The sequence below is a fragment of the Drosophila miranda genome, assembly GCF_003369915.1.
Source record: "Drosophila miranda strain MSH22 chromosome Y unlocalized genomic scaffold, D.miranda_PacBio2.1 Contig_Y2_pilon, whole genome shotgun sequence".
NCBI classification, from domain to species: domain Eukaryota; kingdom Metazoa; phylum Arthropoda; class Insecta; order Diptera; family Drosophilidae; genus Drosophila; species Drosophila miranda.
Genome location: NW_022881614.1, coordinates 24,368,492 through 24,440,035, shown reverse-complemented (window position 1 = coordinate 24,440,035; position 71,544 = coordinate 24,368,492). Strand labels below are relative to the sequence as shown.

General features: G+C 45.7%; 4 protein-coding genes and 1 pseudogene across 6 annotated transcripts; 3 read left to right on the top strand and 2 right to left on the bottom strand.

Annotated features, from left to right (window-relative positions):
- Positions 1-29,030: 29,030 nt before the first annotated feature.
- On the top strand, positions 29,031-30,758 carry LOC117192685 (annotated as a pseudogene).
- On the bottom strand, positions 30,390-38,380 carry LOC108159623 (ubiquitin-conjugating enzyme E2 W). 3 transcript variants are annotated; one of them, XM_017293077.2, is made up of 5 exons: positions 33,021-33,449; positions 32,194-32,285; positions 31,881-31,983; positions 31,582-31,813; positions 30,390-31,504 (listed from the first exon to the last, which is right to left on the bottom strand). In XM_017293077.2, exons 1-5 carry the CDS (start codon positions 33,150-33,152, stop codon positions 31,491-31,493), a joined length of 573 nt encoding a protein of 190 aa, XP_017148566.2. In that variant the 5' UTR covers positions 33,153-33,449; the 3' UTR covers positions 30,390-31,490. The 3 variants fall into 3 exon arrangements, with proteins under 3 accessions (XP_017148566.2, XP_033253305.1, XP_017148568.2); XM_033397414.1 differs by lacking the exon at positions 33,021-33,449 and adding an exon at positions 32,394-32,426; XM_017293079.2 differs by lacking the exon at positions 33,021-33,449 and adding an exon at positions 38,117-38,380 and having other exon boundaries at positions 30,917-31,504.
- A 261-nt stretch (positions 38,381-38,641) lies between these two features.
- LOC108159619 (D-aspartate oxidase) lies at positions 38,642-40,157 on the top strand. Its single transcript, XM_017293074.2, is given in 6 exon segments — positions 38,642-39,057; positions 39,120-39,243; positions 39,333-39,478; positions 39,537-39,710; positions 39,712-39,752; positions 39,755-40,157. Coding segments are annotated over 6 exon segments (987 nt in total). The 5' UTR covers positions 38,642-38,869; the 3' UTR covers positions 40,069-40,157.
- Positions 40,158-40,278: 121 nt separating this feature from the next.
- On the top strand, positions 40,279-48,617 carry LOC108159621 (ras-related protein Rab-3). The gene is made up of 5 exons (XM_017293076.2): positions 40,279-41,048; positions 45,232-45,490; positions 45,790-45,908; positions 45,985-46,156; positions 46,237-48,617. The coding sequence occupies exons 2-5, from the start codon at positions 45,266-45,268 to the stop codon at positions 46,381-46,383; spliced, it is 663 nt and encodes a 220-aa protein (XP_017148565.2). The 5' UTR covers positions 40,279-41,048; positions 45,232-45,265; the 3' UTR covers positions 46,384-48,617.
- Positions 43,362-45,142, bottom strand: LOC117192684 (carbonic anhydrase 1-like). The gene is made up of 2 exons (XM_033397413.1): positions 45,019-45,142; positions 43,362-44,954 (listed from the first exon to the last, which is right to left on the bottom strand). The coding sequence occupies exon 2, from the start codon at positions 44,943-44,945 to the stop codon at positions 43,524-43,526; it is 1,422 nt and encodes a 473-aa protein (XP_033253304.1). The 5' UTR covers positions 44,946-44,954; positions 45,019-45,142; the 3' UTR covers positions 43,362-43,523.
- Positions 48,618-71,544: the final 22,927 nt, after the last annotated feature.

Genomic DNA, 71,544 nt, shown 5'->3' with positions numbered 1-71,544 from the left:
AGAAGAAACCAGTATATCAAAGATATGCAAATCCAAATCTTCGGAAGGCTATATCTCAGACAAATAGGGCCAGATCGGTGCAGGTCCAACTGTCCCAACTGTGTAGCAGAGATATAGCTTTCAGAAAAAAACAGTATATCAAAGATAAGCAAATCCAAATCTTCGGAAGGCTTTATCTCAGACAAATAGGGCCAGATCGGTGCAGGACCAACTGTTCCAGGATCGCGAGGATCAAGACTGTCGAACGGCATAAAAGTGTCAATTTCGAAAATCAGGCCGATTTTTTGAAAATTTAATGATGTAACCGTCATGATTTTTTGCGAAAATCGTGAAAAAATTGATGTCCTTTTTTCCGTGGGCAGTCGATTGGCAGGACTCTTCCGATCACGGAGAGGCATGCCACGCCCGGATCGGCTGCCATATATAGCTTACAGAAAAAACCAGTATATCAAAGATATGCAAATCCAAATCTTCGGAAGGCTATATCTCAGACAAATAGGGCCAGATCGGTGCAGGACCAACCGTCCCAACTGTGTAGCAGAGATATAGCTTTCAGAAAAAAACAGTATATCAAAGATAAGCAAGTCCAAATCTTCGGAAGGCTTTATCTCAGACAAATAGGGCCAGATCGGTGCAGGACCAACTGTCCCAGGATCGCGAGGATATAGACTGTCGAACGGTGTAAAAGTGTCGACTTCGAAAATCAGGCCGATTTTTTGAAAATTTAATGATGTAACCATCATGATTTTTTGCGAAAATCGTGAAAAAATTGATGTCTTTTTTCCTTGGGCAGTCGATTGGCAGGACTCTTCCGATCACGGAGAGGCATGCCACGCCCGGATCGGCTGCCATATATAGCTTACAGAAAAAATCAGTATATCAAAGATATGCAAATCCAAATCTTCGGAAGGCTATATCTCAGACAAATAGGGCCAGATCGGTGCAGGACCAACTGTCCCAACTGTGTAGCAGAGATATAGCTTTCAGAAAAAAACAGTATATCAAAGATAAGCAAATCCAAATCTTCGGAAGGCTTTATCTCAGACAAATAGGGCCAGAGCGGTGCAGGACCAACTGTCCCAGGATCGCGAGGATCAAGACTGTCGAACGGCATAAAAGTGTCGACTTCGAAAATCAGGCCGATTTTTTGAAAATTTAATGATGTAACCTTCATGATTTTTTGCGAAAATCGTGAAAAAATTGATGTCCTTTTTTTCCGTGGGCAGTCGATTGGCAGGACTCTCCCGATCACGGAGAGGCATGCCACGCCCGGATCGGCTGTCATATTTCAGAGATATAGCTTACAGAAAAAACCAGTATTTCAAAGATATGCAATTCCAAATCTTCGGAAGGCTATATCTCAGACAAATAGGGCCAGATCGGTGCAGGACCAACTGTCCCAGGATCGCGAGGATCAAGACTGTCGAACGGCATAAAAGTGTCGACTTCGAAAATCAGGACGATTTTTTGCAAATTTAATGAGGTAACCATCATGATTTTTTGCGAAAATCGTGAAAAAATTGATGTCCTTTTTTTCCGTGGGCAGTCGATTGGCAGGACTCTCCCGATCACGGAGAGGCATGCCACGCCCGGATCGGCTGCCATATTGCAGAGATATAGCTTACAGAAAAAACCAGTATTTCAAAGATATGCAATTCCAAATCTTCGGAAGGCTATATCTCAGACAAATAAGGCCAGATCGGTGCAATACCAACTGTCCCAGGATCGCGAGGATCAAGACTGTCGAACGGCATAAAAGTGTCGACTTCGAAAATCAGGCCGATTTTTTGAAAATTTAATGATGTAACCATCATGATTTTTTGCGAAAATCGTGAAAAAATTTACGTCCTTTTTTCCTTGGGCAGTCGATTGGCAGGACTTTTCCGATCACGGAGAGGCATGCCACGCCCGGATCGGCTGCCATATATAGCTTACAGAAAAAACCAGTATATCAAAGATATGCAAATCCAAATCTTCGGAAGGCTATATCTCAGACAAATAGGGCCAGATCGGTGCAGGACCAACTGTCGAACGGCATAAAAGTGTCAACTTCGAAAATCAGGCCGATTTTTTGAAAATTTAATGATGTAACCATCATGATTTTTTGCGAAAATCGTGAAAAAATTTACGTCCTTTTTTCCGTGGGCAGTCGATTGGCAGGACTCTCTCGATCACGGAGAGGCATGCCACGCCCGGATCGGCTGCCATATTGCAGAGATATAGCTTACAGAAGAAACCAGTATATCAAAGATATGCAAATCCAAATCTTCGGAAGGCTATATCTCAGACAAATAGGGCCAGATCGGTGCAGGTCCAACTGTCCCAACTGTGTAGCAGAGATATAGCTTTCAGAAAAAAACAGTATATCAAAGATAAGCAAATCCAAATCTTCGGAAGGCTTTATCTCAGACAAATAGGGCCAGATCGGTGCAGGACCAACTGTTCCAGGATCGCGAGGATCAAGACTGTCGAACGGCATAAAAGTGTCAATTTCGAAAATCAGGCCGATTTTTTGAAAATTTAATGATGTAACCATCATGATTTTTTGCGAAAATCGTGAAAAAATTGATGTCCTTTTTTCCGTGGGCAGTCGATTGGCAGGACTCTTCCGATCACGGAGAGGCATGCCACGCCCGGATCGGCTGTCATATGTCAGAGATATAGCTTACAGAAAAAACCAGTATTTCAAAGATATGCAATTCCAAATCTTCGGAAGGCTATATCTCAGACAAATAGGGCCAGATCGGTGCAGGACCAACTGTCCCAGGATCGCGAGGATCAAGACTGTCGAACGGCATAAAAGTGTCGACTTCGAAAATCAGGACGATTTTTTGCAAATTTAATGAGGTAACCATCATGATTTTTTGCGAAAATCGTGAAAAAATTTATGTCCTTTTTTTCCGTGGGCAGTCGATTGGCAGGACTCTCCCGATCACGGAGAGGCATGCCACGCCCGGATCGGCTGCCATATTGCAGAGATATAGCTTACAGAAAAAACCAGTATTTCAAAGATATGCAATTCCAAATCTTCGGAAGGCTATATCTCAGACAAATAAGGCCAGATCGGTGCAATACCAACTGTCCCAGGATCGCGAGGATCAAGACTGTCGAACGGCATAAAAGTGTCGACTTCGAAAATCAGGCCGATTTTTTGAAAATTTAATGATGTAACCATCATGATTTTTTGCGAAAATCGTGAAAAAATTTACGTCCTTTTTTCCTTGGGCAGTCGATTGGCAGGACTTTTCCGATCACGGAGAGGCATGCCACGCCCGGATCGGCTGCCATATATAGCTTACAGAAAAAACCAGTATATCAAAGATATGCAAATCCAAATCTTCGGAAGGCTATATCTCAGACAAATAGGGCCAGATCGGTGCAGGACCAACTGTCGAACGGCATAAAAGTGTCAACTTCGAAAATCAGGCCGATTTTTTGAAAATTTAATGATGTAACCATCATGATTTTTTGCGAAAATCGTGAAAAAATTTACGTCCTTTTTTCCGTGGGCAGTCGATTGGCAGGACTCTTCCGATCACGGAGAGGCATGCCACGCCCGGATCGGCTGTCATATGTCAGAGATATAGCTTACAGAAAAAACCAGTATTTCAAAGATATGCAATTCCAAATCTTCGGAAGGCTATATCTCAGACAAATAGGGCCAGATCGGTGCAGGTCCAACTGTCCCAACTGTGTAGCAGAGATATAGCTTTCAGAAAAAAACAGTATATCAAAGATAAGCAAATCCAAATCTTCGGAAGGCTTTATCTCAGACAAATAGGGCCAGATCGGTGCAGGACCAACTGTTCCAGGATCGCGAGGATCAAGACTGTCGAACGGCATAAAAGTGTCAATTTCGAAAATCAGGCCGATTTTTTGAAAATTTAATGATGTAACCATCATGATTTTTTGCGAAAATCGTGAAAAAATTGATGTCCTTTTTTCCGTGGGCAGTCGATTGGCAGGACTCTTCCGATCACGGAGAGGCATGCCACGCCCGGATCGGCTGCCATATTGCAGAGATATAGCTTACATAAAAAACCAGTATATCAAAGATATGCAAATCCAAATCTTCGGAAGGCTATATCTCAGACAAATAGGGCCAGATCGGTGCAGGACCAACTGTCCCAACTGTGTAGCAGAGATATAGCTATAGGGCCAGCGCGGTGCACGACCAACTGTCCCAGGATCGCGAGGATCCAGACTGTCGAACGGCATCAAAGTGTCGACTTCGAAAATCAGACGGATTTTTTGAAAATTTAATGATGTAACCGTCATGATTTTTTGCGAAAATCGTGAAAAAATTTATGTCCTTTTTTCCGTGGGCAGTCGATTGGCAGGACTCTCTCGATCACGGAGAGGCATGCCACGCCCGGATCGGCTGCCATATTGCAGAGATATAGCTTACAGAAGAAACCAGTATATCAAAGATATGCAAATCCAAATCTTCGGAAGGCTATATCTCAGACAAATAGGGCCAGATCGGTGCAGGTCCAACTGTCCCAACTGTGTAGCAGAGATATAGTTTTCAGAAAAAAACAGTATATCAAAGATAAGCAAATCCAAATCTTCGGAAGGCTTTATCTCAGACAAATAGGGTCAGAGCGGTGCAGGACCAACTGTCCCAGGATCGCGAGGATCAAGACTGTCGAACTGCATCAAAATGTCAACTTGGAAAATCAGGCCGATTTTTTGAAAATTTAATGATGTAACCATCATGATTTTTTGCGAAAATCGTGAAAAAATTGATGTCCTTTATTTCCGTGGGAAGTCGATTGGCAGGACTCTCCCGATCACGGAGAGGCATGCCACGCCCGGATCGGCTGCTGTATAGCAGAGATATAGCTTACAGAAAAAACCAGTATATCAAATATATGCAAATCCAAATCTTCGGAAGGCTATATCTCAGACAAATAGGGCCAGATCGGTGCAGGACCAACTGTCCCAACTGTGTAGCAGAGATATAGCTTTCAGAAAAAAACAGTATATCAAAGATAAGCAAATCCAAATCTTCGGAAGGCTATATCTCAGACAAATAGGGCCAGAGCGGTGCAGGACCAACTGTCCCAGGATCGCGAGGATCCAGACTGTCGAACGGCATCAAAGTGTCGACTTCGAAAATCAGTCGGATTTTTTGAAAATTTAATGATGTAACCATCATGTTTTTTTGCGAAAATCGTGAAAAAATTGATGTCCTTTTTTCCGTGGGCAGTCGATTGGCAGGACTCTCCCGATCACGGAGAGGCATGCCACGCCCGGATCGGCTGCTGTATAGCAGAGATATAGCTTACAGAAAAAACCAGTATATCAAAGATATGCAAATCCAAATCTTCGGAAGGCTACATCTCAGACAAATAGGGCCAGATCGGTGCAGGACCAACTGTCCCAACTGTGTAGCAGAGATATAGCTTTCAGAAAAAAACAGTATATCAAAGATAAGCAAATCCAAATCTTCGGAAGGTTTTATCTCAGACAAATAGGGTCAGAGCGGTGCAGGACCAACTGTCCCAGGATCGCGAGGATACAGACTGTCGAACTGCATCAAAATGTCAACTTGGAAAATCAGGCCGATTTTTTGAAAATTTAATGATGTAATAACCATCATGATTTTTTGCGAAAATCGTGAAAAATTTGATGTCCTTTTTTCCGTGGGCAGTCGATTGGCAGGACTCTCCCGATCACGGAGAGGCATGCCACGCCCGGATCGGCTGCCATATTGCAGAGATATAGCTTACAGAAAAAACCAGTATATCAAAGATATGCAAATCCAAATCTTCGGAAGGCTATATCTCAGACAAATAGGGCCAGATCGGTGCAGGACCAACTGTCCCAACTGTGTAGCAGAGATATAGCTTTCAGAAAAAAACAGTATATCAAAGATAAGCAAATCCAAATCTTCGGAAGGCTTTATCTCAGACAAATAGGGTCAGAGCGGTGCAGGACCAACTGTCCCAGGATCGCGAGGATACAGACTGTCGAACTGCATCAAAATGTCAACTTTAAAAATCAGGCCGATGATGGTTACATCATGATTTTTTGTGAAAATCGTGAAAAAATTGATGTCTTTTTTCCGTGGGCAGTCGATTGGCAGGACTCTCCCGATCACGGAGAGGCTTGCCACGCCCGGATCGGCTGCTGTAGAGCAGAGATATAGCTTACAGAAAAAACAGTATATCAAAGATATGCAAATCCAAATCTTCGGAAGGCTATATCTCAGACAAATAGGGCCAGATCGGTGCAGGACCAACTGTCCCAACTGTGTAGCAGAGATATAGCTTTCAGAAAAAAACAGTATATCAAAGATAACCAAACCCAAATCTTCGGAAGGCTTTATCTCAGACAAATAGGGTCAGAGCGGTGCAGGACCAACTGTCCCAGGATCGCGAGGATCAAGACTGTCGAACGGCATAAAAGTGTCGACTTCGAAAATCAGGCCGATTTTTTGAAAATTTATTGATGTAACCATCATGATTTTTTGCGAAAATCGTGAAAAAATTTATGTCCTTTTTTTTCGTGGGCAGTCGATTGGCAGGACTCTCCCGATCACGGAGAGGCATGCCACGCCCGGATCGGCTGCCATATTGCAGAGATATAGCTTACAGAAAAAATCAGAATTTCAAAGATATGCAAATCCAAACCTTCGGAAGGCTATATCTCAGACATCATGATTTTGCGAAAATCGTGAAAAAATTGATGTCCTTTTTCCGTGGCAGTCGATTGGCAGGACTCTCTCGATCACGGAGAGGCATGCCACGCCCGGATCGGCTGCCATATTGCAGAGATATAGCTTACAGAAAAAACCAGTATATCAAAGATATGCAAATCCAAATCTTCGGAAGGCTATATCTCAGACAAATAGGGCCAGATCGGTGCAGGACCAACTGTCCCAACTGTGTAGCAGAGATAGAGCTTTCAGAAAAAAACAGTATATCAAAGATAAGCAAATCCAAATCTTCGGAAGGCTTTATCTCAGACAAATAGGATCAGAGCGGTGCAGGACCAACTGTCCCAGGATCGCGAGGATCAAGACTGTCGAACGGTATAAAAGTGTCGACTTCGAAAATCAGGTCGATTTTTTGAAAATTTAATGATGTAACCATCCTAATTTTTTGAGAAAATCGTGAAAAAATTTATGTTATTTTTTCTGATGGCAGTCGATTGGCAGGACTCTCCCGATCACGGAGAGGCATGCCACGCACGGATCGGCTGCTGTATAGCAGAGATATAGCTTTCAGAAGAAAACAGTATTTCAAAGATAAGCAAATCCAAATCTTCGGAAGGCTATATCTCAGACAAATAGGGCCAGAGCGGTGCAGGACCAACTGTTCCAGGATCGCGAGGATCCAGACTGTCGAACGGCATCAAAGTGTCGACTTCGAAAGGACTCTCCGATCACGGAGAGGCATGCCACGCCCGGATCGGCTGCTGTATAGCAGAGATACAGCTTTCAGAAAAAAACAGTATATTAAAGATATGCAAATCCAAATCTTCGGAAGGCTATATCTCAGACAAATAGGGCCAGATCGGTGCAGGACCAACTGTCCCAACTGTGTAGCAGAGATATAGCTTTCAGAAAAAAACAGTATATCAAAGATAAGCAAATCCAAATCTTCGGAAGGCTTTATCTCAGACAAATAGGGTCAGAGCGGTGCAGGACCAACTGTCCCAGGATCGCGAGGATCAAGACTGTCGAACGGCATAAAAGTGTCGACTTCGAAATCAGGCCGATTTTTTGAAAATTTAATGATGTAACCATCATGTTTTTTTGCGAAAATCGTGAAAAAATTGATGTCCTTTTTTTTCGTGGGCAGTCGATTGGCAGGACTCTCCCGATCACGGAGAGGCATGCCACGCCCGGATCGGCTGCCATATTGCAGAGATATAGCTTACAGAAAAAACCAGTATATCAAAGATATGCAAATCCAAATCTTCGGAAGGCTACATCTCAGACAAATAGGGCCAGATCGGTGCAGGACCAACTGTCCCAACTGTGTAGCAGAGATATAGCTTTCAGAAAAAAAACAGTATATCAAAGATAAGCAAATCCAAATCTTCGGAAGGTTTTATCTCAGACAAATAGGGTCAGAGCGGTGCAGGACCAACTGTCCCAGGATCGCGAGGATACAGACTGTCGAACTGCATCAAAATGTCAACTTGGAAAATCAGGCCGATTTTTTGAAAATTTAATGATGTAATAACCATCATGATTTTTTGCGAAAATCGTGAAAAATTTGATGTCCTTTTTTCCGTGGGCAGTCGATTGGCAGGACTCTCCCGATCACGGAGAGGCATGCCACGCCCGGATCGGCTGCCATATTGCAGAGATATAGCTTACAGAAAAAACCAGTATATCAAAGATATGCAAATCCAAATCTTCGGAAGGCTATATCTCAGACAAATAGGGCCAGATCGGTGCAGGACCAACTGTCCCAACTGTGTAGCAGAGATATAGCTTTCAGAAAAAAACAGTATATCAAAGATAAGCAAATCCAAATCTTCGGAAGGCTTTATCTCAGACAAATAGGGTCAGAGCGGTGCAGGACCAACTGTCCCAGGATCGCGACGATACAGACTGTCGAACTGCATCAAAATGTCAACTTTAAAAATCAGGCCGATGATGGTTACATCATGATTTTTTGTGAAAATCGTGAAAAAATTGATGTCTTTTTTCCGTGGGCAGTCGATTGGCAGGACTCTCCCGATCACGGAAAGGCTTGCCACGCCCGGATCGGCTGCTGTATAGCAGAGATATAGCTTACAGAAAAAACAGTATATCAAAGATATGCAAATCCAAATCTTAGGAAGGCTATATCTCAGACAAATAGGGCCAGATCGGTGCAGGACCAACTGTCCCAACTGTGTAGCAGAGATATAGCTTTCAGAAAAAAACAGTATATCAAAGATAAGCAAATCCAAATCTTCGGAAGGCTTTATCTCAGACAAATAGGGTCAGAGCGGTGCAGTACCAACTGTCCCAGGATCGCGAGGATCAAGACTGTCGAACGGCATAAAAGTGTCGACTTCGAAAATCAGGCCGATTTTTTGAAAATTTATTGATGTAACCATCATGATTTTTTGCGAAAATCGTGAAAAAATTTATGTCCTTTTTTTTCGTGGGCAGTCGATTGGCAGGACTCTCCCGATCACGGAGAGGCATGCCACGCCCGGATCGGCTGCCATATTGCAGAGATATAGCTTACAGAAAAAATCAGAATTTCAAAGATATGCAAATCCAAACCTTCGGAAGGCTATATCTCAGACATCATGATTTTGCGAAAATCGTGAAAAAATTGATGTCCTTTTTCCGTGGGCAGTCGATTGGCAGGACTCTCTCGATCACGGAGAGGCATGCCACGCCCGGATCGGCTGCCATATTGCAGAGATATAGCTTACAGAAAAAACCAGTATATCAAAGATATGCAAATCCAAATCTTCGGAAGGCTATATCTCAGACAAATAGGGCCAGATCGGTGCAGGACCAACTGTCCCAACTGTGTAGCAGAGATATAGCTTTCAGAAAAAAACAGTATATCAAAGATAAGCAAATCCAAATCTTCGGAAGGCTTTATCTCAGACAAATAGGGTCAGAGCGGTGCAGGACCAACTGTCCCAGGATCGCGAGGATCAAGACTGTCGAACGGTATAAAAGTGTCGACTTCGAAAATCAGGTCGATTTTTTGAAAATTTAATGATGTAACCATCCTAATTTTTTGAGAAAATCGTGAAAAAATTTATGTTCTTTTTTCTGATGGCAGTCGATTGGCAGGACTCTCCCGATCACGGAGAGGCATGCCACGCACGGATCGGCTGCTGTATAGCAGAGATATAGCTTTCAGAAGAAAACAGTATTTCAAAGATAAGCAAATCCAAATCTTCGGAAGGCTATATCTCAGACAAATAGGGCCAGAGCGGTGCAGGACCAACTGTTCCAGGATCGCGAGGATCCAGACTGTCGAACGGCATCAAAGTGTCGACTTCGAAAGGACTCTCCCGATCACGGAGAGGCATGCCACGCCCGGATCGGCTGCTGTATAGCAGAGATACAGCTTTCAGAAAAAAATAGTATATTAAAGATATGCAAATCCAAATCTTCGGAAGGCTATATCTCAGACAAATAGGGCCAGATCGGTGCAGGACCAACTGTCCCAACTGTGTAGCAGAGATATAGCTTTCAGAAAAAAACAGTATATCAAAGATAAGCAAATCCAAATCTTCGGAAGGCTTTATCTCAGACAAATAGGGTCAGAGCGGTGCAGGACCAACTGTCCCAGGATCGCGAGGATCAAGACTGTCGAACGGCATAAAAGTGTCGACTTCGAAATCAGGCCGATTTTTTGAAAATTTAATGATGTAACCATCATGTTTTTTTGCGAAAATCGTGAAAAAATTGATGTCCTTTTTTTTCGTGGGCAGTCGATTGGCAGGACTCTCCCGATCACGGAGAGGCATGCCACGCCCGGATCGGCTGCTGTATAGCAGAGATATAGCTTACAGAAAAAACCAGTATATCAAAGATATGCAAATCCAAATCTTCGGAAGGCTACATCTCAGACAAATAGGGCCAGATCGGTGCAGGACCAACTGTCCCAACTGTGTAGCAGAGATATAGCTTTCAGAAAAAAAACAGTATATCAAAGATAAGCAAATCCAAATCTTCGGAAGGTTTTATCTCAGACAAATAGGGTCAGAGCGGTGCAGGACCAACTGTCCCAGGATCGCGAGGATACAGACTGTCGAACTGCATCAAAATGTCAACTTGGAAAATCAGGCCGATTTTTTGAAAATTTAATGATGTAATAACCATCATGATTTTTTGCGAAAATCGTGAAAAATTTGATGTCCTTTTTTCCGTGGGCAGTCGATTGGCAGGACTCTCCCGATCACGGAGAGGCATGCCACGCCCGGATCGGCTGCCATATTGCAGAGATATAGCTTACAGAAAAAACCAGTATATCAAAGATATGCAAATCCAAATCTTCGGAAGGCTATATCTCAGACAAATAGGGCCAGATCGGTGCAGGACCAACTGTCCCAACTGTGTAGCAGAGATATAGCTTTCAGAAAAAAACAGTATATCAAAGATAAGCAAATCCAAATCTTCGGAAGGCTTTATCTCAGACAAATAGGGTCAGAGCGGTGCAGGACCAACTGTCCCAGGATCGCGACGATACAGACTGTCGAACTGCATCAAAATGTCAACTTTAAAAATCAGGCCGATGATGGTTACATCATGATTTTTTGTGAAAATCGTGAAAAAATTGATGTCTTTTTTCCGTGGGCAGTCGATTGGCAGGACTCTCCCGATCACGGAAAGGTTTGCCACGCCCGGATCGGCTGCTGTATAGCAGAGATATAGCTTACAGAAAAAACAGTATATCAAAGATATGCAAATCCAAATCTTCGGAAGGCTATATCTCAGACAAATAGGGCCAGATCGGTGCAGGACCAACTGTCCCAACTGTGTAGCAGAGATATAGCTTTCAGAAAAAAACAGTATATCAAAGATAAGCAAATCCAAATCTTCGGAAGGCTTTATCTCAGACAAATAGGGTCAGAGCGGTGCAGTACCAACTGTCCCAGGATCGCGAGGATCAAGACTGTCGAACGGCATAAAAGTGTCGACTTCGAAAATCAGGCCGATTTTTTGAAAATTTATTGATGTAACCATCATGATTTTTTGCGAAAATCGTGAAAAAATTTATGTCCTTTTTTTTCGTGGGCAGTCGATTGGCAGGACTCTCCCGATCACGGAGAGGCATGCCACGCCCGGATCGGCTGCCATATTGCAGAGATATAGCTTACAGAAAAAATCAGAATTTCAAAGATATGCAAATCCAAACCTTCGGAAGGCTATATCTCAGACATCATGATTTTGCGAAAATCGTGAAAAAATTGATGTCCTTTTTCCGTGGGCAGTCGATTGGCAGGACTCTCTCGATCACGGAGAGGCTTGCCACGCCCGGATCGGCTGCCATATTGCAGAGATATAGCTTACAGAAAAAACCAGTATATCAAAGATATGCAAATCCAAATCTTCGGAAGGCTATATCTCAGACAAATAGGGCCAGATCGGTGCAGGACCAACTGTCCCAACTGTGTAGCAGAGATATAGCTTTCAGAAAAAAACAGTATATCAAAGATAAGCAAATCCAAATCTTCGGAAGGCTTTATCTCAGACAAATAGGGTCAGAGCGGTGCAGGACCAACTGTCCCAGGATCGCGAGGATCAAGACTGTCGAACGGTATAAAAGTGTCGACTTCGAAAATCAGGTCGATTTTTTGAAAATTTAATGATGTAACCATCCTAATTTTTGAGAAAATCGTGAAAAAATTGATGTTCTTTTTTCTGATGGCAGTCGATTGGCAGGACTCTCCCGATCACGGAGAGGCATGCCACGCACGGATCGGCTGCTGTATAGCAGAGATATAGCTTTCAGAAGAAAACAGTATTTCAAAGATAAGCAAATCCAAATCTTCGGAAGGCTATATCTCAGACAAATAGGGCCAGAGCGGTGCAGGACCAACTGTTCCAGGATCGCGAGGATCCAGACTGTCGAACGGCATCAAAGTGTCGACTTCGAAAGGACTCTCCCGATCACGGAGAGGCATGCCACGCCCGGATCGGCTGCTGTATAGCAGAGATACAGCTTTCAGAAAAAAACAGTATATTAAAGATATGCAAATCCAAATCTTCGGAAGGCTATATCTCAGACAAATAGGGCCAGATCGGTGCAGGACCAACTGTCCCAACTGTGTAGCAGAGATATAGCTTTCAGAAAAAAACAGTATATCAAAGATAAGCAAATCCAAATCTTCGGAAGGCTTTATCTCAGACAAATAGGGTCAGAGCGGTGCAGGACCAACTGTCCCAGGATCGCGAGGATCAAGACTGTCGAACGGCATAAAAGTGTCGACTTCGAAATCAGGCCGATTTTTTGAAAATTTATTGATGTAACCATCATGATTTTTTGCGAAAATCGTGAAAAAATTTATGTCCTTTTTTTTCGTGGGCAGTCGATTGGCAGGACTCTCCCGATCACGGAGAGGCATGCCACGCCCGGATCGGCTGCCATATTGCAGAGATATAGCTTACAGAAAAAATCAGAATTTCAAAGATATGCAAATCCAATCCTTCGGAAGGCTTTATCTCAGACATCATGATTTTGCGAAAATCGTGAAAAAATTGATGTCCTTTTTCCGTGGGCAGTCGATTGGCAGGACTCTCTCGATCACGGAGAGGCATGCCACGCCCGGATCGGCTGCCATATTGCAGAGATATAGCTTACAGAAGAAACCAGTATATCAAAGATATGCAAATCCAAATCTTCGGAAGGCTATATCTCAGACAAATAGGGCCAGATCGGTGCAGGACCAACTGTCCCAACTGTGTAGCAGAGATATAGCTTTCAGAAAAAAACAGTATATCAAAGATAAGCAAATCCAAATCTTCGGAAGTCTTTATCTCAGACAAATAGGGCCAGATCGGTGCAGGACCAACTGTCCCAGGATCGCGAGGATCAAGACTGTCGAACGGCATAAAAGTGTCGACTTCGAAAATCAGGCCGATTTTTTGAAAATTTAATGATTAACCATCATGATTTTTTGCGAAAGTCGTGAAAAAATTGATGTCCTTTTTTCTGATGGCAATCGTTTGGCAGGACTCTCCCAATCACGGAGAGGCATTCCACGTCCGGATCGGCTGCCATATTGCAGAGATATAGCTTTCAGAAAAAAACAGTATATCAAAGATAAGCAAATCCAAATCTTCGGAAGGCTTTATCTCAGACAAATAGGGTCAGAGCGGTGCAGGACCAACTGTCCCAGGATCGCGAGGATCAAGACTGTCGAACGGCATAAAAGTGTCGACTTCGAAATCAGGCCGATTTTTTGAAAATTTATTGATGTAACCATCATGATTTTTTGCGAAAATCGTGAAAAAATTTATGTCCTTTTTTTTCGTGGGCAGTCGATTGGCAGGACTCTCCCGATCACGGAGAGGCATGCCACGCCCGGATCGGCTGCCATATTGCAGAGATATAGCTTACAGAAAAAATCAGAATTTCAAAGATATGCAAATCCAAACCTTCGGAAGGCTTTATCTCAGACATCATGATTTTGCGAAAATCGTGAAAAAATTGATGTCCTTTTTCCGTGGGCAGTCGATTGGCAGGACTCTCTCGATCACGGAGAGGCATGCCACGCCCGGATCGGCTGCCATATTGCAGAGATATAGCTTACAGAAGAAACCAGTATATCAAAGATATGCAAATCCAAATCTTCGGAAGGCTATATCTCAGACAAATAGGGCCAGATCGGTGCAGGACCAACCGTCCCAACTGTGTAGCAGAGATATAGCTTTCAGAAAAAAACAGTATATCAAAGATAAGCAAGTCCAAATCTTCGGAAGGCTTTATCTCAGACAAATAGGGCCAGATCGGTGCAGGACCAACTGTCCCAGGATCGCGAGGATCAAGACTGTCGAACGGCATAAAAGTGTCGACTTCGAAAATCAGGCAGATTTTTTGAAAATTTAATGATTAACCATCATGATTTTTTGCTAAAATCGTGAAAAAATTGATGACCTTTTTTCCGTGGGCAGTCGATTGGCAGGACTCTTCCGATCACGGAGAGGCATGCCACGCCCGGATCGGCTGCCATATATAGCTTACAGAAAAAACCAGTATTTCAAAGATATGCAATTCCATATCTTCGGAAGGCAATATCTCAGACAAATAGGGCCAGATCGGTGCAGGACCAACTGTCCCAGGATCGCGAGGATCAAGACTGTCGAACGGCATAAAAGTGTCGACTTCGAAAATCAGGCCGATTTTTTGAAAATTTAATGATTAACCATCATGATTTTTTGCGAAAATCGTGAAAAAATTGATGTCCTTTTTTCTGATGGCAATCGTTTGGCAGGACTCTCCCAATCACGGAGAGGCATTCCACGTCCGGATCGGCTGCCATATTGCAGAGATATAGCTTACAGAAAAAACTAGTATTTCAAAGATATGCAAATCCAAATCTTCCGAAGGCTATATCTCAGACAAAATGGGCCAGATCGGTGCGGGACCAACTGTCCCAACTGTGTAGCAGAGATATAGCTTTCAGAAAAAAACAGTATATCAAAGAAAAGCAAATCCAAATCTTCGGAAGTCTTTATCTCAGACAAATAGGGCCAGATCGGTGCAGGACCAACTGTCCCAGGATCGCGAGGATATAGACTGTCGAAAGGCATCAAAATGTCGACTTCGAAAATAAGGCAAATTTTTTGAAAATTTCATGATTTTTTGCGAAAATCGTAAAAAAATTGATGTCCTTTTTTCCGTGGGCAGTCGATTGGCAGGACTCTCCCGATCACGGAGAGGCATGCCACGCCCGGATCGGCTGCCATATTTCAGAGATATAGCTTACAGAAAAAACCAGTATTTCAAAGATATGCAATTCCAAATCTTCGGAAGGCAATATCTCAGACAAATAGGGCCAGATCGGTGCAGGACCAACTGTCCCAGGATCGCGAGGATCAAGACTGTCGAACGGCATAAAAGTGTCAACTTCGAAAATCAGGCAGATTTTTTGAAAATTTAATGATTAACCATCATGATTTTTTGCTAAAATCGTGAAAAAATTGATGTCCTTTTTTCCGTGGGCAGTCGATTGGCAGGACTCTTCCGATCACGGAGAGGCATGCCACGCCCGGATCGGCTGCCATATATAGCTTACAGAAAAAACCAGTATTTCAAAGATATTCAATTCCAAATCTTTGGAAGGCTATATCTCAGACAAATAGGGCCAGATCGGTGCAGGACCAACTGTCCCAGGATCGCGAGGATCAAGACTGTCGAACGGCATAAAAGTGTCGACTTCGAAAATCAGGCCGATTTTTTGAAAATTTAATGATTAACCATCATGATTTTTTGCGAAAGTCGTGAAAAAATTGATGTCCTTTTTTCTGATGGCAATCGTTTGGCAGGACTCTCCCAATCACGGAGAGGCATTCCACGTCCGGATCGGCTGCCATATTGCAGAGATATAGCTTACAGAAAAAACTAGTATTTCAAAGATATGCAAATCCAAATCTTCCGAAGGCTATATCTCAGACAAAATGGGCCAGATCGGTGCAGGACCAACTGTCCCAACTGTGTAGCAGAGATATAGCTTTCAGAAAAAAACAGTATATCAAAGATAAGCAAATCCAAATCTTCGGAAGTCTTTATCTCAGACAAATAGGGCCAGATCGGTGCAGGACCAACTGTCCCAGGATCGCGAGGATATAGACTGTCGAAAGGCATCAAAATGTCGACTTCGAAAATAAGGCGGATTTTTTGAAAACTTCATGCTTTTTTGCGAAAATCGTAAAAAAATTGATGTCCTTTTTTCCGTGGGCAGTCGATTGGCAGGACTCTCCCGATCACGGAGAGGCATGCCACGCCCGGATCGGCTGCTGTATAGCAGAGATATAGCTTACAGAAAAAACCAGTATATCAAAGATATGCAAATCCAAATCTTCGGAAGGCTATATCTCAGACAAATAGGGCCAGATCGGTGCAGGACCAACTGTCCCAACTGTGTAGCAGAGATATAGCTTTCAGAAAAAAACAGTATATCAAAGATAAGCAAATCCAAATCTTCGGAAGGCTTTACCTCAGACAAATAGGGTCAGAGCGGCGCAGGACCAACTGTCCCAGGATCGCGAGGATACAGACTGTCGAACTGCATCAAAATGTCAACTTGGAAAATCATTACGATTTTTTGAAAATTTAATGATGTAATAACCATCATGATTTTTTGCGAAAATCGTGAAAAAATCGATGTCCTTTTTTCCGTGGGCAGTCGATTGGCAGGACTCTCCCGATCACGGAGAGGCATGCCACGCCCGGATCGGCTGCTGTATAGCAGAGATATAGCTTACAGAAAAAACCAGTATATCAAAGATATGCAAATCCAAATCTTCGGAAGGCTTTATCTCAGACAAATAGGGCCAGATCGGTGCAGGACCAACTGTCCCAACTGTGTAGCAGAGATATAGCTTTCAGAAGAAAACAGTATATCAAAGATAAGCAAATCCAAATCTTCGGAAGGCTATATCTCAGACAAATAGGGCCAGAGCGGTGCAGGACCAACTGTTCCAGGATCGCGAGGATCCAGACTGTCGAACGGCATCAAAGTGTCGACTTCGAAAGGACTCTCCCGATCACGGAGAGGCATGCCACGCCCGGATCGGCTGCTGTATAGCAGAGATATAGCTTTCAGAAAAAAACAGTATATTAAAGATATGCAAATCCAAATCTTCGGAAGGCTATATCTCAGACAAATAGGGCCAGATCGGTGCAGGACCAACTGTCCCAACTGTGTAGCAGAGATATAGCTTTCAGAAAAAAACAGTATATCAAAGATAAGCAAATCCAAATCTTCGGAAGGCTTTATCTCAGACAAATAGCGTCAGAGCGGTGCAGGACCAACTGTCCCAGGATCGCGAGGATCAAGACTGTCGAACGGTATAAAAGTGTCGACTTCGAAACTCAGGACGATTTTTTGAAAATTTAATGATGTAACCATCCTAATTTTTTGAGAAAATCGTGAAAAAATTTATGTTCTTTTTTCTGATGGCAGTCGATTGGCAGGACTCTCCCGATCACGGAGAGGCATGCCACGCACGGATCGGCTGCTGTATAGCAGAGATATAGCTTTCAAAAGAAAACAGTACATCAAAGATAAGCAAATCCAAATCTTCGGAAGGCTATATCTCAGACAAATAGGGCCAGAGCGGTGCAGGACCAACTGTTCCAGGATCGCGAGGATCCAGACTGTCGAACGGCATCAAAGTGTCGACTTCGAAAATCAGGCGGATTTTTTGAAAATTTAATGATGTAATAACCATCATGATTTTTTGCGAAAATCGTGAAAAAATTGATGTCCTTTTTACCGAGGGCAGTCGATTGGCAGGACTCTCTCGATCACGGAGAGGCATGCCACGCCCGGATCGGCTGCCATATTGCACAGATATAGCTTACATAAGAAACCAGTATATCAAAGATATCCAAATCCAAATCTTCGGAAGGCTATATCTCAGACAAATAGGGTCAGAGCGGTGCAGGACCAACTGTCTCAGGATCGCGAGGATACAGACTGTCGAACTGCATCAAAATGTCAACTTGGAAAATCAGGCCGATTTTTTGAAAATTTAATGATGTAATAACCATCATGATTTTTTGCGAAAATCGTGAAAAAATTGATGTCCTTTTTTCCGTGGGCAGTCGATTGGCAGGACTCTCCCGATCACGGAGAGGCATGCCACGCCCGGATCGGCTGCTGTATAGCAGAGATATAGCTTACAGAAAAAACCAGTATATCAAAGATATGCAAATCCAAATCATAGGAAGGCTATATCTCAGACAAATAAGGCCAGATCGGTGCAGGACCAACTGTCCCAACTGTGTAGCAGAGATATAGCTTTCAGAAAAAAACAGTATATCAAAGATAAGCAAATCCAAATATTCCGAAGGCTTTATCTCAGACAAATAGGGTCAGAGCGGTGCAGGACCAACTGTCCCAGGATCGCGAGGATCAAGACTGTCGAACGGTATAAAAGTGTCGACTTCGAAAATCAGGACAATATTTTGAAAATTTAATGATGTAACCATCATGATTTTTTGCGAAAATCGTGAAAAAATTGATGTCTTTTTTCTGATGGCAGTCGATTGGCAGGACTCTCCCGATCACGGAGAGGCATGCCACGCCCGGATCGGCTGCCATATTGCAGAGATATAGCTTACAGAAAAAACTAGAATTTCAAAGATATGCAAATCCAAATCTTCGGAAAGCTATATCTTAGACGTCATGATTTTTTGCGAAAATCGTGAAAAAATTGATGTCCTTTTTTCCGTGGGCAGTCGATTGGCAGGACTCTCTCGATCACGGAGAGGCATGCCACGCCCGGATCGGCTGCTGTATAGCAGAGATATAGCTTACAGAAAAAAACAGTATATTAAAGATATACAAATCCAAATCTTCGGAAGGCTTTATCTCAGACAAATAGGGTCAGAGCGGCGCAGGACCAACTGTCCCAGGATCGCGAGGATACAGAATGTCGAACTGCATCAAAATGTCAACTTGGAAAATCAGGACGATTTTTTGAAAATTTAATGATGTAATAACCATCATGATTTTTTGCGAAAATCGTGAAAAAATTGATGTCCTTTTTTCCGTGGGCAGTCGATTGGCAGGACTCTCCCGATCACGGAGAGGCATGCCACGCCCATGTCGGCTGCTGTATAGCAGAGATATAGCTTACAGAAAAAAACAGTATATCAAAGATATGCAAATCCAAATCTTCGGAAGGCTATATCTCAGACAAATAGGGCCAGATCGGTGCAGGACCAACTGTCCCAACTGTGTAGCAGAGATATAGCTTTCAGAAAAAAACAATATATCGAAGATAAGCAAATCCAAATCTTCGGAAGGCTTTATCTCAGACAAATAGGGTCAGAGCGGTGCAGGACCAACTGTCCCAGGATCGCGAGGATCAAGACTGTCGAACGGTATAAAAGTGTCGACTTCGAAAATCAGGTCGATTTTTTGAAAATTTAATGATGTAACCATCCTAATTTTTTGAGAAAATCGTGAAAAAATTGATGTTCTTTTTTCTGATGGCAGTCGATTGGCAGGACTCTCCCGATCACGGAGAGGCATGCCACGCACGCATCGGCTGCTGTATAGCAGAGATATAGCTTTCAGAAGAAAACAGTATATCAAAGATAAGCAAATCCAAATCTTCGGAAGGCTATATCTCAGACAAATAGGGCCAGAGCGGTGCAGGACCAACTGTTCCAGGATCGCGAGGATCCAGACTGTCGAACGGCATCAAAGTGTCGACTTCGAAAATCAGGCCGATTTTTTGAAAATTTAATGATGTAATAACCATCATGATTTTTTGCGAAAATCGTGAAAAAATTGATGTCCTTTGTTCCGTGGGCAGTCGATTGGCAGGACTCTCCCGATCACGGAGAGGCATGCCACGCCCGGATCGGCTGCTGTATAGCAGAGATATAGCTTACAGAAAAAACCAGTATATCAAAGATATGCAAATCCAAATCATAGGAAGGCTATATCTCAGACAAATAGGGCCAGATCGGTGCAGGACCAACTGTCCCAACTGTGTAGCAGAGATATAGCTTTCAGAAAAAAACAGTATATCAAAGATAAGCAAATCCAAATATTCCGAAGGCTTTATCTCAGACAAATAGGGTCAGAGCGGTGCAGGACCAACTGTCCCAGGATCGCGAGGATCAAGACTGTCGAACGGTATAAAAGTGTCGACTTCGAAAATCAGGACAATATTTTGAAAATTTAATGGTGTAACCATCATGATTTTTTGCGAAAATCGTGAAAAAATTGATGTCTTTTTTCTGATGGCAGTCGATTGGCAGGACTCTCCCGATCACGGAGAGGCATGCCACGCCCGGATCGGCTGCCATATTGCAGAGATATAGCTTACAGAAAAAACCAGAATTTCAAAGATATGCAAATCCAAATCTTCGGAAAGCTATATCTTAGACTTCATGATTTTTTGCGAAAATCGTGAAAAAATTGATGTCCTTTTTTCCGTGGGCAGTCGATTGGCAGGACTCTCTCGATCACGGAGAGGCATGCCACGCCCGGATCGGCTGCCATATTGCAGAGATATAGCTTACAGAAGAAACCAGTATATCAAAGATATGCAAATCCAAATCTTCGAAAGGCTATATCTCAGACAAATAGGGCCAGATCGGTGCAGGACCAACTGTCCCAACTGTGTAGCAGAGATATAGCTTTCAGAAAAAAACAGTATATAAAAGATATGCAAATCCAAATCTTCGGAAGGCTTTATCTCAGACAAATAGGGCCAGATCGGTGCAGGACCAACTGTCCCAACTGTGTAGCAGAGATATAGCTTTCAGAAAAAAACAGTATATCAAAGATAAGCAAATCCAAATCTTCGGAAGGCTTTATCTCAGACAAATAGGGTCAGAGCGGTGCAGGACCAACTGTCCCAGGATCGCGAGGATCAAGACTGTCGAACGGCATAAAAGTGTCGACTTCGAAATTCAGGCGGATTTTTTTAAAATTTAATGATGTAACCATCATGATTTTTTGCGAAAATCGTGAAAAAATTGATGTCCTTTTTTCCGTGGGCAGTCGATTGGCAGGACTCTCTCGATCACGGAGAGGCATGCCACGCCCGGATCGGCTGCCATATTGCAGAGATATAGCTTACAGAAGAAACCAGTATATCAAAGATATGCAAATCCAAATCTTCGGAAGGCTATATCTCAGACAAATAGGGCCAGATCGGTGCAGGACCAACTGTCCCAACTGTGTAGCAGAGATATAGCTTTCAGAAAAAAACAGTATATCAAAGATAAGCAAATCCAAATATTCGGAAGGCTTTATCTCAGACAAATAGGGTCAGAGCGGTGCAGGACCAACTGTCCCAGGATCGCGAGGATACAGACTGTCGAACTGCATCAAAATGTCAACTTGGAAAATCAGGCCGATTTTTTGAAAATTTAATGATGTAATAACCATCATGATTTTTTGCGAAAATCGTGAAAAAATTTATGTCTTTTTTTCCGTGGGCAGTCGATTGGCAGGACTCTCCCGATCACGGAGAGGCATGCCACGCCCGGATCGGCTGCTGTATAGCAGAGATATAGCTTACAGAAGAAACCAGTATATCAAAGATATGCAAATCCAAATCATAGGAAAGCTATATCTTAGACTTCATGATTTTTTGCGAAAATCGTGAAAAAATTGATGTCCTGTTTTCCGTGGGCAGTCGATTGGCAGGACTCTCTAGATCACGGAGAGGCATGCCACGCCCGGATCGGCTGCCATATTGCAGAGATATAGCTTACAGAAGAAACCAGTATATCAAAGATATGCAAATCCAAATCTTCGGAAGGCTATATCTCAGACAAATAGGGCCAGATCGGTGCAGGACCAACTGTCCCACTGTGTAGCAGAGATATAGCTTTCAGAAAAAAACAGTATATCAAAGATAAGCAAATCCAAATCTTCGGAAGGCTTTATCTCAGATAAATAGGGTCAGAGCGGTGCAGGACCAACTGACCCAGGATCGCGAGGATACAGACTGTCGAACTGCATCAAAATGTCAACTTGGAAAATCAGGCCGATTTTTTGAAAATTTAATGATGTAACCGTCATGGTTTTTTGCGAAAATCGTGAAAAAATTGATGTCCTTTTTTCCGTGGGCAGTCGATTCTCTCCCGATCACGGAGAGGCATAGCAGAGATATAGCTTACAGAGAAAACCAGTGTGGAGATAATGTTTTTTATCCCCAATCGGCCGACTAATTATTTCGAATTAAATAAAACTCGGCGCAGAAATAAAATTACGATATGTTCTTTAATGCGTGACATCCAAATTGCAAGTGTGGCTTGCCTGCCCTTTACATTGCCGCTCCGATCGTTAAGCGCAGCTTCGCTCGGCCGACGTCGGTAGGCAGACGCAAAGCGGAGATAGCGAAGAGCGAGCTGGCAGAGAGCGTTTAGCAGGGCAAGCAAGCGCAAAGCTTTAACAAACAAATGAGTGACATAGACATAAGTAACAAACAAAATAAGCGGCTGAGGGCCAAGAATTAGGTGCTATTTGGCAAGCAGCTAATCGGCTTAATTCTGCTCCGAACATTCACCCCCCGTTGGAAGGCAAAGGCTTTCAACAGATCCATCCTGAAGGGGCAGAACCGCTATTTTTCCAACGGCCCTCTTGAAGATGCTTGCTTGGGCGCAGCTGGCGGCTACGCTGGGATGATCGTCGAACGCAGCAATCGGCGCTTCTTTACGAAGGCGGCTTGTCGTGATTACGTCTTGATCATCGGGAACCTCTGTAATTGCATAGAATGGCAGGAAATTTGGCAATGTAGAAATTGTTGAAAGTTGAATTTCATTTAGCGTGGATATGTAGGTTTTTAATATATTGAAAAGTTCGCGCTGCAATTCCTGATTCTCCGATCGCAGTTTTTCCACTTGCACCTGGCACTCGAGCAGCTGCTTCCTGCATTGCTGCTCTAAGTTTTGGTACTCCAGCGTTGTGGGTCGAAAATCGTCAATAGAGATGCACGAGGAATTTTCAAAAGCGGCTAAAGCTGCACGCTTATTCTCCGAGCTATCAATGCTTCCTGATACTATCCAACCAAGTTTAGTCTCCTGCAATGTTGGCAATTGGGCTGATAGTCGAATCTGTCCGACGCACATTAAATCGAAAAACAAACCAGAACCTATCAACAGATCGATACGTTGGGGCTTGGAGAAATTAGGATCAGCTAGTTTTAGATTATTCGGCATTGGCCAATCCTTTGCGTCTACGCCGAAGTTAGGCTGCATTTCCGTAATTGAGTTGGTGACAATTGCAGCGAAGGAAGCTCGATAGCTTGCGTCCTGGGATTGTACAACTATATGTACAGACTTGCTCGAAGGTAGAATGGAATCTCCGATTCCAGAGATGTGAACATAAGACGAGCGATGATCCAACTGCAACTGATCAGCAAGTCTAGATGTTACAAAGTTTGCCTGTGATGCAGAATCCAAAATGGCACGACATGGGATAAGTGCTCCATAACGATCTGTTACATGGACGAGGGCAGTAGGTAGCAACACGTTCTGGCTAGGCTGAGATTTCTGGATCGAGGGGGGAGGGCTAGAACACCCGCTTGCTAGAAGCACAGTCGCGGCCTCTTGCTGGATCGATTCCTCGGCCGGTGAAGAGGAAGATGAAGCACCAGTTCCCGGTGGAATGTGGAGTAGCGTGTGATGTTTGGCCTGGCAATGCCTGCAAAGTCCTGACCTGCACCTCTGCAATTCATGGCCTTTGTTGAGGCAGTTCAAACACAAGCGGCTCTTCTTTGCTTCTTTGTATCGTTCAAACGCAGAGAGATTCAGGAATGCCTGACATCTAGATATGTAATGCTCGGAGGAATTGCAATGGTTACATATGGGGTTAGGATGGTCGTTACTGGAGGTGATAAGGGTGACAGGTTTGTCTTCTCCCACCTGTTGACTAGGACTTGTTGCCATGGCTGATCCCAAATTCTCCAGCATCCGACATCTCGCTTCCAAAAATGAGGCCATGCTTGACCACCGAGGCAATCCTGACGTCGGCAAGGTCTCTTCCCATTTCTCCTTTGTTTTGTGGTCCAGTTTCGTGCCTATGATGAAGATCAGCAACCCATCCGAAATCTCCTGCGGGGTCGCCAAGGTCTGAAGTGCACGCAAGTGCGAATTGATTTTGTCGCTGAGCGCGCGCAAGCCGATAGCTGAGCCCTTCTCCAACCCTTGCAGCCCGAAAATAGCCTTGACGTGTGCCTGAAAATGTAACAGTTTATTATCGAATCGCAACATTAGCAAATTCAACGCCTTGTCGTAATTCTCCTCAGAAAGTTCCAAGAAACGAATCGTATCCAGCGCAGCACCATCTAGACATCCACGAAGATATTGGAATTTTTCGATGATTGGTATACGATGGTCTTTGTGCACCATTGTCGAGAACATCGAGTGGAATTCTGGCCAATCCATGTAGTTCCCCCGAATCGCGGAAGCTGCAACTCGGGCATTCGAGAACGGCCTATACTATTATAGGCGAACAACGACGAATTCCCCTCGAGTGTATGCCGAGCCGTTGAATTGGCAACATTTACCGTGCGAGCATCCATCAACTCCCGCGACAGCCTGGACCTAACCTTGACATAAACATTCGAAAAGTCCAGCCGGGCATCATGGGCTAACTGCAGGAAATCCAACCTTTCAGGGCTCGTTTGAGCGGCATCGAAATCCACATTCATTCGCTCGATCTGCTCTAAGCGAGCTTGAAGTTCTGCCTCATCTAACTCGGCAAGCTCTTCCTTGGTGAGAAAGCGATCCATGGCCTTTAGTTGGCGCGCGATGGACTCGGCCTTGTGCTTGTAGAAATCTACATCACTCGGCATTGCTGCGTTCGCGACATTGGTAGGCTCAGGTGCTGCCATGTTGAGGTTTTAAAAGAGTCTCTCAGCACGACCGAAAAAGACACCCTGTATACGTATAAACGTGGGAACCGAAAGCAAAGGGATTACAGCTAATGCCTTTAGCTGTGCGAGCTGTCCGATTCCGCTTTGTACTCCGCTTGTGTGTATTAGTGAGTTCGCTGCACTGCCTACCGCACTGCACTGACCGAATTGTCGCGACAGAGAAATTAATAGCCAGCAATGCGTGTATGTAGGTGTATGTAAGTGTGTTTTAGCACCGAATTGTGCTTAACCGCCGAAAATTTGCTAGGGCTAACGAATGTCGATCGCGAATGATTATTAATTGACACTGCAACTCAGAGATCACGTCGGGGTCACCAAATTTTATGTGGAGATAATGTTTTTTATCCCCAATCGGCCGACTAATTATTTCGAATTAAATAAAACTCGGCGCAGAAATAAAATTACGATATGTTCTTTAATGCGTGACATCCAAATTGCAAGTGTGGCTTGCCTGCCCTTTACATTGCCGCTCCGATCGTTAAGCGCAGCTTCGCTCGGCCGACGTCGGTAGGCAGACGCAAAGCGGAGATAGCGAAGAGCGAGCTGGCAGAGAGCGTTTAGCAGGGCAAGCAAGCGCAAAGCTTTAACAAACAAATGAGTGATATAGACATAAGTAACAAACAAAATAAGCGGCTGAGGGCCAAGAATTAGGTGCTATTTGGCAAGCAGCTAATCGGCTGGGTTCTGCTCCGAACAACCAGTATATCAAAGATATGCAAATCCAAATCTTCGGAAAGCTATATCTTAGACTTCATGATTTTTTGCGAAAATCGTGAAAAAATTGATGTCCTTTTTTCCGTGGGCAGTCGATTGGCAGGACTCTCTCGATCACGGAGAGGCATGCCACGCCCGGATCGGCTGCCATATTGCAGAGATATAGCTTACAGAAGAAACCAGTATATCAAAGATATGCAAATCCAAATCTTCGGAAGGCTATATCTCAGACAAATAGGGCCAGATCGGTGCAGGACCAACTGTCCCAACTGTGTAGCAGAGATATAGCTTTCAGAAAAAAACAGTATATCAAGGATAAGCAAATCCAAATCTTCGGAAGGCAGGACCAACTGTCCCAGGATCGCGAGGATACAGACTGTCGAACTGCATCAAAATGTCAACTTGGAAAATCAGGCCGATTTTTTGAAAATTTAATGATGTAACCGGCATGATTTTTTGCGAAAATCGTGAAAAAATTGATGTCCTTTTTTCCGTGGGCAGTCGATTGGCAGGACTCTCCCGATCACGGAGAGGCATGCCACGCCCGGATCCGCTGCTGTATAGCAGAGATATAGCTTTCAGAAGAAAACAGTATATCAAAGATAAGCAAATCCAAATCTTCGGAAGGCTTTATCTCAGACAAATAGGGTCAGAGCGGTGCAGGACCAACTGTCCCAGGATCGCGAGGATCAAGACTGTCGAACTGCATCAAAATGTCAACTTGGAAAATCAGGACGATTTTTTGAAAATTTAATGATGTAATAACCATCATGATTTTTTGCGAAAATCGTGAAAAAATTGATGTCCTTTTTTCCGTGGGCAGTCGATTGGCAGGACTCTCCCGATCACGGAGAGGCATGCCACGCCCGGATCCGCTGCTGTATAGCAGAGATATAGCTTTCAGAAGAAAACAGTATATCAAAGATAAGCAAATCCAAATCTTCGGAAGGCTTTATCTCAGACAAATAGGGCCAGATCGGTGCAGGACCAACTGTCCCAACTGTGTAGCAGAGATATAGCTTTCAGAAAAAAACAGTATATCAAAGATAAGCAAATCCAAATCTTCCGAAGGCTTTATCTCAGACAAATAGGGTCAGAGCGGTGCAGGACCAACTGGCCCAGGATCGCGAGGATACAGACTGTCGAACTGCATCAAAATGTCAACTTGGAAAATCAGGACGATTTTTTGAAAATTTAATGATGTAATAACCATCATGATTTTTTGCGAAAATCGTGAAAAAATTGATGTTCTTTTTTCCGTGGGCAGTCGATTGGCAGGACTCTCCCGATCACGGAGAGGCATGCCACGCCCGGATCGGCTGCTGTATAGCAGAGATATAGCTTACAGAAAAAACCAGAATTTCAAAGATATGCAAATCCAAATCTTCGGAAAGCTATATCTTAGACTTCATGATTTTTTGCGAAAATCGTGAAAAAATTGATGTCCTGTTTTCCGTGGGCAGTCGATTGGCAGGACTCTCTCGATCACGGAGAGGCATGCCACGCCCGGATCGGCTGCCATATTGCAGAGATATAGCTTACAGAAGAAACCAGTATATCAAAGATATGCAAATCCAAATCTTCGGAAGGCTATATCTCAGACAAATAGGGCCAGATCGGTGCAGGACCAACTGTCCCAACTGTGTAGCAGAGATATAGCTTTCAGAAAAAAACAGTATATCAAAGATAAGCAAATCCAAATCTTCGGAAGGCTATATCTCAGACAAATAGGGCCAGATCGGTGCAGGACCAACTGTCCCAACTGTATAGCAGAGATATAGCTTTCAGAAAAAGACAGTATATCAAAGATAAGCAAATCCAAATCTTCGCAAGGCTATATCTCAGACAAATAGGGCCAGAGCGGTGCAGGACCAACTGTCCCAGGATCGCGAGGATCCAGACTGTCGAACGGCATCAAAGTCTCGACTTCGAAAATAAGGCCGATTTTTTTAAAATTTAATGATGTAACCATCATGATTTTTTGCGGAAATCGTGAAAAAATTGATGTCCTTTTTTCTGATGGCAATCGATTGGCAGGACTCTCCCAATCACGGAGATACATGGAGAAAATGTCCCTGATCCTTTGGTAAAGACTATAGCCCTAACCATACATATTTAGCTTTCTCGGCTATTTATGGGCCGATAAGGCGTGCGACGGATTCCTGTGGTCAAAAAATGTCCCTGATTTGATGGAGTCCTTATGGATCAAGGACATTTTCTCCAGTCAATAAAATTTAGTTTTCTCCGCTATTTCTGAACCGGAATATTTCCCCCGATAAAGAATACAGCAAGGATGATTTTTCAATAGTTTTATTCATCAAAACTTAGCTTAGTATAACTTAATAAACAAGTGGTATCTAAATATATGGATGCGTATATGCTTAACAATATCCTAACAACAACGAGATTTATTTAAAGTCTAATAGCCCGCGTAGCCCTTCCCTTGGTCTTCATAGTCAAAGACCTTGTTTTCGATGGGCAGATGGAAGGATGACGATGGCTTCTAATTTTCAGATCTTGAAGGGGTGCGATTCTTTTCTGCTGGGATACCCTTCTGTCTGGCTGGAAAGAACTCGGTCTGTCTCGTATACGCCTTGGTAATGCTTGGATAGGACTCCGTCTGGCGGAGGAAATCAGATACGACTCGTTTTGTGGCAAAGCGTAGGGTACATATGTATGTAATGTGAAGGAAGATATATTTTACAATATATCCACAATTATATATTGATTCACTTACGAGTCTCGACTCTCTCGTGTATAATCTTTTAAACTTCAAAAGGTATCCGCTGGATACAACTAGTCCAATACATATATCATCTCCGCTTCACAATGGAACTGAATTATGTACATATACCATAACTATACCTCTACTCCAGTTTCGGATACAAGGATGTCCCATTTCATTGGTGTAGATTACAAAAATTAAATTAATTCCTTCAACTAATGGAAATATTTCACACAAAATATTACAATTCGTTTGAATTCGATTAATAAATTTAATCATTTAATCGATACCCAACGGCTGCCTTTTGTCTAATTTGACTGTTTTTAGTATATTTTGAAGCAATTATTTAAAATATGCCAGTCAAGTAGAAAATAGATTAATTAATCGGTTAAAATTATGTGGGCATGGCTAAATGTTCTATATAGTTTGTAATATTCCACGGAATATCAAAATCGAGGAATATGTATGATGGAACTTGAATTCGTCAGTATATTTACGGCATATTTTTAAAATGAGACGGTATATTTTGGTATATTTATGAGGGTCGGACGATAAATCATAAAATCTGAGATAAATCCTGTTTTTCTGTTTCTTTTCGAGGACAACGAGGCTCTATAAGGTTCCTCTGGCAGCATGGAAGACCAGGCATGCCTGCGGTGCAAGACCACCAAGTACCGCAATCCCTCGCTCAAGCTGATGGTCAACGTTTGTGGCAACACGCTCTGCGAGTCCTGCGTGGACCTGCTCTTTCTCAAGGGATCCGGGGCATGTCCGGAGTGTGCAGCTCTTTGAGGACCCAAGGTGGAGAAGGAGGTGGACATCAGACGGCGCATCTTGCGCGACTACAACAAGCGCGATGAGGATTTTGGCACGTTGGAGGAGTACAACGACTACCTGGAGGAGATCGAGGACATTGTGTACAACCTGTGCAACAACATCGAGATCATTGAGACGAACAAACGTATCGAGGCGTACAAGCGAGACAACCGTGAGGTGATTCAGCGCAACAAGACCCGAGTGGGCCGCGAGCTGGAGCGCGTTCAGGAAGAGTCCCGGAAGAAGGAGCTCGATGAGCTGGAGACCGAGCACAAAAAGAAAAAGGCCCGTGATAAGCAGGCCCATAATCGAGGAGCAGGAAGAGTCCCGGAAGAAGGAGCTCGATGAGCTGGAGACCGAGCACAAAAAGAAAAAGGCCCGTGATAAGCAGGCCCATAATCGAGGAGCTCATGTACAGCGGCAAGGATGCTGCCCAGATTGTGACTGAATTTGCCGAAAAGGCAGAGAAGCAGCGCGAGGAGGAGAAGCAGCTGCCGCCGCCGAAGCTGTAGAACGAGTTCTCCACGGGCATCAAGTTTGGCCAGACGGCAGATACAACCCTGATTCCCGTTCCAAAGTCGGAAGAGGGTCCGCTCTTTGTCTACGAGCCGTTGATCGCCATCACAGATGGTCCCACTTCACCGCCAACTAACGAGATCGAGTCATTGGGCTACATCTCCCACATACGGGCCGAGACACAGCAGGAGAATGCCGGCGGATTCACCGCAACCATGGCCTGTGAGCGTGCCCTCCAGGAAGCGCTGCAGGGTCTCTTTTACACCCCCACAGCTGGCGTTGCAGCGGGCATATGAGGAGCCCAGCCTGACTGCCAACTGCTTCGAAAGCACAATAGGATGACAGAACCATAGCACAGCACGCTTATTTGTTGAACAAATGTATCCTATATAATCCATTCATCTAACCGTAATATACTTAATATACTATAATGATTAAAATTTACTTATTTTAGGTAAGAATACATTATTGGGAATAATACATACGACACAACTCCGCCAGATGCGGTATCGGAAAGAACCCAGAAGCCAGATTCGGCGTGCGAGAGGTTTCTCATTTGATTACAGACTTGGTTTTATTAAATACTTGCAACAGTAGATATACATAGGCGTAGTACATATATATCCTAGATAATCATACATCGGGAATAATGTAGGGGGGTTTTCTTTATACAATATACAGATAAATTATATGGTAGTTCAACGAGTAGCTCGTCACATTCTAGATCTACTTGAACAGTTAGAGGTAAATATGTTTTGCGATCGTACCACAAGCGAGATTATTGGACAAACACATGATGCATGCCGGATGAATGGGGATTGGGAAATGATCGAAGATTACAGAATGGGCGGTGCGATGCGGATGATGGTAATGAGTGCGATATTCAGATATGGCTTCTAATACATTTCAAATGTTTCAACTTAACTACGATGACTCATGACTTTCGATTCGTTTAGATGTGGGGGTTAAGGGTTCCATCTCCAGCCAGGACCAAGCAGCGGCTTCTCGAAGGGATGCCTGTGGAATGTGGAAGCAACTGCTGGGGACCAACAATTGGCAGATCGTGATTAGTTCACATACGCTTTGTTAGATGATAGCATAACATTTAATTTAGACGTTAATTTGGTCTTTATAATCTAATTTAAAATGTTAACATTTAGTAATAGGGTTTTTGCACACGCCTTTCGTTGATTATAGATAGCTAGAGTTAGAGTGGTTTGTTGCTAACAACGACGTCAGGGCCCGGCGGGGCTATGATTGTTTGCCATACTGATAACTAATGATACTTATCCCATTCTTGTTTTGATCTCACTAGTCGATTTTATAGTCGCGTCCGAGTGCACTTGGGTGTGGAGTCTCCTTTGTGGAGCTATGTAAGTTTCCTTAAAGCTAGCTACAGTTTAAGCAAATCAGTTTCTTGGCGCTGTTGGATGGGTTATGTGGATGACCCCGCTTCTGCTCGGGCAGTGCCGATGCCTTCTACTATTCCGATGTGGCTGCTCCCTGGATCGATTTTGGCTGTGTGTTTCTGTATATTTCTGTAGTTCTGTATATCTGAATTTCTGTGTCGTCATTGTTTGGTGTTTCTGAATGTTTCTGTTTCTGTTTCTAAAGCAAACAGCAGCAGCAGGCAGTAGTAATAAATTGCAACGTTAACTAAACAGAGTCATCTGCAATAAACAAGAGAATGAAGGATGAGTTATTAGTCCATACATTATGCGATTGAGATCACTCCGTCCGTTCGCACCGTGGTACCACCATTTAGTCTTTTTGGGATTTTTATTGCAGGTCTTAACGTAGAGCGCGTTGTCTGGAGGACGCTTCTTCTCGCGACAGCTGCTCAACATGGAAGCTATGCTAAGGCACACCGATTGCACCGACAGCGCCGGCGACCAGTCCTCTGTCAGAATGGACAGGCAGATGTGTCCATTGCTGTAGACATGTGGGTGCACGGGTATATTGTTGCCAATAAAGGTCACCTAGAAATAGACAAAGGACAGTCAGTGTTTTCCGCGCTTTGTTTCATATTGCGTCGTTCGCTCGTACCTCAGGCGAATCGAAGGGATATTTATTGTTAAATTTGAACAGCAACTGGAAGTCCTCGCCATCGTAAAGGGTGCCCTCGAAACCTTTTATGTTTAATTTCCATCTGTAATCGAGACCAAAGATTTATGAGTATTGTAAGTGTCACCCAGTGAGAGCAAGAGCCCAACAATTGCGGGCTTTGTTGTCATAATCGCAAAAACTGTTCAGGCCGCTGCGCTGAGCTGCGCTGCCTTTTTTGCTTTTATAATGAGCCTGTATTAAACCAGTTTCAGTTTTCGCTGAACTTGGCCTACTCCGGCTCGGCTGCACTTACTCGGATAAATTCTGCTGTACGCTTTCGGTGTCGACAGTGACACCCGGTGGCGGCTCCTTGATCAGGAACATCAGCTCTTTGTGAAGCCGGCGCTGTAGAGTACAAAGGAAAGAACGAATTAATGAATGCCTTTGGTAGGTGGCATGCCAGTTCCACCTCCCCTCCCCTCCCCTCACCATTTATCTTATCGAAAAACACACCTTCAGCACAGGCCACATTTTTTTTCCTTTCTTTAGAGTTCTCGAAAACCCATTTCAGCCCTCCTTATCTCTGCGCCATTTCTCTTTTGGCTTACAAAAGTCAATAGTCGCTATATACATACTTAGTCTGGTACCTAGTACATAGTATATGGTATATGATAAGATAAAAACGAATGTCACTGAAATTTATAGAGCTTTCGATTGTTTTTCCGTCTCCTGCCCATTAGCTCGCCCTCCCTTATCGAGTGATTTCCCATTTTACAGTTATGAGGACAGAAATGGACTACGGGCATTGGAATACCTACATACACTCGTACTCCCATTTAATACAGATTCAATATGGTCTTTGATAAGCGCAATCTTGCATACTACGTCTTAGGGATAGCCAGGAATATGAGGAATCACACCGATTTCCTGGAACCTACCCATACAATACAACTCATTCAATGACGCAACCGCAAAAGAAAACTACATATGTAAGTACATACGGAAAGTACATATGTATGTGCATAGATGTGTAATTCCCCGCTGATATCCAATTAAATGCATTCGGGCAGATATTAAATCCCGATCCCATGGGCTGGTCAAAGTTCAACCTTCTCGCTCGTTCGGTCTTCGGGTACTTGCCTCCCAGCGCGAGTTGTCCAGCTGCAAGGGCTTGCCGCATTTGGAGAAGGGCGGCGTTTTCGGCTCCTTGGGCTCGGTTATTATTTCCGATTTGGGTATTTTGTCTTTTGATTTCTTGAAAACCTGCAGCATATTGCACTTTTTGTTTAGTCTGAGAATTACCTCACAATTGTTCACAAGTTCGAATGAGACTGTTTGCCGCTCACTATTCTCTTTTCTCTGTTTCTCTCTCTGTCACTTTTCACATGTTTCTGCTGTCTAGATAAACTTCAACTTTTAGTTCGGGTTTTCCGCTTTTGTTTCAAATTCCCCCTTTGGACCGCACAGCTTTTCCCAGGGTACCACGGACGAGCATTTTATTTGCTTTCCAATTGCGCTTTCTAGTCGGACGAGAACCGCCAAGTGCGCCAACGTTCGTCGGACGACTGCAGGAAATCGCCGAGAGACTTGCGGGAGAGACTGCAAGGCGAGGCGCTTCGCCATGACGGCGCGACGTGTTTGCTGGTGTGCGTCGTCGCCGACGCCGACGCCGACGCCAACGGCAACCCAACCCCCGCCCCACCCTGCCGCGTGCTGCAAAATACATATAAATATATATTTTGCACTATCGAAAATGGGAATTCGCAGGGGCAGCGGGGAATATGGGGAGGTGGGGGATGGGGGCTAAGGCTGCTGCTGTTGTGCTGCCAACAGACAGACCAAACTAGTTTGTAATACTCGTAATGCGAACAAGTTGCCGCCACAGCTGGTTGGTCTCTCGCTGATCACGAGATGGTCGCTCTCTGCCCCCTTCCTCTGCGTATAGCCAGCAGTGCTTATCGGGGCTCGCAGGCATTACCTGATAAGGATTTCGATTAGATAAGGCCAGGAATAACATTCCCAGCGCTTAACAAAAGGTGCAAAACAGGCAACGGGATGTAGTGCGTCGCGTACGTCAATGGGGCAGGCATTTGAATTGATGCAACAATTAAATAGTAGCCGCAGCCAATTGAAATGAAGACGATCGGCAATTGGCCTGGAGATGATTGATTACACAAGCTGCAGCAGGGCTCTCCCGGCAATGCCACGATTATCTAATTAGCTCAGAGAGCACTTTAGCCAGATGCGAATTAAAGCAGAGACGTTAGATAGTAATGTAATGCCATAGGTGGTACTTATAGCCCGCGCCGACTGGGAGGGTGCCCCAAGTAGGCCAGGCCAATAAACACATGCCTGGCTGTGTGGGGGTGGGGGTTACTCGAGTTTATTTTAGACCCCATCAAATAAAGAAAACTCAACAACACTAGAGAACGGAGCGATACGAGGCACCACCTAAAGCAATAAACAAATGAAATGCAATTCGATCTAATGCCAAAGTCTGGGAAAAACCAATCGCTGATATGGGATTGGATGGGATATAAAGTAGGCCCTAGCCGCACACAGCAGCAAAGGCTATAGCCAATAGTATAGTCTAGCAGATTCCTGAACAATAAAAAGACTCAAACAGAGGGTAAACAAATAAACAAACGCTGACAGATATGGCAATGGGTTGGCGGGCGGTGGGGTGGTCAATGTGCGGTGGGGAGGCTTTTGTTTCTTATTTTTTACGTCGTTTTCGAGGAATATTTTTTGGGTAAACAATTCTCGATTTGCTGGTGGCTGATGAAAAAGCGTGCCAAAAACAGATGCGGTAGAAAAGTATTCGTGGCTGATAAACTTTTCCACAGCTGATAAACCCCGAAATCGGGTGCTGGGAATCTCTGAGTGAGATGGGCGGGGGAGGCGGAGATGATTCACTTTCACACCCAAAACGAGGGGAACGTTGTGAGTTGCTGCGGAGACCGCAACTCTACATTTATACCCGATACTTAGTCAGTATGGCTCTCCTCCGGCAGACGCCGCTAATATTGAACGACACGACAAAGAGTGCGTGCGAGAGAGACAGAAAATCAGTCTGAGCGTGACGTCGGGCGCTGCTTAGCCACTGCAAATTAATTTGTTCCTTTTGGCTATAAAAATGATCTGATCTGATCCAGATTCAGCAATCTGATAGATATGGTCATTATCTATGATTCTGCGTTTTTAGTTTTCTCGAATGTGCAATATTGTGGATGCAACAGATTTTCGTCCTTTGTGGGGGCGGAAGGGGGTGGGGCGAAATTCTGAGATATACGATTTATAGTGAGATCTAACAGAAGTGCGGACACCAAATTTGGTTACCAAATTTTGGTTGCTCTGGCTCTTATAGGTTCTGAGATCCTAGAACTCATATTTTGCAATTGGCAAAACCGACCATGAAACCTGTGTGTTAGAGAGAGACAGAGCGAGAAAGAATTAAATTGTTTTCTTGATTCTGGCTATAAAAATTATACGATCTGGTTGAGATTTTACATTCTAGAACATATAGTCATCCTCAACGATTCTGCGTTTTTGGTTTTATCGTATCTTTAAAATTGTGGATGCCACAGATTTTCGTCCTTTGTGGGGGCGGAAGTGGGCGGGGCAAAGTTTTGAAATATTCTTGTAGCAGTGACATATCACAGAAGTCTGGATCCAAAACATCGTTGCTCTAGCTATTAGTCGTTGAGCACTAGGCGCTGAAGGGGACGGACAGACGGACGGACGGACGGACGGACGGACGGACGGACGGACGGACGGACAGACGGACAGACAGACAGGCCTCGGCTATTGATGCTGATCAGGAATATATATACTTTATGGGGTCGGAAACGATTCCTTCTGGACGTTACACACATCCACTTTTACCACAAATCTAATATACTCATTTTGAGTATCGGGTATAAAAATGTTTCAAAAATTGGATTCGTCCGGCCTTCGGAACTGAATCACGCTAGTCCCAGTCCCTAGGATAGACCGGAATAAACAAGTCCGAAGAACCACTTTAGCCAAATTGTGCAACATTCACATTCCCCAAAGCCATATAAAACGATTTCCGGAACCAGAAAATTGCTAAGCGCATTACGGAAGGGCCTGACAGGCGGTAGCATGGGCAGGGCAGGGGCTTGTATTTGTATTTGTACTTTTGCTTTTGTTTTGTTGTTCTTTTTAGGTTGCTGTTGCAACCTTAAACATGCTGCTAAATGCTCTTCCTTTTGCCCTTCAGCAGCAATCGATAGGGCTACGTCATCATTAAGCCGCTCTGACGTCAGAGATCGTGTTTTTTTCGGGATATAAATAATCGGAAACCTGATGCGCCAGTACCCAGCTCTACCTGCCTGGAGAGCGCGACATGTGTCACTGTACCAGCCCGCAGCGGTACCGCCACGTTCAGGTTGGATGACAAAGCAGAGGCAACAAGTACCAGTCTAGGAACCCGTCTCCGCCGCCGTGTCCGTCCCTGCCCCTGCCCCTGCCACGGCGCTTCTAGAGCATCAACTGATCTGATTGCCTACGCTTCCATGTGTGTGCTCCAATCGTGAGCTATCAACGCGAGGACGTGCTGTTGGTGTCAACACGTGAAAGGCGCGTGCAAGTGCTATAAAATGCGATCAAAGGGGAGGAGCAGCGAGTGGCAGACACACTTCAATTGAAATCAAATGAAATGCATTACAATTTGCAAGCAGAGCTCTGTAAAATCACGGCATTGTACAGCAACAATGATTAATTTGTGTTTTTATTGACAATTGAAAAGATGAGCTTCCATAGCACGGACCGACCACGGCAGATGCAGCCACTGCCGGGAAACACAAGTCTTCTGATCAATGGAAGGATCATTGAAAGTTGTTTGACAAACTGTCACAATTATCGGAGAATTGCGCAGGCAAATAGGTCTTTCCTCTCTTCTGTAATCACCAGTGCCTAGATCTCGTCACGTTTTCTGCGGTCACTGGCTGCCCCCGAGCTGGCGATTCCGTTAAAGGCAAACAGATTCGGCGAGATGATGGGCCACAGATGGGGCTGAATTCGACCGAAGTGTTATTTCAACTCCCTCGTTAATCGCTCATTGTTTCTGGGTAGCGCAACGGTTTGCCACTGACTTCCTTATTAGTATTCCTCATTGTCTCAGATCTCAGATCGTGCCCGTTCCATGCATATTTCATTATGGATAGCAGCAGATCAACAAGAGCCCGTCAATCTGGATACTGGGCACGGCCTAAGAATGCGGACGACTTCTTAATTATCGAACAGAATGGCATTGGAGCGACATAAACTGGTTCTCAAGACTTGGCAGCACCCGTTTTATAGTTTAATAGTGATAGATAGATACAATTTGGCTATTTATAAACTGGCGCGAGGCGTAACTAGACGGTTCAAAAGTGGCGACAAAATCTCTCGCAGACGCTAGGAGCACCTCTCAACCGACTGCCGACTGGGTTTCGCGTCACAATATCATAAAACGGCGCGTGCGGGTTCGCGTGTCAACGAAAACTGACTGAAAGCGATGAACGCAGAGTCGGATGTGATGAGCTTTTATTTTCGGCGAACTGTGTGCGCCTGTGTGCGTGCTGAGAGGCGTGTCGCAGGGCACCCGATATGAGAGCAACCATATGAGAGTGGGAGGCAATGGGGCGTACATGCCGGCAGTGAGGCACTGCACAGGATCGATGGACAAGGCAGACCCAAGGCTGCGTTGCTGGCGCATTGTTTACCGGGCATAAACAAAGTGCCAGCAGGAATGTGCAGTCGGTGCACGGGGCGACTTGCACTTGGTTGCATAAACAGAGAGCACAGGCCAAGGTCGATTTGTTGATCCGTATTCGTGGGTGGCAATTAGCGGGTCGGCCGAAGTGACCTCAATGTGCAGAGGCCGTGCGGCACGACGGGACAAAGACGCTCTTTCATTGCCTGCTGCAATTATATAATAATCAGAGACGAGATGAGACACAGTCGCCACTCAAGGAAGAAGCTGGAATTCTGGGCTTTCGCCGATAATCCGCCTCGCACTTCTCGAATGCGTCACTCTGCGCCCAGGTCGCCGAAACGATAAGGTGACGTTGAACCTTTTGCAATGTGTGCGGAAGAGGAATGGGACAGTCAGATGGAGGTGGGCGAAGGGCGGATCCCCGCAGAAACCAGACGCCGGCAGCAAGCAAACATTTGCACAAGTGCGAGTGCGCGGGGAGGGAGGACCGTCCGCCGCTGCAGGGAACACTCACCTCACTCGGCGACATTGCCGTCATTTTGCTCTTTGTGATATCCGTGGTGACGTGACGCCGCTGGGACTCCTTCTCCGCAGTGCTGTCGCTGCCACGGGACTTCAAACAAAACGGGGTTCCCGTTGTGGCGTAAAGCAGTTTTTATTCTTGTTTTTGTTGTTTTTCGAAAAAAGATTAGGAACTGAATATTGTTGAGGGTCCAGTGTGACCGTTTTGGCAGTGCTGTGAAAAATCTCAAAGTCTCGGCGTATGAAAATATCGAGAGCGCGCTGAGAAAGCAGCTGTTTTTTTGAGACTTATTTGCTTATTAAATATAACATTGTATTGTATTGCTTACTCCCAGCACACTGAAAACGACAAATATTCTCACTGATTTTGATTCTAGTCCGGATTTATATTGCTTTTAAAGTCATAGTTTTTTCGTCAGCTATCGCTATCGATAGTCGGTAAACATAAACAGCTGATTGGCATCAATTTAAATCTAGTTAATTTACTTGTTTGATAATGTTTATTTAATTAAAGTGTTTTCCTATTCATATTAAGATACGATGATTGAAGCGGCTCTCTTTTCTCGGCCAATCGAATAGAGACTTTTAGTGGTGGAATTGATAAACACAGAGAGGGGATTTATATAGAACTATATACTGATAGAATGGACTGATAAGCTGCACTCACTATCTTAATTAGTGCCGGCGCCGTTAAATACTTGTGCTGCAAGTTGCTGCCCCACAGTACCGGATTGGAGAATCAATCATGCAATTCGGAGTCTTAGGCAGCGGCATAATTGGCCTCACAACCGCCCTGAAGCTGCAGCAGCAGTTTCCCTCGGCGCAGGTCTCAATAATTGCTGACCGCTTCAACGAGGACACAGTCAGCTATGTGGCGGCGGGCATCTTCCGGCCAGGCACCAGTTTCATGGGCCCCACCCAGGAAATTAAGCAGTAAGATTGCCTGTTGCAAGGTCATGTCCAGCACAGCCTGCTAATCCTTCTGCCGATTGCAGGCAATGGATGACGGACGCCTTCAACTACTGGGATGAGCTGCGCCGCTCCAAGGAGGCTCCTCTGGCAGGGGTGTGTCAGCTGTCGGGCTATATCTACTCGCGCACCTCCCCCTCCATCGTGCGGGTACGTTGCCAACCGTCTATCAGCGATTCTTATCTGAGTTGGCTTAATTCGATTAACGAGACATTGCCGTTTCTTGCTCTTTGCTTCAGAACCACTTCATTGAGAAGCTTCTTCCCGTGTACAGACGCGCCACGGATGAAGAGCTGAAGCTGTGCCAGGGCGGGTGGAAGTACGGCTCCTTGTTCACCACCTGCTTGACGGAAAGTCGCCTCTTCCTGCCGTATGCCACGAACAAGTGAGTGCCGGAATGCCGGAGCATAGCTCAATCATTCTCTCACAAAATTCATTCGCAGATTCCTTGAAAACGGCGGGCAAGTGGTTCGCCAGCATGTGAAGAACTTCTTCGATGTGCAGCAGAACTTTGATGTCCTGGTGAACTGCACTGGCATGGGCGCCAAGGAGCTGTGTAATGATCAGCACCTGGTGCCCATTCGGGGTCAGGTACTGAAGGTGCGAGCGCCGTGGATGACACTATGACACCTACGTGCTGCCAGGCTTCGAGACGGTCACCTTGGGGGGTGCCGGCAGTTCGATAGCTACAACACAGAGTGGTGCAAGTACGACAGCATGGCCATCAAGGAGCATTGCTACGACCTTCTTCCGAGCCTCAAGAAAGCAGAAATTGTCAGGAAGTGCGTGGGACTTCGTCCGCACCGTTCGATCGTTCGCGTGGATCCGGAGCTGGTCACGAATGCGGAGGGAAGGCGCCTCAAAGTTGTCCACAACTACGGACACGGAGGGTACGGCGTGACCACAGCTCCTGGAACAGCCAAATACGCCGTGAAGATTGTACGCGAAATGCAGGCTGGGAATAGCAAGCTGTAGGCTCCAGAGTGCTGGTGCATTGTTATTTGTTGATCATTAAACTGTTAAACTGTTTACAAGCCCAATCAAAGCCACGCAGAATCTTTGAACCTTTTGTGTGGCTCTTTGCTTTGGTTATTAAACCATAAACCGATATAAACTGTAAACGATACCCGATAAGATTTCAAATTGTTGGCGCTACGCCAACGGCCAATGGCCCACTGTGCGCATGTCCGCCCCGCCGCATGAATGGAAAGCTCGCCCGCAATTCGCCGCAAAAGCTACGCCCACACACATTTCCGTCCCCCGGACCAGACCCAGGAAAACAGCCCCCAATCGATTTTCACTAGCAGATAGAAGGGACAGTCAGTAGCAGTGAGCAGTCGATGTGAAACAGTTATCTTATGAAAACGTATACAAAACTTTCCCATATTCGCCGTAGCAGCCAATTCGCCGTCCGAGAGCTCCAAATTTTTTCTCTCACTTGAGTCCTGCGAAGTCGACGTGTCGATGCGATATTTCTCGTCTGGCGAAAAACGGTGAAACATTTGAGAAAACAATTGAAAGGCATTCGCACTGCCATTTTGAGGCGACTCCTGAATAATTGAACGACTGCAGTGCTGTGGCAAGACGTGTGGGTGCGCGTACGTTCAATAATTGATTGGGTAACCGTAAACAAATAGCAGCAGCACGGACCAGGACCCTACCGTATGTTAGGCCAGTGCCAAGGCTAACTTCCAATACTTCACGATTGGACGGCAGCTAGAGCTAGAGCCCCAGCCACATTATCGATTTGCGTATATGTGTATGTCTGCGAAATAGCAGTGTACACCTAAACACCTATACACCTGTGCACCTACTCCCACACGCACGCACATACACACACACACACACACACGCACGTCAACCGTAGTGCACGTCAACGGCAAGAACTTTGACGCACGGGATCTCGTGGTATCCGTACAGAGGAGCAGAAGCAACCGCATCAACCTCAAGACGCAGTAAGTGCCATCCATCCCCCCCATACCCACATCCCACATGACACATCCCATCGTAATATTAAGTATATGCCGCATTGCACTGCGTGGGAGCTCGATTGCTCGGGTGTCAGTGAAAGTTACCGCCGACCGCAGACTCGACACGAAACCCCCAGAATACAGGAAAATAGCTTTCTCAATTTACTGTTGGAGTCTCTAAAACTTGAAGCTTGCCCCAATTAAAAGTTTGAGCTGCTGGCTAGGGAAGCCAGGGAGCACAGCCCCCAAACGGAGCTCAATAGTTTGGTGGGAGTGCAGCTTCTGCCCACCGAACAGCTGCTTAGCCATTTGAAAATTGAAGCACGAATGAACAACAAGGCAGCAGAAGGCATAGCATGAAGAGCAGGAAGAGGAGCAGCAGCGGCCACCCCTCACAGAGGGAAAACAACAGAAAACGAGGGGGAACGTTGTGAGTTTCAGCGGACACCGCAACTCTACAGTTATACCCGATACTAAGTAAGTATGGCTCTCCTCCGGCAGACGCCGCTAATATTGAACGACACGACAAAGAGTGCGTGCGAGAGAGACAGAAAATTAGTCTGAGCGTGTTGATTTGTTCCTTTTGGCTATACAAATGATCTGATCTGATCCATATTCAGCAATCTGATAGATATGATCATTATCTATGATATTGTGGATGCAACAGATTTTCGTCCTTTGTGGGGGCGGAAGGGGGTGGGGCGAAATTTTGAGATTTACGTTTTAAAGTGAGATCTAACAGGAGTGCGGATACCAAATTTGGTTATTCTAGCCTTAATAGTCTCTGAGATTTGTGAATATCCCCAGATTTTCATCTTTTGCGGGGGCGGAAGGGGGTGTGGCGAAATTTTGAAACAAACTCGTCTCGGTCCGATATATAAGGAGTGTGGATACCAAATTTGGTTGCTCTAGCTTTTATAGTCTCTGAGATCTAGGCGCTAATGTTTTACTCTAAGCAAAGCCGGCCATGCTACGTGTGTGTTAGAGAGAGACAGGGCGAGAAAAAATGAAATTGTTTTTTTGATGCTGGGTATAATAATAATACGATCTTGTTCAAATTCTGCGGTCTAAAAGATATGGTCATTCTCTACGATTCTGCGTTTTTGGTTTTCTCGTATCTTTAAAATTGTGGATGCCACAGATTTTCGTCAATTGTGGGGGTTGAAGTGGGCGGTGCGAAGTTTTGAAATATTTTTGTAGCAGTGACATATCACAGAAGTCTGGATCCAAAACATCGTTGCTCTAGCTCTTATAGTCTTTGAGCACTAGGCGCTAATAGGGACGGACAGACGGACAGACAGACGGACGTACAGACGGACAGACAGACATGGCTCAATCGACTCGGCTATTGATGCTGATCAAGAATATATATACTTTATGGGGTCGGAAACGATTCCTTCTGGACGTTACACTCATCCACTTTTACCACAAATCTAATATACACCAATACTCATTTTGAGTATCGGGTATAAAAATCGATATTCACACGAAGCCAGGCAGATAAAAACATTTCCACACGGCCTCTGATAAGAGGCCCCTGCCTATTGACTCGAGCACGTCTGTCTGTCTCTGTGACTCCGGGTCCTGCCACACTCCGGTACGGCCCTCTGATGAGCCTGGAGAGGGTTCTGCTCCTTGACAGCCTCAGCCGGGAACATTGGCTTGGGGCTGTCCTTTTGCCAGGGCCTTGACGATGACGCGCGCACTCCTCTGTGGACCCCAGAGCCTGAACCGTCGTTCATCAGAAATTTGACATTTTGCCGCTGCGCAACTTTTGATTTAAGCGGGAGCGGTGGGAGTACGGGAAGGAGAAGCAGAATCAGAAACAGAAGCCATGGCAGAAGGAAGATAAAGTTGTCTATACACACAAATTATCGACACAATGTCGCGGCTTCCAAGGAGAGGAGCTGCCTTGCATATGGAAATTGTGAAAGGCGAGGGACGAGTAAATGGAAAAAAATTGTAAGCTGAAACTGAACTGCTGTCGCCGAGCGAGTCCACGCCATGGCAAGGCTGAAACTTTTCAAGGACGAGCGACCAGCGCTTCCCCCTCGGATTCTTATTTCTCTTGCCCACTCCCCTGCCACTGACGTGACAGCCATACCAACAGGCACAACCGTACCAACAGAATGCCATCTTCTGTACTTGTGGGTCAGCTGTAGGTAACAGACTCTCAGGGAAGCGGCCGGAAGAGGGTCCTGAGCATGTCCTCTCTGTTGTGTGCTGCAACACTTTCCCCGGATGACCTCCCAGCAGTCCCCTCGGGGTCCAAGTCGAAAGTAAAGAAGGCAGGAGGGCTATGATTCAGAAATATAACCGCAACTGTTTAATCCATACACGCGCAATTCAATTAGGTCTCGGGACAAAGAGCAGCTGGCCTTGGATCCAGCCTGTGTCCGCATCCGTGTGATGAAAACAAACTAAACAACAATTTAATAATTAAACGGCCCTCTCCTACTCCTACTCAATCTGGCCGTGGTACACGGCGATGTTGATGCCATCGCCCACGCCGCAGATGGCATCGGCGTTGCAGCTGGCCTGCGGTTCAGATCCTGGTCCCCCCACCGGATGGGGGGCGCACATGTCGCTGGATGTGGTGTCGCTATGGATGACAATGGCTGTAGTGCTGTAGTCCGGCTGCGTCGGCGGCAGCTGCTCCTTGCGCAGGAATGTGGTCATGCACATCTTCGTGGAGTCGCTGGTTATCACGGTGGTCGTGTCCATGGACTCCATCAGCTCGCCCTCTTCCTCAGAAGCAGCCGGGGCCGCTCCACGCTGCTGCTCCTGCACCTTTTCAACGGGTTCTTTCTTCTGAACGTCCGCCGCCTGCTGCTGCTGGCAAAGGCCGACAACTGGCAGGCTGGCCAGTTGGTTGGTATTCATGGGACAGAAGCAGTTTAGGTTGATGCTTCTGTTACCCAGGGCCTGGACGGGACGGGCGTTCCGTGTGATGGGAGTGACACCGTCGTGGCTCAGCAGCTGGCGGAAGTGGCGCAGCTGGAAGTCACTGATGGCCAGCGTCTCGGGGAAGATGAACCACTCGGTTCCCTCGTAGAACGGGGGTCGGGTCAGCGACCCACCGTAGGAGTAGAAGCCAGCCCGGAAGGCGGGCATTAGGTAGCAGAGTGGAAACGGTGATATATTCACGGCCTTTCCGGGCTGCTGCACCTGGCGCAGATTCTGAACGAGGGGGTCCAGGAACGGGTTGTCGGCCGACAGCTCAAACATGTAGGCGATCGTCAGGAGGTCGTAGCTGCTGGTGCAAGACCGCGACATCCCGGAGCTGGCACGGTGCATCACCTGCATCTCCATGGGGAACTTGCGATGGTTGAAGGTGTGCTCCGAGCCCTCGCTGTTGCACCAGCCCCAATGGAAGCGCACCTCCACGAACGTGTAGCTGGCCAGAAGATCGGCTCCGCTGATGGTGGGCGTGTTTCCGTGGAACTGGGCCCGCAGGATCAGGGTGTGGCCCGTGTTCTCCACCTGAATGCTTGCCGGCAGTTCGTCGTAGTGGTTCCAGTTCAGCAGCTCCCTGATGGCCATGGGGCTCAGCTGCTGGTCCTCGATATTGATGGGGCTCTGGAAGCCAGCCCCGTCCAGTCCTTCGAGTCCCCCCTCTCGCCGATCAGCCATGTCGTGCCCAAAGTTGCAATCGTCTGTGGCCAAATCCGAGTGTGTGATCCAAATCTTAAGGTACTGCAGAACCCAGCGGAAACGCTCCCGCAGTGTCTTTTGGCCCGTCTGTTGGGCGAGGCCCAGCACCAGGCAGAGTACGCTGGCCAGCAAAGGATGCTGCACCATCTGGCAGAAGCCCTGGCTAACGAGCAGCCAGGACAGCTGCACCACGAGGCCAATCAGATAGCCGAGCGTGGTATCGAACATTTTCCTATTCTGAGAATAGACCGGAACACACAATAGGCATAAAGTTACACAACAGTTGTAAACGTAAACGTACCAAGAAATCAGTGAAGCAAAGTTGAAAGGGTTGACGCAATGTTTTCTTTTGGTTTATATATTGTTTAATATTTTCAGAGTCGACAGCTCGTGCGGGTCCGAATGTTTTAATGTGACTGACTTCTATGAGTTTCCCACTTCCCATTCACAGCCTGACGGTCAATCCAAAGCCACCTATACTGATCCTTTCCATTCGTTTCTTTTTCCTGTACAGTCGGCAAACGGACAGCAGAGAGCTCTGAACCGAAATGGCCAGCGGCGGGGACCCCAAGTGGCAGAAGGATGCTGCCGACCAGAACTTCGACTACATGTTTAAGCTCCTCATCATCGGCAACTCCAGTGTGGGCAAGACGAGCTTCCTCTTCCGCTATGCCGACGATAGCTTCACATCCGCCTTCGTCTCCACGGTGGGCATCGACTTCAAGGTGAAGACCGTCTTTCGCCACGACAAGCGGGTGAAGCTTCAGATTTGGGTAAGTCAACGGCCGAGGCCTAGCCACTAAGAACTCCTAGCAGATGTATCTTTCAAACTGCTTCGCTCTTTGGATTCATTGTAATTCTTCGATTGGTTCTGGCAGATGAATCATCTGTACAATCGAAGTATTGATTTCTGCACCTAGCAATGACGGCATCAAGTGAACACAGGTCGTAGGTTGGCGCGCTCTCGAATGACCTAAAGTGTGTCCGTGGCTGTGCGTGGGTTTGACGGGTTAATTGTGCTTGTCACTGTCATAAAGCAAAGACCTGAGCAAATTTCGTTTGGCTTTTGCAGGACACGGCCGGGCAGGAGCGCTACCGCACCATCACCACAGCCTACTACCGCGGCGCCATGGGTTTCATCCTGATGTATGATGTCACCAACGAGGACAGCTTCAACTCGGTGCAGGACTGGTGAGAGCACACATATCCCTCACACACACTCACTGCCACACACTAACTCGGCTCTCTCTTTGGTCTCCTCCCGCAGGGTCACACAAATCAAAACCTACTCGTGGGACAACGCCCAGGTCATTTTGGTCGGAAACAAGTGCGACATGGAGGATCAGCGCGTGATTAGCTTCGAGCGGGGCCGCCAACTGGCCGATCAGCTGGGCGTGGAGTTCTTCGAGACGTCCGCCAAGGAGAATGTGAATGTCAAGGTGAGTACCGTGCCACTGAATATTGCGATAGTTTCTAGATGTGGATGTCTGTCTTTCACCCTTCCCAATGCTCCCCCTAGGCTGTCTTCGAGCGCCTGGTGGATATCATATGCGACAAGATGTCCGAGAGCCTGGACGCAGATCCAACGTTAGTGGGCGGGGCACAGAAGGGCCAGCGCTTAACGGACCAGCCGCAGGGCACGCCCAACGCCAACTGCAACTGTTAGAGCGCCACCAGCCCCAGGAGAACGAGAACCCGGCACCGGAAAGTTAGAGAGAGGATCTACTCGTACAACAATCGTACAACAACATTGACCGCAACTGAGTCAACAACAAACAGAAACAACATAAAATCAACAAAAACTTAAAGCTAGATAATTAGTCAGCTCATTAATCAAGGGATGGAGGGCGTTAATCCGCCAGTTAAACGATGACATGTATATGCAGGCATCCATGAATGATATGAAGGCCATGAGTATGCCAGCAATGCCTGTGTGCACTGTATTTGTAACCATATATGTATGTATATCCTTTCCGTTCGGTCGCCTCCGTGTAAATGTCAGATGTTATTTAATCAATGTTTGAATTGTAATTGGTAATCGATAATTGGTAATTGGTAAATTGTAATGTGTATCTTGTAACGTGTAATTTAATCGGCTGCCGGTGCTGGCAGCCTCGAGGCACTTTCCACTTGTATATACATATGCTGGCTTAACTGTACATTTTGAATGCTTGGTCACAACGCACAAAGCTAGCAAATTGGTGAAATCGAACATAGTAACTAAAGCTACCACTATGACTATCTACATACATGTATGAAACACACACACACACAGACACGTTTATAACATTAAATCCCGATCCCGGCTTGCCTTGGCTGGAAGGCTGCAGAGGCAGATACAGATACAGATGAAGAAAGACATACGTAAACAGATACGTACATGCTCGTATATAAAGAGCTATGTACATGAATCGAGTGGCAAGCCATTATTGTTATTAAATATTATTATTATTATTATTATGTACGTATGTATTTATGTAGTGAAATGGAAAATTTTAATGTGTTGCAATTGATAAATGAAATATATACATCAAATATACATACCTACTATATACGATAAATAGTACATACTACCCAGACTCAGAGCCTATAGCCGATAGCCTTTAGCCCTTAGGTACGTTCGCAGTTTTCCCTGTCTCTGTTCCTGTCAAGTTCCGAATCCTTTCTGACAATAACGTGCTGAAGACAGACAAACTTGAGGATCGAATTGATCCTTGCTATCCCAGGTATCAAAATTGTTTTCCGTTCTGAACATTAACCTCACAGCGCACAATTTATTGAATCGTTTGCGTATTGAAATTGAAATCGAAATTGAATTGAGCCCACCGAGCCAGCTGACAGATCGGTGCATTTAATTTGCCAACTATCCTCCCGACACAGACATCCTCTTTTGATAAGCACACCCCCGCCCCCAAACCCCCTCACTTTTCTACTGTCGTACGCTACGCTACGCTATTGTAAAAGACACAACCAACTGCTGCCGTGACGATATTTGTCAGACATGGAGGAGACAGAGTTGAGGGGACCTTGTATATCTGGCCGCGGCCAGGAGGCTGAAACTGCTGAAACATAACTGAAATATAAATGAATATACATATGTATGTATTGGGAAATGCTCTTTAATGTTAAATATGTATGTGTATACGCAGAGTTTCACTTGAATTACGATTAAATTAAAGGCATATCGCTGTATTATAAATACCCAAAACGAATCGAGATAAACATACGTACTACAACACACACCCGGAGACACCGTGCAAGCCAGATCCATCTACCCCTACACCTCCGCGTAGCCAGAAAAATTGCACAACGAGTTGTTTAGATAAAGAACCAAAGTACAGAGGATGGGGAGTGGGAAAATAGTGGAGGGAAATGTGAAAATTATATACGAAAATGCCTTAAACAAACGACAGCTGACGCGTACATAGACTTTCTGGCATTCGATCTGTTTTGTAAGATATGCAGTTACAGCATTCGCCTAAACTGAACTGAACAAACCCGACTAAATTTAAAGTGAAATCAAACCAAAACCAAAAACTAACAAAATAAGCAAACAATTGTTATCGAATTCATACTCGTACTCGTGCATAAAGCATTGGGTAAGCAAACGTTTTTGCGCTACATTGTTGTCATTTAACGAATAGTACATATGTATGTACGTATATGGTACTAGCATATTGATTATGGCATTGTGTACTCTCAGCCGAAAACTAATATTTGTGAACCGTTCTTGTACTCGTAATCGTATTCCAAGTATTCCAAAAACAATGCCATTATTTGCATTCCATTTGAATTGCAGCAGAATTACCCAACTATAAAATGCATACGATACAATTATGTCAAACCCAAAAGAAAACTAAATTGAAAAATTCAAATAAAATAATTCCGTATGTTATTCAATGATGGTTTTTCAACACCAACACATCTGCATACCCGTGCTTATGAGGATACTTACATAGATTTACACACACACACACACACGTACACACCTACATTCATAGATAATATACACATAATGGTATTGAAATTATTGTATTCCCATAATAAAATGTATACAAAAGGTGTATGGTAAAACAAACAACACAACCGATTTATTCCTCAACTCTTTTCCATTTTTTTTTTATTTTTTTTATTTTTTTTTTTTTTATTAAGCGTTGAATCCGTACATTGCATATAACGTATCTTAACATCACTGGTAAATAATATTGGGGTAGCCAAACCTAATGCTAAATGCGAGAGGACTTACAAAAAATATAATATTATAATATTGGGATGGAAACTTAGAGTTGGCCAATAGGTTTGGCAAAACCCAATCTCTTCAACCGCCTCAAAGGCCTGGCAGGTAGTAATCGTCTGGCAAGCATACTATGGTGTCTAATTAGCCTGTCACTGTATCTGCTGGTGTGCCTTCCAATCTGCTCCTCTACTGTATGCAAATTCAAATCCCGATGTAGGGTGGAGCCGCGCACGTACCAAGGGCAGTTCGTTATTTGCCTCATGGCGCGATTCTGCAAGACCTGTATCCGTTTATAGTTCGATTTGGCAGCTATGCCCCAAATCTGCACACCGTAGAGCCAGATCGGAGCTACACAGTGTACATAAACTGCTCTTTTGGCTCTCAGTGACATGGTGCTTCTTCTGTTAATCAGCCACCGCAATTGCTGCATTCTTTGCCCACATTTACGAGCCGTAGCTTTCAAGTGTGGACCAAAAGTAAGACGCTTATCAAGGGTGATACCGAGATACTTTGCTTGCTCTGGTTGGTCCAAAGTTACGCCTTCAAACTTTATGGGTGGGGTGTGGTCTATGAGCGCTTTCAGGGTGAAGCATGGATTGGTGGTCTTCAGTGGGTTGACTTTTAAATTCCATCTTTTGCACCAAGCTGCCAAAGAGTAGAGGTACTCTTGGAGACCATCTGCTGCCTCAAGGCGGCACTTGGAGCTGTAGAGCAGTGCTATATCGTCCGCGTAGGTAGCAAGCAGAGCCTTACGGGGGGCCTCCATATGTTGCTCGCTTGGGGAGGGTAGATCTGCAGTATAGATAGAGTAAAGCAGCGGGCCAAGGACGCTACCCTGTGGAACTCCTGCTCTCATTTGGCAAGGTGTTGAATGTGTGTTCCTGAACCTGACCATAAACTGACGTCCTTCCAAGTATGATCGTAGGACACCGTAGTATGGTGCTGGGAACAGTTTTTTAATTTTGCTCAGTAGGCCGATATGCCAAACTCTATCGAAGGCTTGCTGCATATCAATGAAGACTGCATTGCAGTATTCTAGATCATCATAGGCCTGTAGGATGTGTCCTGCCAATCTGTGGACTTGCTCCACTGTGCCGTGTCCCTCCCGAAAGCCAAACTGGTGATCCGGCAAGATACGGCATTCCTTGATTATACTTCCAAGACAATTGGCAAGAAGCCTCTCCCATACCTTAGATAAGGAAGACAAAAGACTTATTGGCCGATACGACTCAGGGTCGTCCTCCGGTTTTCCAGGCTTATGGATCATCAGGATTGTTGCTATCTTCCACTGCTTAGGGAAAAACTGCATCCTTAACATGGCGTTAAAAATGAGCACTATGTAGAGTATCGCCCGAGTAGGCAATGCTTTCAGTGTGGAATTGCACACTCTGTCAATGCCAGGAGCCTTCTTCCTCGGTAGGGACTTGATGACTTCAACAATCTCCTCAGCCCTGGCTGGTTTAATGGGTAAGGCCATTTGTAGAGGTGTTTGCAGACTATCTTTTGTCTCTTTGTACTGCGCCTCCGTGGCGAATTGGTAATGGGTGAACCTGTCCCCTAAATGATGTGCAAACGAATTGGCCTGCTCTTCTTCGTTTCTAGCAAGTTCACCTGGTCTTCCAAAGCGAATATCCAGCATCCACGGTGTAATCCATGGAAGCAAGCTTTTGTTCAAAGAAGTTGCTTCGAAGTTCTCTCAGGGTGTTTCGAAGTTACTTGGCAGCCCGGTTCCATAGAATTCGGTCCCATGGGTCTTGAGATCGGATTGCGCGTCTGCGAAGTCTCCTTTTTTGTGACAAAAGCTCTCTGGCCTCTCTTTTAAAACTATTCCATAGGCGGCGCTTGTCGGAGGATGCGAGGGCGTTGAGGCAGCAGCAGCCATGTGTATACTCTCTGTGATGTTATCTACAGCCATCTCGATATCTTCCTCAGAGTTTAGCGTGACGTTCAGTTGAATCGACCTCTCCAAATGTTGCCTAAATGCGAGCAGATCAGTGTGCTTGGTGACTAGATGAGGGCTTGGATTTTCTATAATGCCATCTGTTTTAATGCTGATGACTAAGGCCAGATGGTCGGAGTCCAGATCCCAGCTCTGACTTATTGTTGCTCGAGAATCCGGAATACCATGATGTACTGCGAAGTCTATGCAGGACGGCGTGTGATTGAGTACATATGGGTACCTGGTTGGTGATCCAGTTGCAAGGATCTTAGCGCCAGTAGCAGAGATGGCTTCCGCTAGCTCTCGCCCCCTAGGGGAATTGTAAGTGTCTCCCCACAGCCAGTGTCGGGCATTCCAGTCACCACCAACCAAATACCTTTGCCCGCAAGCACGGAGTGCATCGATGTAATGTCTTTCCTCAATCCTGACTCTGGGAGGGCAGTAAATGGCGCTGAACTCCACATCGCCCAGTCCTGTGGCTACTTTTACCGCTGACATTTGCATGCTGCGTGTCTCAATGACCCTTTGTGGAAAATGACGAAGCGAAGTCTTAACTAAAACCGCAACTCCACCAACGCTATTATTATTCCGCGATGGCTTGAAGGCTGGATAGAAGGCATATCCATTTATTTTTACAGCTGCCCCTCTTTTAATTCTGATCTCCGTCAAAAGAAGAATGTCAACGCTATTCTTGTGCGCGAAGAGCTCAACTTCTTTTGCTTTCCCTGAAATGCCGTTAGCATTCCAGATGAGAACCTTTAGTGGGTTCATTGAGATGCTGAAACGTTGTTCTGGAGCTGAAGATTAGATCCAGCCCATTGCTTAATCGTGTTGGCCAATTCAAAAACCATTTTTTCAAGTTTTTCAAGGCGTTGATTGGCTTGACTATTATGCTGCTGCTGTTCTTGCTGCTGTTGCTGTAGCCACATAAGAAACTGCTGCTGCTGCTGCTGTTGGAGCTGTTGTTGCCATTGTTGAAATTTTGTCTGCTGTTGTTGTAGCAGTGCATGAACTTCATATGAATTCTGTTGCTGGTTATTCAATCCTTGTGGCTGATGCAGGTGTAGCAGGTATTGCATTTGAATTACCATTTGCTACGGCAGCATAGGAGGCTCCTGTATTACTTCTAGTGCCTACCAAAGGTTGGTGCTGAGCAATATTTCGCTGGTGCAGCTGTATTGTTGGTCTATTAGCCCCCTTTTTGTGACTAGACTGCAAGGTAGGAAACTGTTGCTGGTCTCCAGGAAGTGTGGTAGAGTAAGCATATGCCACTTGATTATTTAAGGGGACATGACCCGTCCTGTTCGAATTAATTGCCTTCTTTGCGGAGCCCATTGATCGGCGTAGAAACTTCTGATACCATTGGCATCCTTTGTAACTGGCCATATGGCTTCCAGAGCAGTGAATGCAGGTTGGCTGTGCATCTAGGGGGCGTGTGCATTGTGAGGTTTGGTGATTTTCACCGCATCTGGCACAGTTGTGATGTCGGCGGCAGTATTTGGCTTTGTGGCCGAAATCCTGGCATCGACGACATTGAGCAATCTCTGTGGATTTTCGCATCCTTTCAATCCTTATTTTTTGGCGGCAAAGGGTCTTGACTTGGTAAATTTCGTTAATTTTTGCACAAGGCTTAATATTAATGAAAAAAATATTAAGTTTTTCGTCCTTGTTAGTCCTTGAGCTTGGATTATGGATGTGAAGGACCTCGAAGCCCAACATTTTAAAATCGGCGGTAATATCATTGTTTAGGGTGCTATGATGTAGGTCTCTTACAACAATTCTATGAGGCTTTTCAGTCTGCAATTGGTATGTGTGGAATTCTATTCCAATGGCATCGAAACAATCCACAATTGCTCTATAGGTATCACTGTCTTTGGGGAGGATTCTGACCGTTTCCCCCTGGTTAGCTTTGACGACAACGTTATTCAAATTTGCAACGTCCTTTATGACATCAAATAAGTCATTTAAGTTGCTAATATTGACAACTATTTGCGGTGGTTTCGGAGGGCCTTTAAGCTGATTACCAGAGCTCGTTGATTCTCCTTGAAGACACTGGTCTGTATTAACAGCTTCATAAAGGTGTTCATCCAGTTGGTCATTTCCAGCGTCTGCATCTACATTCATCCGAACTTCCTCATTATTACTATCACTTGGGATGTTCGTGTCAAGAATGGAAAATCTGTTGTTGGTGTTTGCCTGTTGGCTTGTAGTGGGGGGCAAGCCCAGGTCCCGGCCGCCACTCCCTCGTTTAGATTTAGATGACAAAGTCTGATCGTTTTTTCTTTTGCCCGTTCTCCGTTTTTGAGCATCCAGAAGTCGTTCGGCAGCAGTGCGAAGTGTTTTTGCCTCAGTGTCGTCGGGGCATGTGGATATGGAGTTTTCTTGGCTATCAAAGCTTAGTGCAGGGCAGATACTGCTTATTGTAGCAGTTGCCATGGTGTAGGTGGTGTTGTTGGTGGCACTAGTGAATGTTACTGTTGTTGTGGTTTCTGTGCATGTAGAGCGTTCAGCCTCTGAACGGTACTCAGAACGAATCTCAGAAGGTAATTTGCCTGATATTAGAAGCATTCTCTCATGATCAGTCCGCTTATTTCTAAGCCGAGAGTCAGATGAACTATTCGTATTCATTATACCGTAGCTGATAAGCGAAGTTTTTATTGCCCCTCTTGTGCGGCTGTGCGCAGACTGAGGGGAATGTCTTGCCCGAAGGGCAGTGAATACAGTTGTAAAAAAAAAAAACAAAGCAGCACCCGAATTTACGATGTATGCTATTTTTAGCACACAAGAGAATGCTCCGCTAAAGCAGAATAAAGAAAACAACTTTGCACAAGCGCGACACAACCGATCTCTATGAAAGTTGATGCGAGACTCTCTTTTCCATTGAATCGAAACTTTTTCGGGGAGGCCATTAAATTTTATCCTGGTTTTACTGTTTTTACTCTTTTGTAGCAGCATACAACGATGTACCAGTATTAGAGCAAACATTATTTCCAGTACCAGCTAGGACAGTAGTCCTTATATTCTACCGACCGACTGGTGTACTTATAGATTCCCGAATTTCGACCACATCCTCTCACTTAGCAGGGGTTTTCCATCTTAGAAGGGTCCTTCTTGCTGTTAGCTGTAATATTCCTTCATTGTCTCCTTTTTATACCAGATACTCAAAATGAGTATTGGGGTATATTAGATTTGTGGTAAAGTGGATGTGTGTAACGTCCAGAAGGAATCGTTTCCGACCCCATAAAGTATATATATTCTTGATCAGCATCAATAGCCGAGTCGATTGAGCCATGTCTGTCCGTCTGTCCGTCCGTCCGTCTGTCCGTCTGTCCGTCTGTCCGTCCCCTTCAGCGCCTAGTGCTCAAAGACTATAAAAGCGAGAGTAACGATGTTTTGGATCCAGACTTCTGTGATATGTCACTGCTTCAAAAATATTTCAAAACTTTGCCCCGCCCACTTCCGCCCCCACAAAGAGCGAAAATCTGTGGCATCCACAATTTCGACGATACGAGAAAACTAAAAACGCAGAATCGCAGAAGATGACTATATCTTCTAGAGTGCAAAATCTGAACCAGATCGTATAATTATTATAGCCAGAATCAAGAAAACAATTTCATTCTTTCTCGCTCTGTCTCTCTCTAACACACAGGTTTCATGGTCGGTTTTGCCAAATGCAAAATATGAGTTCAAGGATCTCAGAAACTATAAGAGCCAGAGCAACCAAATTTGGTATCCACACTCCTGTGATATCGGACCTTGACCATTTTGTGTCAAAATTTCGCCACACCCCCTTCCACCCCCGCAAAAGACAAAAATCTGAGGCATCCACAAATCTCAGAGACTATTAAGGCTAGAGTAACCAAATTTGGTACACACACTCCTTTAAGATGTCACTATAAAACGTATATCTCAAAATTTCGCCCCACCTTCTTGCGCCCCCACAAAGGACGAAAATCTGTTGCATCCACAATATTGCAGATTCGAGAAAACTAAAAACGCAGAATCATAGATAATGACCATATCTATCAGATTGCTGAATCTGGATCAGATCAGATCATTTTTATATCCAAAAGGAACAAATCAATTTGCAGTGGCTACGCAGCGCCCGACGTCACGCTCAGACTGATTTTCTGTCTCTCTCGCACGCACTCTTTGTCGTGTCGTTTAATATTAGCGGCGTCTGCCGGAGGAGAGCCATACTGACTTAGTATCGGGTATAACTGTAGAGTTGCGGTGTCCGCAGCAACTCACAACGTTCCCCCTCGTTTCAATGTATTATTTGTTTCCAAAAACCAAAAAGATTCGATATCTCTACATAACGAAAGTTTCAGGCTCCAAACCCAAGCTTATTTCCTCACCTTTTCCGATATTGCTGTCAAGTCAGATCCAACGACCCTCTACAGATGAGAAGCAAGGTATCAAACAGTACTGTTTGACTGTGACATCCTGTGGCTTACACAAATGTAGATGATATTATAATCTATGTACAGCATTGCCCCTTTAGCAGCTGAAAATCCCATTTCAAAACGCGCACACCTTATTGGTTTTGTATATTTATTTTACACGATTTATTCATATTGATAAACTTTACAAGTAAATAAGTGTCCAATTCACATAGATATCATATCGTATAGTGTGTGTGTGCCACATGGAAGCGCAATCGGCGGCAAAGCTTAGAGCCCCAATGGCTCGTGCAAAACTGCGGCGCGAACAGAACAATGGAGTCCAGCAGAGTGAGTGCTGCTTATGAATTATGTATTTATAGATTGTACACACTTTACATGGGCATGAGTGGCTATTATTGAGTCGGGGATCAAACTGTTGAGCAAGCTTCCGCTCCGATACTTTCGATACTATAGACAAATATGTATGTGTGTGCACGCGAATATATGTATGCACTGTTGGATATGTTTATAGGGTCTGTATCTGTGGTCCTCGTACTGCGCACTATAATATTCCTTCTATACGTCTGTTGTATGCGATTTTGATTGTACAGTGGCCACGCTCTCGCAGGCTGAACGAAAGACTGCTCTCCACTAAGAGTCTCAAGGGCTTGGAAAGTACATATACGGAGTATATGCCTTCTTCGACTTTGAAATAATTTGGCACAATAAGCTCTATCTTCGATCGGGCTCTCGAGGCACCCAACGTGCCCTTGTCCCATTGTTTGCGCTAACAAAGATTGAATCAAATCGTACATCCTTCTGTCTTCTGGGGATACTCTGGGCGTAAGCTTGAATTGGACCTAAATGCACAGGCTCTATGCGAGTGTGAGTACTTGTACTGGTTTTTGCGTAGATCTTAACTTAGTGGCAGAACAAAAATGCGTAAAATCAGTCTGACTTGTTTTTAAACGTTAATTATAAATACTAAATACATATGGTATAATACACGCCCTCACTCGCACTCGAGCGAATCCAATCGCACGGTTTTCGAACAGTTGCAACTTGGGCTCTGCTCCGGTGAGTTGTATAAATTAATTAAATGCTAACAACTATGCATAAACATGTTCCTAACACTGGGTTTGCGGGTTTGCGGGGGAGTGCTAAGCGGTAAGCGGTATTTACGTAAGAGTAAAATGCATGTGGTTTCGAAAGGATGAGAGTATTTTATGTACAGGATTCTAATGATGGACTTATGGCATTTGGTGGGCCGCCCCGTCGCGTCGCCCCTGGAAGTATGCTGTGGCCTTGGTCCAGGAAGCTGCTCAGGCATTTGTGGTGCTTCTGTAGTGCGGCTTGCGTCGAATTGTAGCAAAGTGTTGCGCCTGGATCTTCTGCTGCAGATGCTGCACCTGCTGCTTCTGTCTCTGTCGCTGCCTCTGCGCCTGCCTCTGCCTCTCCTTTTGTTTCAACTGGAGTTGCTGGGACAGTCGTCACACTGTGGTCTCGTCATCATCAATATTCCGCCTGTTTGCGACAGAGAAAGGTGGCATTAGTACGGTTTAGTCCGAGACTCAAGACGCAGTCTGAAGTCTCTACAATAGTCTGCGTGCGCCACGTGCCGCGTGCTACGTGCTTAATGGAGTGCATTATTTATGGGTGCATGCCGGGACAAAGGTGTCATAAATTGCACTCGGATACTTAGTTTAACGTGCTTAATGTTTAGTGTTTAGGGTTTATTTTTTATACCCGATACTCAAAATGAGTATTGGGGTATATTAGATTTGTGGTAAAGTGGATGTGTGTAACGTCCAGAAGGAATCGTTTCCGACCCCATAAAGTATATATATTCTTGATCAGCATCAATAGCCGAGTCGATTGAGCCATGTCTGTCTGCCCGTCTGTCCGTCCGTCCGTCTGTCCGTCTGTCCGTCCGTCCGTCCGTCCGTCTGTCCGTCTGTCCGTCCCCTTCAGCGCCTAGTGCTCAAAGACTATAAGAGCGAGAGCAACGATGTTTTGGATCCAGACTTCTGTGATATGTCACTGCTTCAAAAATATTTCAAAACTTTGCCCCGCCCACTTCCGCCCCCACAAAGAGCGAAAATCTGTGGCATCCACAATTTCGACGATACGAGAAAACTAAAAACGTAGAAGATGACTATATCTTCTAGAGTGCAAAATCTAAACCAAATCGTATAATTATTATAGCCAGAATCAAGAAAACAATTTCATTCTTTCTCGCTCTGTCTCTCTCTAACACACAGGTTTCATGGTCGGTTTTGCCAAATGCAAAATATGAGTTCAAGGATCTCAGAAACTATAAGAGCCAGAGCAACCAAATTTGGTATCCACACTCCTGTGATATCGGACCTTGACCATTTTGTGTCAAAATTTCGCCACACCCCCTTCCGCCCCGCAAAGGACGAAAATCTGAGGCATCCACAAATCTCAGAGACTATGAAGGCTAGAGTAACCAAATTTGGTACACACACTCCTTTAAAATGTCACTATAAAACGTATATCTCAAAATTTCGCCCCACCCTCTTCCGCCTCCACAAAAGACGAAAATCTGTTGCATCCACAATATTGCACATTCGAGAGAACTAAAAACGCAGAATCATAGATAATGACCATATCTATCAGATTGCTGAATCTGGATCAGATCAGATCATTTTTATAGCCAAAAGGAACAAATCAATTTGCACTGGCTACGCAGCGCCCGACGTCACGCTCAGACTGATTTTCTGTCTCTCTCGCACGCACTCTTTGTCGTGTCGTTTAATATTAGCGGCGTCTGCCGGAGGAGAGCCATACTGACTAGTATTGGGTATAACTGTAGAGTTGCGGTCTCCGCAGCAACTCACAACGTTCCCCCTCGTTTTGTTTTGGTTTACGGTTTAGTTCAAGCGAAAACATAATTTGTGCTACAGAACAACAAACAACAACTGAACGTTAATCTACGACTGGGTGGGTGGGTGGTTGGGTGTGCACGGGTTGTGTGTGTGTGTGCGTGTAGCAGAGTTTTGGGTTTACAGCTTTGTATGAATAGTAGATTAGACCAGAACTGACCGCATGGGTCGGTTATTCGAGTGCTAATGGATTCTTGGGGGGAGGCGGTTGTGGGCGTTAAATCATAATCGTTATTGGGCTCAAATGTCTTTGGGTTTAGTTCAAACTCAATCGAGACTGAATACATTAACATACTATGCATTTGGCAGGTACTAGAGGGGGAAACGGCTCTGCTCTGGCATTACGAGTATACGATTTTGATAGTTTGCCACTCGCAGTGGAGTACAGGGGAGCTAAGGTGTGGAGATAATGTTTTTTATCCCCAATCGGCCAACTAATTATTTCGAATTAAATAAAACTCGGCGCAGAAATAAAATTACGATATGTTCTTTAATGCGTGACATCCAAATTGCAAGTGTGGCTTGCCTGCCCTTTACATTGCCGCTCCGATCGCTAAGCGCAGCTTCGCTCGGCCGACGTCGGTAGGCAGACGCAAAGCGGAGATAGCGAAGAGCGAGCTGGCAGAGAGCGTTTAGCAGGGCAAGCAAGCGCAGAGCTTTAACAAACAAATGAGTGACATAGACATAAGTAACAAACAAAATAAGCGGCTGAGGGCCAAGAATTAGGTGCTATTTGGCAAGCAGCTAATCGGCTGGGTTCTGCTCCGAACATTCACCCCCCGTTGGAAGGCAAAGGCTTTCAACAGATCCATCCTGAAGGGGCAGAACCGCTATTTTTCCAACGGCCCTCTTGAAAAGGCCTTTTTGAGTGCGGATGACGGCTACTCTGATGGTTCCATCTTTTCCTGGGATGACGCTCTCAATGCGGCCAAGCGGCCACCTTAATGGTGGCAGCGTTTCCTCCTTGATCATGACGAGCGCTCCTAGCTTGATGTTTGGAGACGATGACCGCCACTTGCTCCGCTCCTGAAGAATCGAAAGATACGCCGTGCTCCATTTTCTCCAAAACGCCTGCTTCATTTGACACAGCCGCTGCCATCGACTAAGTAGGTTGACCCGGAGATGCGCCACATCTGGCTCGTCGAATGCAGCTTTCGGGGCTCCATTGAGAAAGTGGTTTGGCGTGAGCACATCTAGATCATCGGGACTTTCTGTAATTGCATAAAGCGGACGGGAATTTAACAAAGCAGAGATTTCACAAGCCAAGGTCTGAATTTCATCAAGAGTAAAAATGTAGGTCCCGACGATGCGATGAAAATGATATTTAGCTGCTTTAACAGCCGCCTCCCACAAACCCCAAAATGAGGTGAGCGAGGGGGATGAATTTCCAGTCGATTCCACTAGAAACGCAGAGATGTGACACAGCCGACGTATGAGGATCGCTGAGGAACATTTGCCGAAGCTCCAAAAGCTCATTTTTTGCTCCTACAAAATTTGTAGCGTTGTCTGACCAGATGATTCGAGGTTTGGGACGTAGACTTATAAAACGCCTTAATGCTGCCAGAAAGGATTCTGTAGATAGATCCCGAACGACTTCCAAATGAGTTGCTTTGGTACTAAAGCATACGAAGACAGCGATGTAACATTTGATAGGAGGCCTGCTTCTGACTTCCGACTTGTGATAAAAGGGTCCGCAAAAATCAACGCCCGTTGTGTGGAATGCTGGATTAGTCCTTACGCGATCCGCAGGCAAGTTTCCCATGATATGTTCCCTCAGCACTGGCTTCAAACGAAAGCATCTAACACATTTGCGAATGATTCCCGCAACATATTTGCGTCCGCCAATAGGCCAGAATTTTTGCCGAAGCAGTCCGAGCAATCCTTGAGCTCCTGCGTGGAGAAACCTTTCGTGAAAGAAGATAATAATAGAGACAGTGACAGGATGTCCCTTAGGAAGCAGGATCGGGTGCTTCGCGTCGTAGTCCAATTCGGCATTTTGGAGGCGGCCTCCAACACGCAGCAATCCAAAGCTATCCAGAAATGGATTCAGTGAGGCCATCGTGCTTTTTGGGGGTAGGGCCTGTTTGCTGGCGAGGGCCCTTATCTCTTCCGAAAATTGTTGCTGCTGTATTGCCCTTATGAGCAAATGCGTACCATTTTTGATGTCGATTACGGTAAGTTGACCCTTCGACCGCGCTATGCCTTTGTCCTTGAGAATGTAGAATCGATATATGTAAGCAAAGACGCGCTGCATGGATCCGAATGAGTTTTGAAATTTGCAATCGTACGATACATCCCTTTCGTTTGAAACAACCAATGCTGCATGACGACGTTCTGGTACATCGGTCGGCAATTGCAAGCCTGCAGGCCACTCTGAGCTCTCAAGACGCAAGAATGGTGGTCCAGAGATCCAAAGGCTGCTATCCATTAGTTCAGCGGGCGTGGCTCCACGTGATATGATGTCGGCAGGATTCAACTTTGTGGGCACGTGATGCCAAGTCATTCCAGCGGTGAGCTCCTGAATCCGCTGAACTCGATTAGAAACAAATATATTAAAATTCAATGGTGATTCTCGAATCCAGGCAAGGGCTATGGACGAATCCGACCAGCAATGTATTTGGCATGGAGCTGATAATCCCTTAACTATGGTGGACACTAGTTCGGCTAATACGAGGGCAGCGGACAGCTCAAGCTTGGGGATAGTCATACTTTTCAAGGGCGCGACTCTGGATTTAGAGCATAAGAGATGACTTTGCACAATGCCAAGAGCTTCCGAACGCATGTATACACAGGCGCCATATGCTGCTTGGCTCGCATCACAAAACGCGTGCATTTCTAATCTGGCTTGCTGCCGAAGCACGTAACGTGGAAACTTAAAGTTTTTAACCATCGACAACTGCGAAGTCAGCTCAATCCAAGTCGTATGTAGATCCTGGGGCAGGCTTTCGTCCCAATTCAATTTTAGGCTTTCGTTCCATAGCGACTGCATAAATATTTTAGCTTTTGTGATGATGGGAGAGATGAGCCCTAGAGGATCGTAGAACCTAGCTAGTGTAGACAGGACCGAACGCTTCGATATTGGGCCTGCAGCGGTTCCGACGTGAGCGAAGCTAAACAGAAGATTGTCCGTGGTGGGATCCCAAACTAGACCAAGCGCCTTGGTTACTTCAGTCCCGTCATGAAAGGTAAGGAACTTTTCGCGATCCGCCTCCGATACGCCTTCCAAAGCAGCGGGTTCATTGGAACACCATTTACGTATGGGAAAACATCCTTTCGAAAGTAGCTCCTTTACCTGCTGACGAATTTTGATGACAGAATCAATGCTGTCCCCTCCAGATATGAGATCATCGACATAGAAATCTCTTCGAACAACATCAGCGCCAAGCGGAAAACGCAACTCTTCATCATTTGCCAATTGATGCATAGCACGAATTGCTAAGAAAGCGGCAGGTTTGGTTCCGTAAGTAACAGTCTCCAACTTGAACACCTGAATCTCCTCCTTCGGGTCATTGCGCCATAGGATGCACTGCACGTGCGTATCGGGATGGGAAACGCGTACACAGCGGTACATTTTGCAGATATCGCCACACAAGGCGACTTTAAAAAAGCGGAAACGAAGCAGAGTTATCAGAATTTTAGGTTGGATGGTGGGTCCAGCCATAAGCGCATCATTCAGTGATACTCCAGACGCTGTTTTGGCAGATCCATCGAACACTACGCGTAATTTGGTGGTTGTACTATCCTGCTTGTGGACGCAATGGTGAGGCAAGAAGTACTGCGGGAGGTCTGACTGCCGCGAAGCTGGCGACATGTGTCCTAAATCACGATACTCCTGAAGAAACTCCATATATTTTTCCTTAAGCTGTGCATTTTTTGCTAGCTTCCTCTCCAAATTGAGAAATCTACGTAGCGCCTGCTGATACGATTCTCCTAATTCCTCTAGACTGAATTTGGTTGGCAAACGCACGGAGTAAGCTCCGGACTCTAGGCGAATGCAGTTTGTGACGAAATGCTGTTCGCAATGAACATCTTCCTCCGAAATTGATGAGGGCGAATAATCTCCATCGACTTCCCAAAACCGCCTTACAATATCGCACAAATTAGTCTCGCAAGCGGAGATGACAGGGGGATCTTCAACGGCTGCTAGCGCCGCACGGGCTTTCTCAGAGTTTTTAATACTTCCTGACACTATCCAGCCAAGTTTCGTCTTCTGCAATGTTGGCAATTGGTCTGACAGTCGAATCTGTCCAACGCACATTAATTCGAAAAACAAACCAGCACCTATCAACAGATCGACACGCTGGGGCTTGGCGAAATTAGGATCAGCTAGTTTTAGGTTATTTGGCATTGGCCAATCCTTTGCGTCTAGGCCGAAGTTAGGCTGCATTCCTGTGATTGAGGCAGTGATAATTGCAGAGAGGAAACCGCGATAGCTTTCGTCTTGAGATTGCAGGACGATGTCCACAGCCTTGCTGGATGGTAGAATTGACTCTCCAATACCGGCGATTTTAACGTGAGACGGGTGAGGATCTAACTGCAGCTGATTGGCGAGTCTCGATGTTATAAAGTTAACCTGAGAAGCGGAATCTAAAATGGCACGACATGGAATAAGCGATCCAAAACGGCCCCTGACATATACGATTGCAGTAGCTAGCAGCACGTTTTGGCTAGGCAGAGATTTTTGACTCGAGGGGGGAGGGCTAATATATTTGCTTGCTACTAGGGCACTTGCAGGATCATGCTGGGTCGATTCCGTGCTCGGCGACGGCAACTCAGCGTCAGCGCCCGACTGCATGTGGAGCAGTGTGTGATGCTTGGCTTGGCAATTTCTACATGCCCCTGACTTGCAGCGTTGCAATGAATGGCCTTTGTTGAGGCAGTTTAGACATAAATGGCGCTTCTTCACCTCCTTGTATCGAGAAAAAACAGGGAGATCTATAAATGCCTGGCATCGGGATATGTAGTGATCGGAGGATTTGCAATACTTGCATGTTGAGCTATTATGATCGTTAATGGAGGTGATTAGGGTGCTAGGTTTACTTTCTCCCACCTGCTGGCTAGGAATTGTTACCATAGCCGATCCCAAATTTTCCAGCATCCGACATCTTGCTTCCAAGAATGAGGCCATGCTTGACCACCGAGGCAATCCTGACGTCGGCAAGTTCTCTTCCCATTTCTCCTTGGTCTTGTGGTCCAATTTCGTGCCTATGATGAAGATCAGCAACCCATCGGAAATCTCCTGCGGGGTCGCCAAGGTCTGAAGTGCACGCAAGTGCGAATTGATTTTATCGCTGAGCGCGCGCAAACCGATAGCCGAGCCCTTCTCCACCCCTTGCAGCCCGAAAATAGCCTTGACGTGTGCCTGAAAATGTAACAGTTTATTATCGAATCGCAACATTAGTAAATTCAACGCCTTGTCGTAATTCTCCTCAGAAAGTTCCAAGGAACGAATCGTATCCAGCGCAGCACCATCTAGACATCCACGAAGATATTGGAATTTTTCGATGATTGGTATACGATGGTCTTTGTGCACCATTGTCGAAAACATCGCGTGGAATTCTGGCCAATCCATGTAGCTCCCACTGAATCGCGGAAGCTGCAACTCGGGCATTCGAGAACGGCCTGTACTATTATAGGCGAACAACGACGAATTCCCCTCGAGAGTATGCCGAGCCGTTGAATTGGCAACATTTACCGTGCGAGCAGCCATCAACTCCCGCGACAGCCTGGACCTAACCTTGACATAAACATTCGAAAAGTCCAGCCGGGCATCATGGGCTAACTGCAGGAAATCCAGCCTTTCAAGGCTCGTTTGAGCGGCATCGAAATCCGCATTCATTCGCTCGATTTGCTCTAAGCGAGCTTGAAGTTCTGCCTCATCTAACTCGGCAAGCTCTTCCTTGGTAAGAAAGCGATCCATGGCCTTTAGTTGGCGCGCGATGGACTCGGCCTTGTGCTTGTAGAAATCTACATCACTCGGCATTGCTGCGTTCGCGACATTGGTAGGCTCAGGTGCTGCCATGTTGAGGTTTTAAAAGAGTCACTCAGCACGACCGAAAAAGACACCCTGTATACGTATAAACGTGGGAACCGAAAGCAAAGGGATTACAGCTAATGCCTTTAGCTGTGCGGCTGTGCGAGCTGTCCGATTCCGCTTTGTACTCCGCTTGTGTGTATTAGTGAGTTCGCTGCACTGCCTACCACACTGCACTGACCGAATTGTCGCGACAGAGAAATTAATAGCCAGCAATGCGTGTATGTAGGTGTATGTAAGTGTGTTTTAGCACCGAATTGTGCTTAACCGCCGAAAATTTGCTAGGGCTAACGAATGTCGATCGCGAATGATTATTAATTGACACTGCAACTCTTCGATCACGTCGGGGTCACCAAATTTTATGTGGAGATAATGTTTTTTATCCCCAATCGGCCGACTAATTATTTCGAATTAAATAAAACTCGGCGCAGAAATAAAATTACGATATGTTCTTTAATGCGTGACATCCAAATTGCAGGTGTGGCTTGCCTGCCCTTTACATTGCCGCTCCGATCGCTAAGCGCAGCTTCGCTCGGCCGACGTCGGTAGGCAGACGCAAAGCGGAGATAGCGAAGAGCGAGCTGGCAGAGAGCGTTTAGCAGGGCAAGCAAGCGCAGAGCTTTAACAAACAAATGAGTGACATAGACATAAGTAACAAACAAAATAAGCGGCTGAGGGCCAAGAATTAGGTGCTATTTGGCAAGCAGCTAATCGGCTGGGTTCTGCTCCGAACATTCACCCCCCGTTGGAAGGCAAAGGCTTTCAACAGATCCATCCTGAAGGGGCAGAACCGCTATTTTTCCAACGGCCCTCTTGAAAAGGCCTTTTTGAGTGCGGATGACGGCTACTCTGATGGTTCCATCTTTTCCTGGGATGACGCTCTCAATGCGGCCAAGCGGCCACCTTAATGGTGGCAGCGTTTCCTCCTTGATCATGACGAGCGCTCCTAGCTTGATGTTTGGAGACGATGACCGCCACTTGCTCCGCTCCTGAAGAATCGAAAGATACGCCGTGCTCCATTTTCTCCAAAACGCCTGCTTCATTTGACACAGCCGCTGCCATCGACTAAGTAGGTTGACCCGGAGATGCGCCACATCTGGCTCGTCGAATGCAGCTTTCGGGGCTCCATTGAGAAAGTGGTTTGGCGTGAGCACATCTAGATCATCGGGACTTTCTGTAATTGCATAAAGCGGACGGGAATTTAACAAAGCAGAGATTTCACAAGCCAAGGTCTGAATTTCATCAAGAGTAAAAATGTAGGTCCCGACGATGCGATGAAAATGATATTTAGCTGCTTTAACAGCCGCCTCCCACAAACCCCCAAAATGAGGTGAGCGAGGGGGGATGAATTTCCAGTCGATTCCACTAGAAACGCAGAGATGTGACACAGCCGACGTATGAGGATCGCTGAGGAACATTTGCCGAAGCTCCAAAAGCTCATTGTTTGCTCCTACAAAATTTATAGCGTTGTCCGACCAGATGATTCGAGGTTTGGGACGTAGACTTATAAAACGCCTTAATGCTGCCAGAAAGGATTCTGTAGATAGATCCCGAACGACTTCCAAATGAGTTGCTTTGGTACTAAAGCATACGAAGACAGCGATGTAACATTTGATAGGAGGCCTGCTTCTGACTTCCGACTTGTGATAAAAGGGTCCGCAAAAATCAACGCCCGTTGTGTGGAATGCTGGATTAGTCCTTACGCGATCCGCAGGCAAGTTTCCCATGATATGTTCCCTCAGCACTGGCTTCAAACGAAAGCATCTAACACATTTGCGAATGATTCCCGCAACATATTTGCGTCCGCCAATAGGCCAGAATTTTTGCCGAAGCAGTCCGAGCAATCCTTGAGCTCCTGCGTGGAGAAACCTTTCGTGAAAGAAGATAATAATAGAGACAGTGACAGGATGTCCCTTAGGAAGCAGGATCGGGTGCTTCGCGTCGTAGTCCAATTCGGCATTTTGGAGGCGGCCTCCAACACGCAGCAATCCAAAGCTATCCAGAAATGGATTCAGTGAGGCCATCGTGCTTTTTGGGGTAGGGCCTGTTTGCTGGCGAGGGCCCTTATCTCTTCCGAAAATTGTTGCTGCTGTATTGCCCTTATGAGCAAATGCGTACCATTTTTGATGTCGATTACGGTAAGTTGACCCTTCGACCGCGCTATGCCTTTGTCCTTGAGAATGTAGAATCGATATATGTAAGCAAAGACGCGCTGCATGGATCCGAATGAGTTTTGAAATTTGCAATCGTACGATACATCCCTTTCGTTTGAAACAACCAATGCTGCATGACGACGTTCTGGTACATCGGTCGGCAATTGCAAGCCTGCAGGCCACTCTGAGCTCTCAAGACGCAAGAATGGTGGTCCAGAGATCCAAAGGCTGCTATCCATTAGTTCAGCGGGCGTGGCTCCACGTGATATGATGTCGGCAGGATTCAACTTTGTGGGCACGTGATGCCAAGTCATTCCAGCGGTGAGCTCCTGAATCCGCTGAACTCGATGAGAAACAAATATATTAAAATTCAATGGTGATTCTCGAATCCAGGCAAGGGCTATGGACGAATCCGACCAGCAATGTATTTGGCATGGAGCTGATAATCCCTTAACTATGGTGGACACTAGTTCGGCTAATACGAGGGCAGCGGACAGCTCAAGCTTGGGGATAGTCATACTTTTCAAGGGCGCGACTCTGGATTTAGAGCATAAGAGATGACTTTGCACAATGCCAAGAGCTTCCGAACGCATGTATACACAGGCGCCATATGCTGCTTGGCTCGCATCACAAAACGCGTGCATTTCTAATCTGGCTTGCTGCCGAAGCACGTAACGTGGAAACTTAAAGTTTTTAACCATCGACAACTGCGAAGTCAGCTCAATCCAAGTCGTATGTAGATCCTGGGGCAGGCTTTCGTCCCAATTCAATTTTAGGCTTTCGTTCCATAGCGACTGCATAAATATTTTAGCTTTTGTGATGATGGGAGAGATGAGCCCTAGAGGATCGTAGAACCTAGCTAGTGTAGACAGGACCGAACGCTTCGATATTGGGCCTGCAGCGGTTCCGACGTGAGCGAAGCTAAACAGAAGATTGTCCGTGGTGGGATCCCAAACTAGACCAAGCGCCTTGGTTACTTCAGTCCCGTCATGAAAGGTAAGGAACTTTTCGCGATCCGCCTCCGATACGCCTTCCAAAGCAGCGGGTTCATTGGAACACCATTTACGTATGGGAAAACATCCTTTCGAAAGTAGCTCCTTTACCTGCTGACGAATTTTGATGACAGAATCAATGCTGTCCCCTCCAGATATGAGATCATCGACATAGAAATCTCTTCGAACAACATCAGCGCCAAGCGGAAAACGCAACTCTTCATCATTTGCCAATTGATGCATAGCACGAATTGCTAAGAAAGCGGCAGGTTTGGTTCCGTAAGTAACAGTCTCCAACTTGAACACCTGAATCTCCTCCTTCGGGTCATTGCGCCATAGGATGCACTGCACGTGCGTATCGGGATGGGAAACGCGTACACAGCGGTACATTTTGCAGATATCGCCACACAAGGCGACTTTAAAAAAGCGGAAACGAAGCAGAGTTATCAGAATTTTAGGTTGGATGGTGGGTCCAGCCATAAGCGCATCATTCAGTGATACTCCAGACGCTGTTTTGGCAGATCCATCGAACACTACGCGTAATTTGGTGGTTGTACTATCCTGCTTGTGGACGCAATGGTGAGGCAAGAAGTACTGCGGGAGGTCTGACTGCCGCGAAGCTGGCGACATGTGTCCTAAATCACGATACTCCTGAAGAAACTCCATATATTTTTCCTTAAGCTGTGCATTTTTTGCTAGCTTCCTCTCCAAATTGAGAAATCTACGTAGCGCCTGCTGATACGATTCTCCTAATTCCTCTAGACTGAATTTGGTTGGCAAACGCACGGAGTAAGCTCCGGACTCTAGGCGAATGCAGTTTGTGACGAAATGCTGTTCGCAATGAACATCTTCCTCCGAAATTGATGAGGGCGAATAATCTCCATCGACTTCCCAAAACCGCCTTACAATATCGCACAAATTAGTCTCGCAAGCGGAGATGACAGGGGGATCTTCAACGGCTGCTAGCGCCGCACGGGCTTTCTCAGAGTTTTTAATACTTCCTGACACTATCCAGCCAAGTTTCGTCTTCTGCAATGTTGGCAATTGGTCTGACAGTCGAATCTGTCCAACGCACATTAATTCGAAAAACAAACCAGCACCTATCAACAGATCGACACGCTGGGGCTTGGCGAAATTAGGATCAGCTAGTTTTAGGTTATTTGGCATTGGCCAATCCTTTGCGTCTAGGCCGAAGTTAGGCTGCATTCCTGTGATTGAGGCAGTGATAATTGCAGAGAGGAAACCGCGATAGCTTTCGTCTTGAGATTGCAGGACGATGTCCACAGCCTTGCTGGATGGTAGAATTGACTCTCCAATACCGGCGATTTTAACGTGAGACGGGTGAGGATCTAACTGCAGCTGATTGGCGAGTCTCGATGTTATAAAGTTAACCTGAGAAGCGGAATCTAAAATGGCACGACATGGAATAAGCGATCCAAAACGGCCCCTGACATATACGATTGCAGTAGCTAGCAGCACGTTTTGGCTAGGCAGAGATTTTTGACTCGAGGGGGGAGGGCTAATATATTTGCTTGCTACTAGGGCACTTGCAGGATCATGCTGGGTCGATTCCGTGCTCGGCGACGGCAACTCAGCGTCAGCGCCCGACTGCATGTGGAGCAGTGTGTGATGCTTGGCTTGGCAATTTCTACATGCCCCTGACTTGCAGCGTTGCAATGAATGGCCTTTGTTGAGGCAGTTTAGACATAAATGGCGCTTCTTCACCTCCTTGTATCGAGAAAAAACAGGGAGATCTATAAATGCCTGGCATCGGGATATGTAGTGATCGGAGGATTTGCAATACTTGCATGTTGAGCTATTATGATCGTTAATGGAGGTGATTAGGGTGCTAGGTTTACTTTCTCCCACCTGCTGGCTAGGAATTGTTACCATAGCCGATCCCAAATTTTCCAGCATCCGACATCTTGCTTCCAAGAATGAGGCCATGCTTGACCACCGAGGCAATCCTGACGTCGGCAAGTTCTCTTCCCATTTCTCCTTGGTCTTGTGGTCCAATTTCGTGCCTATGATGAAGATCAGCAACCCATCGGAAATCTCCTGCGGGGTCGCCAAGGTCTGAAGTGCACGCAAGTGCGAATTGATTTTATCGCTGAGCGCGCGCAAACCGATAGCCGAGCCCTTCTCCACCCCTTGCAGCCCGAAAATAGCCTTGACGTGTGCCTGAAAATGTAACAGTTTATTATCGAATCGCAACATTAGTAAATTCAACGCCTTGTCGTAATTCTCCTCAGAAAGTTCCAAGGAACGAATCGTATCCAGCGCAGCACCATCTAGACATCCACGAAGATATTGGAATTTTTCGATGATTGGTATACGATGGTCTTTGTGCACCATTGTCGAAAACATCGCGTGGAATTCTGGCCAATCCATGTAGCTCCCACTGAATCGCGGAAGCTGCAACTCGGGCATTCGAGAACGGCCTGTACTATTATAGGCGAACAACGACGAATTCCCCTCGAGAGTATGCCGAGCCGTTGAATTGGCAACATTTACCGTGCGAGCAGCCATCAACTCCCGCGACAGCCTGGACCTAACCTTGACATAAACATTCGAAAAGTCCAGCCGGGCATCATGGGCTAACTGCAGGAAATCCAGCCTTTCAAGGCTCGTTTGAGCGGCATCGAAAACCGCATTCATTCGCTCGATTTGCTCTAAGCGAGCTTGAAGTTCTGCCTCATCTAACTCGGCAAGCTCTTCCTTGGTAAGAAAGCGATCCATGGCCTTTAGTTGGCGCGCGATGGACTCGGCCTTGTGCTTGTAGAAATCTACATCACTCGGCATTGCTGCGTTCGCGACATTGGTAGGCTCAGGTGCTGCCATGTTGAGGTTTTAAAAGAGTCACTCAGCACGACCGAAAAAGACACCCTGTATACGTATAAACGTGGGAACCGAAAGCAAAGGGATTACAGCTAATGCCTTTAGCTGTGCGGCTGTGCGAGCTGTCCGATTCCGCTTTGTACTCCGCTTGTGTGTATTAGTGAGTTCGCTGCACTGCCTACCACACTGCACTGACCGAATTGTCGCGACAGAGAAATTAATAGCCAGCAATGCGTGTATGTAGGTGTATGTAAGTGTGTTTTAGCACCGAATTGTGCTGCTGGTGTATCTGCTGGTGTGCCTTCCAATCTGCTCCTCTACTGTATGCAAATTCAAATCCCGATGTAGGGTGGAGCCGCGCACGTACCAAGGGCAGTTCGTTATTTGCCTCATGGCGCGATTCTGCAAGACCTGTATCCGTTTATAGTTCGATTTGGCAGCTATGCCCCAAATCTGCACACCGTAGAGCCAGATCGGAGCTACACAGTGTACATAAACTGCTCTTTTGGCTCTCAGTGACATGGTGCTTCTTCTGTTAATCAGCCACCGCAATTGCTGCATTCTTTGCCCACATTTACGAGCCGTAGCTTTCAAGTGTGGACCAAAAGTAAGACGCTTATCAAGGGTGATACCGAGATACTTTGCTTGCTCTGGTTGGTCCAAAGTTACGCCTTCAAACTTTATGGGTGGGGTGTGGTCTATGAGCGCTTTCAGGGTGAAGCATGGATTGGTGGTCTTCAGTGGGTTGACTTTTAAATTCCATCTTTTGCACCAAGCTGCCAAAGAGTAGAGGTACTCTTGGAGACCATCTGCTGCCTCAAGGCGGCACTTGGAGCTGTAGAGCAGTGCTATATCGTCCGCGTAGGTAGCAAGCAGAGCCTTACGGGGGGCCTCCATATGTTGCTCGCTTGGGGAGGGTAGATCTGCAGTATAGATAGAGTAAAGCAGCGGGCCAAGGACGCTACCCTGTGGAACTCCTGCTCTCATTTGGCAAGGTGTTGAATGTGTGTTCCTGAACCTGACCATAAACTGACGTCCTTCCAAGTATGATCGTAGGACACCGTAGTATGGTGCTGGGAACAGTTTTTTAATTTTGCTCAGTAGGCCGATATGCCAAACTCTATCGAAGGCTTGCTGCATATCAATGAAGACTGCATTGCAGTATTCTAGATCATCATAGGCCTGTAGGATGTGTCCTGCCAATCTGTGGACTTGCTCCACTGTGCCGTGTCCCTCCCGAAAGCCAAACTGGTGATCCGGCAAGATACGGCATTCCTTGATTATACTTCCAAGACAATTGGCAAGAAGCCTCTCCCATACCTTAGATAAGGAAGACAAAAGAC

Excerpts from the sequence above, each read along its gene's own strand:
- LOC117192684 (XM_033397413.1), bottom strand. The coding sequence starts at position 44,945 with ATGTTCGATACCACGCTCGGCTATCTGATTGGCCTCGTGGTGCAGCTG.
- LOC108159621 (XM_017293076.2), top strand. The coding sequence starts at position 45,266 with ATGGCCAGCGGCGGGGACCCCAAGTGGCAGAAGGATGCTGCCGACCAG. Across the intron at positions 45,909-45,984 it reads TTCAACTCGGTGCAGGACTG|GGTCACACAAATCAAAACCT; the intron begins GTGAGAGCACAC and ends CTCCTCCCGCAG. Across the intron at positions 46,157-46,236 it reads AGGAGAATGTGAATGTCAAG|GCTGTCTTCGAGCGCCTGGT; the intron begins GTGAGTACCGTG and ends TGCTCCCCCTAG.
- LOC108159623 (XM_017293077.2), bottom strand. The coding sequence starts at position 33,152 with ATGCTGCAGGTTTTCAAGAAATCAAAAGACAAAATACCCAAATCGGAA. Across the intron at positions 31,984-32,193 it reads GTACAGCAGAATTTATCCGA|ATGGAAATTAAACATAAAAG; the intron begins GTAAGTGCAGCC and ends TCTCGATTACAG. Across the intron at positions 31,814-31,880 it reads ATCCCTTCGATTCGCCTGAG|GTGACCTTTATTGGCAACAA; the intron begins GTACGAGCGAAC and ends GTCTATTTCTAG.